This window comes from Heterocephalus glaber, unplaced genomic scaffold (assembly GCF_053883595.1).
Source record: "Heterocephalus glaber isolate CG9 unplaced genomic scaffold, H.glaber_assembly_v1.0 deba00000546, whole genome shotgun sequence".
In the NCBI taxonomy this organism is placed as follows: Eukaryota; Metazoa; Chordata; class Mammalia; order Rodentia; family Bathyergidae; genus Heterocephalus; species Heterocephalus glaber.
The window spans coordinates 7568910-7639365 of NW_028258147.1; the positions used below are offsets into that span (position 1 = coordinate 7568910).

General features: G+C 44.3%; 2 protein-coding genes and 1 pseudogene across 4 annotated transcripts; 2 read left to right on the forward strand and 1 right to left on the reverse strand.

The window, feature by feature from the left end:
- The first annotated feature begins 353 nt into the window (after positions 1-353).
- Positions 354-10671, forward strand: Prrt4 (proline rich transmembrane protein 4). Its single transcript, XM_004856398.3, has 5 exons — positions 354-941; positions 2106-2826; positions 2913-3017; positions 3350-3475; positions 8318-10671. Exons 2-5 carry the CDS (start codon positions 2178-2180, stop codon positions 10147-10149), a joined length of 2712 nt encoding a protein of 903 aa, XP_004856455.1. The 5' UTR covers positions 354-941; positions 2106-2177; the 3' UTR covers positions 10150-10671.
- A 4958-nt stretch (positions 10672-15629) lies between these two features.
- Positions 15630-46270, forward strand: Rbm28 (RNA binding motif protein 28). Of its 3 annotated transcripts, none has more exons than XM_004856399.4 (19): positions 15633-15871; positions 19718-19876; positions 20208-20302; positions 20715-20790; positions 21429-21521; positions 23436-23507; positions 24605-24794; positions 24927-25069; positions 28349-28418; positions 30738-30847; positions 33802-33875; positions 35140-35275; positions 36232-36296; positions 38240-38398; positions 40552-40701; positions 41078-41152; positions 43366-43622; positions 44339-44438; positions 45847-46270. In XM_004856399.4, the coding sequence occupies exons 1-19, from the start codon at positions 15754-15756 to the stop codon at positions 45979-45981; spliced, it is 2277 nt and encodes a 758-aa protein (XP_004856456.1). In that variant the 5' UTR covers positions 15633-15753; the 3' UTR covers positions 45982-46270. The 3 variants fall into 3 exon arrangements, with proteins under 3 accessions (XP_021093242.1, XP_004856456.1, XP_004856457.1); XM_004856400.3 differs by having other exon boundaries at positions 15656-15831; XM_021237583.2 differs by lacking the exon at positions 43366-43622 and having other exon boundaries at positions 15630-15871; positions 45847-46059.
- On the reverse strand, positions 27570-27989 carry LOC101721533 (cytochrome b-c1 complex subunit 7 pseudogene; annotated as a pseudogene).
- Positions 46271-70456: the final 24186 nt, after the last annotated feature.

Here is a 70456-nt window from a genome sequence, read left to right on the forward strand (position 1 = left end):
GCCCTCCTCTGCAGCAGTCCAAGTGTTTGCAAACTACCAGGTAGTGGAGAGGGCAGGCAGAAAGACTGCGTTCGAGTCTTTGTCAAGCTTGTAATCTTGGGCAATTTCCTGAGTCTGAATTTACCTACCTGGAAAATGGGGACACTCACAGGCTTGTGGTAAGGACTCGTAAGGTAAGGTTATACTGCTCATACTAAGAGCTTAACAGAGTGGCTTTTATGACCTGGGCACTATCGGGGCAGGCTGCTGTGTGTGCACGCACCGTGTCTTGGCCCATGTGTGTTTCCTGGGATTTGCATGCCTGTGAATGTGTACGCTGGGCGGCTCGGGGGGGGGGGGGGCTGTGGTTGCCAGCAGCAGGCTGAGAACCTGAGAACGAGGCGCCCGAGCTCGCCGAGGCTGATTGGCAGCCCGGGGTGAATGTGTGCTCGTGGAGCCAGGCACCGAGGCTGCCGCGGCTGGGCGCTGCTGTGCGCGTCCGCCCGGAAGGGGGGCGGATCGCGGGCAGTGGGCTGGGTAGGAGCGAGAGAGAGGGAGGAGGGCGCGGAGCAGGAGGGAGGGCCGTAAGAGCCCGGCTGCCTTGGAGCCCCGGCGCGGGCGCGGGGCCGGGGAGCCAGGCGCACAGCCAGGAGGCGGCACCGCGGTGAGGGAGCGCGGAGACTTAGCCGAGCCAAGCGGAGCCGAGCGGGCCTCTCAGCTGCGAGCGCGCTGCTGGCCGCGGCCAGGCCGGGGCAGACTGGGGCGCAGCGGGTCGGCGAGGCTGCGGTAGCCGGAGGAGCTGAGGGACTGTGGAGAGCGGGGTCCGAATCTCCCGAGCCGGCGCAAGCCAGAGGAAGGGCGAGACTGCGCGAGGAGCGCTGTCCAGCTGGCGGCCACCGCGACCGCCCCTTCTCGGGGGGGACCCGGCCGAGGAGCCCCGCGTGAGGGAGCCAGAGGAGCAGGTCGGCCGGTCCAGACTGAAGGAGAGTGTGTGTGTGTGTGTGTGTGTGTGTGTGTGTGAGCGTGCACGTGTGTCTGCCGGGGTGGGCTGTAGGGGGGGCTGCGGGAGTGTGATGTGTGTCTGACGGTGTGCATGTGTGCTGGGGGTGTGTGTGCCTCTTTGGCTGTATATGCTGTGAGAGAGAGAGAGAGGGAGAGAGAGAGAGAGAGAGAGAGAGAGAGGAGGTGGGACCTCCCGGAGACTGGGTCTGAACCCAAGTAGGAGGGAGGGGGGCTCAGCAGGATGGAGTGTACGTGCGCGCGCGCGTGCGTGTGCAGGGGTGTGTGAAGGGTGAGTGGGTGTGTCAGGGGTGCTAGGTGTGGCTGTGTGTGATGTAACGGTGCCGGGTGCACGTGTGTCACTGGCTCACCCTCCCTTCCCCCACCAGATGTGCGCGCATGGAGGGGAGAGTTCTGGGGAGGGGTGGGAGTCACTGCAGCTGCCTGAGGCCCAGCTTGCCTGCCTGGCCTTCTCCCCTTGGGAACCAGAAATGGCTAAGCTGCCCCTCCATCAAATACTTGTAGGGTCCCTAGGAGGGGAGCAGACTGAACCCCAAGAAACAAGAGAAGGCTTGAGGGGAGAGAGACCCTGGTGCTCTAGGCAGAGCCCTGGCAGTGTCTGGCTCTGCAGATCACTCAGGCCTGTGCTTTGCCCCTCTGGGGCCCTTCAGTGGTCTCTCAGATGGGGCCAGAAGTGGGGGTCTGGACACATCCAGGAGGGCTTGCTTGATCCCAGCTGTATCCCCAGAAGGATGCTTGGCACCATAGGCCTCCACAGGTATTTGAGGAAAGAAGGGAGGCTGGGAAGAAAGGGGGAAGGGAAGAAGAGAATCTGCATCTGGGGGTCCGAGTCTGTCCTCTCTGCTGTGGTTAAGGGTGCTGGTCTCTGGGTGCAGGGGTGGCGTGGCACTGAGGGAACCACAGGGGAGAGATTTGTGCTGGGCCTAAGGGTGCAGGAAGAAGCTGGCAAGGGGAGCCATCCTGTCTTTCTCCTCGGGCAGAAGATTTTGGATCCTGCCCCCACCACCTGCTTCTCTGTGATCAGAAGCCTCCTCTGGGGCATCTGATCTTGGGAAAGGGAAGAGGGTGGTGGTAGCCAGGGCTCACAAGGCCTCTCTTCCCTCCAGGACCTTGGAGCTCAAAAGGTGCTGAAGATCGGAGCCTCTTGCCCACTCCGGCTGCTAAGGCCAGGTGCAGCCATGGCAGGGCGTGGCGGCCTGGGGCTGGGGCTCTTCTGCTGGGTCCTGTGTGCTGTTCCCGTGGGCCCCCAGCCTGCCTCCTCCATCCCAGGGGCCCTTACCACTTTGACCCCACCACCTCAGAGCGAGGCCTCCATGCTATCTCTCAACCTGGGACTAAACTTCAAATTCCATCTTCGAGGACCTGCTGCTGTCTGGGGAAACCCTGTCACAGAGACCCAGGCTCTTTCTCCTGGTCCAGGCCAGGAGCCAGGGGAAGAGGTGGCCAGTGGGCTGAGGACTGATCCTCTTTGGGAACTGCTGGTAGGCCCCCCTGGGAACTCTCCCCCAGAGTGGGGCTCTGCTGAGGGCAGCGCTACGCCCTGGGCCTCCTCCCTGTCTCCTGAGTCCACATCCCCCCTCTCTGGTCCCACCCACCGGCCAACTACTCCTTATCAGCCCAGGATGGGGACTGTGACCTGGGCCACTGCACTGACAGCGACAGCACCACCATCCAGTGTTCCCAGGCCCCACCACAGCGAGCTGGAGCTGAAGTTCGATGTGGCATTGAAAGCTGGTGCAGCCCCCACACTGGGGCATCGAACACTGCCCCTCCTGCCCAGCTTGCGGGCCAGCCTGGCAGAGATTGCTGGGCACCTGGGACCCTTTGGTGAGTACCCATCCCACTGAAGGACAGCCCCCTGCTGGGCATCCCTGGCAAGTAGGAGACAGTTTCAGCCTGGACTCCTTTTACAGGGTTCTTTGGCACTACATTGTCCCCACTCCGGAACTTCTCAGGCCTGAGCCCCCCAGGCATAACAACATCCCCAAACTCTGCCTCCAGAGTGTCAGAATCTCCAGGTGAGTGCTCATTTCATTCTAGCAAACATTTGTGGGGCCCTCTGCATGCCAGGTGCTGTGCTGGGGAGCTGACCAGAACTCCCTTTCTCAGCCAGGGCAGGGGTGGGGTGTGTGTGTGTGGAGCCTGCACTGCTTCTCTAGGCCCTAGGGGAGGTGTTCTCTCTGCAGCATTGACTCTGGTTTGGTGCCTGTAGCTTAGCAAAAGGTGCACACAAGCTTACGATGTGAGGCTTCCTTAGTACAAGCTCTGGGAAGTACAGGTTTTCTCCAAAGACCCAGAAGCCACAGCTACGTGGTAGGGTGGCACTCAAACCCCATTGCTCCTGTTTCAGGGTTCTTTGGCACCACTCTGTCCCCATCCCTACCCTCTCTGGAGAGGAAACTCTCAAGCCCAAGCCTACTGGACCCCGCTGCTTTTCTCAGCACTGCCTCAGTTGGGACAACACCAATGCACCATGGTAAGTATCAACTCAGTTGAACCTGACAACTACATCTTGAGCACTTGCTATACATCAGTCACTTATCAGTGTTCTGAGACCCTTTTATTTCATTGCCCCTATAACCATAATCACCTTTCTCTTCATCATCACTGTGGAGAAATATACATTAATGGTCTGAGAACCAGTGTTGCAGAGGAAGGTCCCACACAGAATTAAGAAATGGTCCTCTGAGAGGTTTGCAGTTGGAGGTAGAGCAGTTTGGAGACAGGTGGAGCAGAACCCCCCCCATCCTCCATTGTGGGTGGCCTACCTCTCCACCCACCCCCATTCTAGCCCAATCTTTTGACTCTTCTCTGCCTCCTTATCTGACATGACATACTGTCAGATATGGGCAGAGCTGGGTCCCTCACTGGGAAGCCATTGAGGAGGAGGCTGTAGGTAGAGAGTCGCCAACTTCATTCAAGGGAGCCTTTCACAACAGGCTTCTAGATAAGTGGGTGGCATCCTGAGACCTGGTTTTGAATCCCTTTGCTTTCTTACTAGCTGGGTGACCTTGGGCAGGTTATTTAATGTCTCTAAATTTAAATTCTCTCATTTACATAGGGTTTAATGATAGTATTCATTTTGAAGAGATACTGTAAAGCTTCTAGATAACAAATATTCCTGGGCCGGGGATTTAGCTCAGCGGTTCCAGCGCCTGCCTCATAAGCCCAAGGTCCCAAGTTCGATCCCCGGCACAAAAAAAACCCAAAAAAAGCTCTTGGCCCGATGATGTTGGTCACAAAGTAGACTTTCATTTAAAGTAGTAGCTATTAATCTTACTCTTCTCTGTGCCTGCATCCCGAATATACTTCCAGACCCTACTTCACAGCCACCTGGGCTTTGGCCACAAGTGATGACGGGACAACACATAACCAACACTGTTACGTTGCAGGTGATGGTGGGACAGATGCATAGGTGCTCGGGGAGTCTGGCAGATGAGGCCACCAGAGCCGTGGAGAGTGACTTCCAAGCTTAGTTTTGCTTTTCAAACCATTTGCTGTGGCCATGAAGCCCCTCAGTCCCTTCCTATTAGGCTCAGCCATGGACCCCTGGTTCTCTACCTTCTAGCCCCAAACCTGACACCACATCCCACCTTCTGGCTCCAGCCACGATCACTGTGCTCCCTCAGCAGTGGGTAAGGCGGCCAGCACTACCGTGTCCAGCCAGTGTGCAGCAGTGGAAGGATCCACTGTGGGTGGAGGGCAGCTCTGTGCCTTTGGGGAAGGATGCTGGCTGGCAGTCTGTCGCCAGGGGGACAGCACTGGCTGGGCAGGTTTAATGAGTCTGGATAGTATCAGAGGCAGCAGAGCCCAGCAGGCTGGCAGCCCGGCCTTCCTGCCCCCCTTCTCCCTGGTGGCTGCAGGAACCCAGTCTCTTCCTGGCTGTTCCTCCTGGATAAAACCAGAAGGGCCACAGGCCTCCTGGAGATAAGGCCAATGGGCCTTGCTCACACTGGAGTGTGTGTGTGTGTGTGTGTGTGTGTGTGTGTGTGTGTAGCAGGTGGGGGAACAAAGAGAGTCTCTGTGTTTCTTCTAGGATCTTTCTCACCTAGTTGACTTTAACTTTGAATTCCTAGGTCTTCCTGATCGTAGGTCCCTTTCACCTTGAACAGAACTTGTATTTGGACCCTAAATCCTCCAACACTTGTACAAGTCATAACACACAGAAAGACTCTCAGGCGACTATGTCCTGAGTCCCTGTGAGTGCTCTCCTCCACTCCCTGACCACCCTGGTGGGCCTCTATTCTGACTGGCTGATGCCTGTGCTACCCAGTTGTTAAATATGTTGAGTGTCACTGTCACAAAGAATACCAGTGCTCTGGGATCCTGGAGGTGGGGATGGGGGAGGGATGGAGCCAGGTCACTAAAGGGCCGCAGCTTCCAGAATCCAGAGTGGGGATGCCATTCCCCAGCCCTTTGATGTGGGCAGCTGGGGGATAATCAGGCCTGGCTTTTCCATGAATGAGATGGCCCCTCCCTCTGCCCCTTTCCAGCCAGCTCCAGCCTTAACAGTTACTCACATTGATATCTCCGTCCTTCACCCCTGAGGTCAAGTGGGGCCACAGGGTGAGAATGGGGCCTCCCTGAAGAGGTGGCCTGCTCAACAGAGGGATCCCAGGAGGAGTGGAGTGAAGGTCATTATCTTCTGGGGGAAACTGAAGGCTCCTTCTGGGGAAATCACAAATTCAGGGATAGGAGAGGAGATAAAGTGGGTCCTTTGAAGGCAGAAGCCAGGCTTCCTTCTACCCATCCCCACTCATACTGGGCCCATGCAGGCACTCTAGGCACAGTATGACCCCTGGGAACAGTGCTCCTAATTCAGAGCTCCTTCTTTGATACTTGAGCTCCACCTATACTTTGTCTGTTTTCTGGCTTTTATTCCTTTTCTGAATTCTTATGAATGTTGACATTTGCCCTGGTTGCCATAGTGCTTGGGGACAGAGATGAGAGATGAAGTTTTCTGTGGCCCATGGCTGAGAGGTGAAGATGGGGAAGAGTGAAGTGTGGGGAGTGAAGTGGAGCTGAGCTCGAAGAACTGTGCTTGTCTGTGCAGGGGGCAAGGACATGTGACAGGCTGATACTGTGGGCTCCTAGGCAGGACCTCTCTGCCTCACTGCAGAGCCCAAAGGCCAAAGAAAGACCAAGCTAACTCAGTTACTTTGCAGAAGCAAGGACCAAAGGGGACCAGAGGGTGCAGGGTCAGGAAGCGTGTTTATTTGATCCTGCCAATGCTAGACAATGTCCTCCTCTGATCAGCGAGCTATTTGTTTGTAGATGAATGGCTTCCCATTTAACTGATGGGTTGTTCTCTTCATGATTGTTCAGGGGTATTTATGTCATCAGCATGGTCCTCTTCAGAATTCATAAAGTGAGACAATATGTTCACTCATTTACTGATCGTTGTCAAACACACGAGTATCTAAGCAAGCTTAGGATATGCTGAGGGATTCTCAACCAGATGGCAGCCTTTGGTAGTTAAATCAAGAACAACTTTGAGGCCAGAATTGCTCACACTCATACAAACACAAACTGCTGATCAGTGATGATCATTAGCTGATGAGGTTACTGACCACAATCTTACACTGAATGACCATTACACACGAGGCACTCCAAAGAGTTTATGCACATCTTCTCATTTATCCTCACACCTGTCCTATGCAGTGGGCACTCTTACCTAGTTCAGATTTGAGAATGTGATGGAATGGAAACCGGGGTGCAAGCTGCTGTTTGCAGTTGGCAGGGAGCTGTGCATATTTAATTTTCTGGCTGCTCTTTCTCAGTCCTCCCTGGTTGCCCAATTCCATTTCCCCTCCCCTCTCTCCAGTGTTGCCTTCTGGCTCCTCACTCCTTTTTCTTGTTGTCAGAAGTGCTGTGTTTTTTCCTGTTCCTAGAATGAGCTGGCACTGCCTGGGTAGGAATGTTTCTGGGGTCTTCATATGTTGTCCAGCTGAATATGGCTGGGAAACAGCCAGCTGTTGGGACAGGTGTGTGATCATTAGGAGACCTCCCTCTCCATTCTACATCTGTCTTTGTCCTCTTCCCCATCCCTTCCAGGCTATCCCCATCTTTCACTACCACCCTTTCTTCCTCCACCGTGGCTTGCAGCTGCAGTCCTGTTGGGCCTGTGAGGGTAGAAAGAGGTCAGTTTCCAACATTTCCCCATTGCCTAGCCATAGACAGAGTTCCTGGCTCTCTTTTGAACTCCTCTCTAGCTCTAGGAGAGTAGAACCAGGTGTCTTACTCCACCCTTTCCCATTTCGTAGACTTTCCTTTCCTCAAGAGATGTGGGAAGATGTTAGCACACAGAAGGGGGCTGGAGGCTTGAGTTAGCAACCCCAAGAGCACTTGAGGGCCTCACACACTCAGATGACATTTATCATCCTATGATCTCCCCAAATATTCCTTTCTGGGAGTTCAAGGGCTCTGAGACTCAGGTGAGTCTGTCTCAATGTCGCCTTCTGTAAAATGTGTGAGCGATCAAAGGGACATCTGTATCGAGAGTTTCAGACTTGGCTTGTTGGTGAGTCAGTGTGGGGGTCACAGCCAGGGGTAAACTGAGGACTGGGATGTAGCTGGTAGGAAGGGGAGTGTTTGTGCATATGTGCAAAGCTAGTATGTTCCTTAAAACAGGGCCAAGGTGGGAGAAGTTAAAAAGGTCAAGAGAAGCATCTCTTAGCAGCAGCAAAGTGGCAATTAGGAGTCAGGGGTGCAGAACAGGAGATGAGCAGGCTAATATTATAAAGACATTTTGGAGTAGAAAGGGGGCTCTGATTGGTGCTTGGATTTGGATTGTAACTGCACTCTGCCGATTCACGATCTTGGACAAGTCACTTTGCCTCTCTGCAGAGCCTCAGTATCTTAATTTGGCAAATAAGATTCATTTATTCAATGAGTATCTGCTCAATGTCAACTATGTGCCACAAACCTTTTGGGCATGGAGATTCAAATATGAGCAAAGGGGATAACAATCCTTGTTCTTGTAAAACTTCCTCTCTGGTGGAGGTATTGGCTGGGAGGAGGTCCACAATTCCTTCCAGTTAAAAAGTTCTGTGACTTCTGAAGAAAACCTTTTCCAGTAGAGTCACAGAGTGATGAATGGAAATGAACAAAGGAGGAAGAGGGGAGGGTGTGAACTGAAGCTTTGGCCTGAAGGATTGGGGTGTGGGAGGAGGAAGTGAGAGGCCAAGAGGTGGGGAGTCTTCTGAATAGGACAGGTACATCCTGGGTGATTTGATGGACTCTCACTGGCTACTGGCTGAGGGCTGGGGGTAGAGGGCAAGACTGCACGATTACCTCAGCAAACGTTCTTTGCCTGCAGACCCCACCATCCCCACCTCTGGCCCGGATGACCCTTTTCCTGCCAGCCTTGGAAACCCTTCAGCGCAGCCAGAGTGCGGGCCAGAGAGTTGTAGCGTGGATGTGGGCGAGCTGCCAGATGGAGAGGTGCAGCCTCCTGCCTCCCTGAGGCCCCCCTTCTTCCTGACCCTGGAGGCTGACTGGGCAGAGGCCCGGGCTCGCTGGGGGCTGGCCTGGGAGGCCCACGTGTATGGGGCGGGTGCGCTCTTCGGCCTGGTGGCCTTGCTGGCACTGCTGGCTCTGGTGCTCTTGCCCTGGCGCTGCCCGCCTGGTACCCCCTGCCTGGCGCTGCTGGACCTGCTGCTGCTCTCCGCCGGAACCACGCGTGCCTTCCCGCTCTTCTATGACGCCTATGGGCACCGCGACCGGCTGCCGGCTCTCGCCTGGCTGCTCCTGCAGGACCTTCCGCTGCCCTGCCTGGCTGCCGGCCTGGGGCTCGCCTGCCTGCTGTTGGCCCGGCCGCGCCCACCGCGCTGCCCCGCCGGCCTGGCCGCGCTGCTGCTCTTGGGGCTGGGGCTGGCGGCGGCCGCCGCCCTGGGGAGCGCCACGCACCGCCCGCTGCGGCCCCTGCGGCTCGCCTCCCGCGGGCTGCACGCCTTCCTCGCCGCCCTCCTTTCGGGGCTCCTGTTGGCGCTGTCTTGCTTCAGGGGCCGGAGGCGGCGGGCCGGGGCGCCCCTGGGCGGGTCTGGCTTCAAGGGAGCGACCCTGGTCCCACAGGTGCGCAGCCCTTTCGCCCCACGGGAGTCCTGGCGGCGCGCAGCGCGCACGGCCCCGGTGGCGGGCACCTTCGGGCTGCTGAGCGGAGCCCTGCAGGGCTACGAAGTGCTACACGCCCTGGGCTACGGCGGCCAACCTGGCCTGGAGGGGCCCTGGCCCTGGTGGGCTTTCCAGCTCGGCCTGCGCCTGGGCGAGGTGGGCGTCGCGCTCCCTTTAGCGCTGCTGGGGCTCTACCCCACGCTCTGCAGCCCCCGTGTGCAGCCTCGCTGCTGGGCCAAGATCTTCCGTTTGTCCCCGGGCCACGCGGCCCCGCTACTGCCCGGAGGCTGGGTCACCGGGCCCCAAGACAAGGAGCACCTGGGTAGATCTATCGCTCGTGGAGACGCGGAGCTGCTGCAGCTTTGCGCCCTGGCAGGCCCAGGCCCCGACCTGCTACTCCAGGGTGGTGGCTGCCCCGGCTTCGAAGGCGCCTCGGCCAACCCCGTCCCATCCCCAGCCTCCTCCCCCTGCAGCGATTGCACCGTGGACTTCCGGCCGCCCTCCCCGATCAACCTGCGGCGGAGCATCGAGGAGGCCCTCGGTAGCGAGGCGCTGCTGGCTCCTGGCCTCTTTCAGGGCCCTGCCTTCGGGGAATCCTTGCCTGGGCTCGGCCTCTACCGCGCCGCCTCCTTGGGGACCAAGACCAGGGCCGGGGTGGGTGGAAAGTCAGAGGAAGCCCTCAGCTCCCCAGCGCCCCCAGATCTCCCCTCTCCTGGGGCTTGGCCCGCGGAGAGTAGCGCCTCATCTGGCTCCCTGTGCGGACTCTCGCGGGACAGCTCCTCCATGCTGTTATGTTCCAGCCCGGACAGGCCTCTTCGCTGTCCGCTGGTCTGTGTCCTCACTCCCCCTCGACCCTCTGGAAGCAGCCCTAGCCTCCAGATCTCAGGATCCTACCAGGCCTTGTCCTCGCCCTCCCACGACTCTCCGGAGCCTGTTCCTGAGCTGCAGGCCGAGGAGGCCTTGCTGCAGGAGCAATTCCTGGATGCTTGTCGACAAATCGACGAGCTGAGTGTGGGTAGCGACACCATAGACCTGTGATGAGGCGGCCACCTCAATGCCTTGCCACCACACACCCCTTTCTGGCACCTGCTCTGTCTGAGACCTGCACACTGTAACCCTTCCCTAATTCTGCCTGGCTCAGATACCTCCCCACTTCCTTCCCCATCCAGGGGCCCCTGGGTGGGTGAGTCAGCAGCCAGGCTCTGTTGACTGGGAATTAGTGCCACCTTCTCTGTAGCTCTGGGCACTGATGCCCTCAGTTGCAATTTTAGGCTGGCAGGGGTCCCACTTTCCTTGGCCTTCACCAGCAATAAAGCTCAAGGTGCTCCACTCTGGTGCTGACTGAGAGGGGCTGTCCTCAGAAGACCTGGGGCCCTGCCTTGGCCCCATACCCTCCTCTGCTATACCCAGGAATCCCACCCCTGTGGTGAGTGAGACTTCCTGACCTCCACGGCCCCTTTCCCACAGAAGGCTTCACAGCCCTTTCAGAAGACCTTACAGCAGGTGGGTGGGAGGTGAATTCTTTCAGAGTTAATTTATCAATAAAATATTTTCAGAGGAGGAAGTTCTGACCTTCTTGGAAAAGCTTAAATGGGGTGACAGCAGCAGTGGTTCTACCTGAAGTGTAAGTGAGTGAGTCTGCCCTTGACTCCAGGGACCCTCACTCAAGACCAAGGATCTTGTCCTGTGGCTGGGATAAGTGAGGGTCCTGGGAGTGGTCCCTTGAAGATCCTTCTGTCTTCCTGGGAAATGGCTTTTCATAGAGGTGGCAGATGGTCCTGAGAAGTGGGACAGAAACTCTTTAGTCCTCTTACCTGTACTCCCAGGAGCCTGGCTTCAGGTCCTGGTAGACAGCTCGCTAGTTAGGTTACACTCCTTCATGGAAATACTGATACACATGTAAAAGCACCTGGTTGTCTGAAGCTGGAATCCCCAGCAGTCCCTCTGCCAGATTTTCACATTTGGGGATTCACAACCAACACAACCAACAGGTCCTCTTTGAGTTTGGGCTCACCGCCACCCCATCTTCCTCTGTAGAACTCTCCTCTCTCATAGGTGTAGATCCTTCCTGGAGAAAACCTGTCCCCCTGTAGAAGCCTAACTCCCAAAGCAGAACTCACAATGCAGAGATTCATAAACACGTCAAGCCACCAGGCACTGTATAATCCCTTCCTTGCTTGGAGTGGTTGGCTTGGAGCTCTACAGTGCATTTGCCCCTTGGCTAAAATTCAGTGGTTCAGAGTGGCACAAAAGCAGGGGCTTGGGGTAGGTTTGAAAATAAAAATCTGACAATGTTTTGGTCGATGTCCTGCACGTCACAGGGGCATGCACATTAGGCTCAGAGTGGAAGAACAGGAACTTGAGTGGGAACTTCAGCTGGTGGAGATTGGAGAAGGGAGGCTGGGAGCCAAGGGGGAAGTTGGCAGGAAGGCTGGGAGGGGATTGGACCCCCATGCAGCCAGGCCAGGTTCCATGTGCTAGTAGGGGAATTTGAGTGCTGCTCTCCTTGCAGATGAAGGTCTGGTTTGGCTGAGAGGAGCAGGCCTCTGAGGCCTCTGAGGAGGAAGGGGAGCCAGCAGTGTCTTGGGGAGAGTGAGAGTCACAGGAGGGAGAGAAATGGGAGGCTGTGATGCAGTCGAGGCTAAGGGATATGCCTGGAGTCATTCTGATCGTGTCTCCTCCATCACCTGGCTCAGCTTGGCTGGGAAATTCCTGCTGCATTGTCTCTCTGGGCTGAGGCCCAGAGAGCTGCCAGCCTCCTAATTGAAGGCATTTCTCACTGGTGTCATAGTGGCTATAGAGGCTCAGCATCAGCACAGCATTGTGTCAGGTAAGGAGTGCTTGTAGCTGCTCTGAGAAAGTGCTTGCTTTCTTCCCCATGTTCCCTTCCACCTGCCGCTCCTCTGGTTGTGCTCACACTCAGCTCCTCTGCCCTCTCTTCCTCACTCTAATCCTGGCCAGCTCCTCTCTCTCTCTCTCTCTCTCTCTCTCACTCTCCACCTGGGCCTCTGGGTTTGGCACACACTTCCCGAGAGAGCAGCCCAAGCCTCAAAGACCCCCAGTCAATCTCTCCGTCTGTCTGTCTGTCTCTTTCACACACACACACACACACACACACACGCACACACGCACACCACACGTGCACACACGCTTTGTTTCTAAATGGGGCTTGTGAGGAAAGAAAAGGACATGAGAATACAGCTCTAACATTTTGTTAATTTTTCTCAGTAAGAATTACTGCAGCCCTTTGACTCCCTACAGAGGCCAGGACTTGGATTAGACAGCTTTTCCTTCCCTTTTGTCCCTTGCCTTATCCCACATATTTCCTAGAAGGAGTCCAGGTAGATCCAAATGCAGATGCCCTGCAATTCCAAATCTTGGTACTTCTGGGGACTGAGGGACAAGCTCACTTACTTACATCCATCTGTGCATCCATCCATCCACTCATTTGTTCTCTTAAAAATATTCATCAAGTGCTTACAATGTGCTAGGTGCTGGGAATAGAGAGGTAAAGGAGAAAGATACCAGCCCGGGATTTATGAAGTTGTGGGTCTTTTGGGGAAAAGCAGACATTAAACAATGAATCACATAAATAATCACAATAGCACAAGTAATTGGTTACAATTGTGAGAAGTGTGGTGAACAAGAACTGTTTGGAATTATAGAAAATTTAGCTTGCAAGGGGAATTGAAGCCAGAGTGATGAGACCTGGCAGAGGCTGGCTGAGAACAGGCCAGGGCTCCCTGACTTCCCTTCCAGGCTCCTGCACAGTGATGGATGAGGAGCAGGCTGATGGTTTATTTCCCCTGGAAGCCACATTGCAGAGTTCCAAGGCTCCCGTTATTTAATAAAGAACACTGCATGTGTCCTGAGTAGATGGATGAGAAAATATTCCTGATGGAAGAACCATGTGCCTTCCCTGATATGAATGGATAGGAGAAGGTGAGGTAGGAAACAGATGTGGACCCACATCTGAACTATGGGTAGAGTAGAATGTATCAATCGTACTGTTGTCCTTCCTGAGGGCTGCAAAGCCCTGCACTGTGGGTATCTGCTGCCATCTGATGGTTTTGTCCTTCAAGGAAAATTTGGGTACACAGTATACAACATTCATAGTGAATATTGGATGCTAGAACAACCTTCTCAGTGTTCTTTTCCTGTACATATTACATCCAGGACTAGAAAAGCCTCCCCATACCTGAGGCCTCAGAACCTTGCAGTTTGGTCTTTGGGAATGGAATGTTGATTCCTATGGTGGGGAATAGGGCAGGAGGGAAAGAGAAAGAAGAGGGAGGGATGTTGAATCTCAAATCAACTTTGTTCAAATGACCTAACTCATTTCCTTTGTCTGTATTACTCTATACCACATAAGATTTACCTTGTAACCCTAACAATCTGTTTTGTATTTCAATGCTTCCTTTCTTAAGTTCTGTGTTTAAAAATAACTGTGATGCTGGGTGTAATGGCGCACGCCTGTGATCCTAGCACTCAGGAGGCTGAGGCAGGAGGATTGCCATGAGTTCAAGGCCAGCCTGAGCTACATAGTGAGGACAAGGCCAGGTTGAACTACATAGTGAGACCCTGTCTTAAAAACAAAAACAAAAATAAAAATAAAAAACAATTGTGGTGTGTTTTTTGAAGCATATTTTACATGGCTTCACAAATCTGATGCTTAGTGTTTCTTCTTTTTCCTATATCACTAAAACTGATCATTCATCCATCACAAAGGTATTGAAAGTGAATGGAGAGCTGGGCTTGGTGATGCAGGCCTGCATTCCCAGTACTTGGGAGGCTGAAGCAGGAGGATTGCAGTGAGTTCAAGGCCAGTTTGGGCTACATAGTGAGGTCAAGACCAGCCTGAACTACAAAGCAAGACCTTCTCTCAAAAAACCAAAACCAAAACCAACACACACACACACACACACACAGACACACACACACACAGAAGGTGAATGGGGCTTGAGGAGAAAGGGAAATTATTTTATTCACTATATATTTCACCTTTTAAAATTTTTCTACCTACCATGCCACTATCATTTAAAAGCAATGATTTTGGCCAGGTAGGCCCTGGAAGTCTTAGGAGGATTGCAAGTTCAAGAATAACCTGGGCAAGTTAGCAAAAGACCCTGTCTTAATATAAAAAATAAAAAACAGGCTGGGGATGTAGTTCAGTGAGAAGGGCCTGGATTCAATCCCAAGTACAGCAAAAATAAAATTAAAATAATGATTTTGGGCAGCAGATGTAGCTTAGAGGTAGAGTTCTTGTATACCATTGCATAAGGCCCTAGAATCAATCCCCAGCACTGAACAAAACAAAACGAAAACAAAAGCAACTATTTATTTTCTTTAGGAAACTTCCATTTCCTCCCCCGCCCCCCCAACCCTAACCCTAACCCCGGTGCCGGGAATCAGGACTTTGCACTTGCTAGGCAAGCACTGTGCCACTCAGCTAAATCTCCAGGCCCTAAAGACAACTATTTAAAAAAATGCCTTGGGTACTTCTTTCAATTGGGCATTCTGTGGATGCAGGGTCTTGCACACAGGTCTCTTCCTTAGCCCTACAGATGGCAAACACTATATGTTCCAGAACCCATACGCACCCAGATCTCCTTTTTGACAGTGAGACCTCTCAGCCTTCGGTCTGTCTGATAAATTTACCTAGGGAGGATCTTTTATCTCTGGGTGGGGCTGGTTCTGGGTATTATATTTGCTTTGGGTCCATTCTGATGTGATCTCGAAGCGAGCATGCTGTGATATACATATATAATATATATGTTTTTCTTTTCTTTTTTTTGAGACAGAGTCTCACTCTGTAATTCAGGCTGGCCTTGAACTCACTATATAATCCAAGCTGGCCTCCAACTCGTGGTGATTCTTCTGCCTCAGCCTCCCAAGTGCTGGGATTACAGGCCTGTGCCGCCATGTTAAGAAAAATATTTATAAAATTTTTTAAAATGTCTATCTCACTTACTAGCTGGTATTCTATACTAGAGCAGGGACCCTGTCTTTTTTATTTTTTTTAGCGTACCAGTTTTATCCCTAATCCTTGGTACATTAAGTAGGGGCTCAGTAAATATTTATTGAGGGAATAATTGTGTACCATTTGTGTCTATATGTACTTCAATAGCTACAATTTGTCAGCGAGACTGAGGTGACATTTATCTCAGATTCTCTGAGGATATGAGAGTGTATGTGACAAGCTTGTGTCTTTGCATTCTGGCTGCAGTTTCTGCCTGGAACCCGGGAATCTGATGAGGTACTTCAGAAAATATTTATTAAGGATCCATCATATGTCAGAACTTGGATAAGGCCTGGCTCAAAAATGTCTTTTCCCTATTCTGGTGAATTTGGAGTCGACTTCCTGGAAATGAGATTTCAAGAGGATAAACTGTAGATGCCAAATTTCCGGGTGTGTGTAAGAGGCTCCGCCTCTAGGCGGGCCGCTTTTTTATTTTTTATTTTTTTTAGTTCCGGAACGTTTCTTCCGCTTCCCTCCACGTTTTCCTCCGGAGTCTTTTGAGCGACGAGCACTTCCGACATCTCCCGGGCCCCTGGTGCGGTCGTCCTGTTAAAGCCAGCCTCTCGAGTCGCGTGCACCGGCCTGGTCACTCGTAGCGTCGCGAACCTCGGTTTCCCGGTCTCATGGCCGGCCTGACCTTGTTTGTGCGCAATCTGCCGCCTTCCGCCCGTAGTGAGCAGCTGGAAGAGCTGTTCAGTCAGGTGGGGCCGGTGAAACAGTGCTTCGTGGTGACTGAGAAAGGTAGGGGGGGGGCCGAGCGAAGAGACTGGGGTTCCTGGGGGGCGAGATGGGAGTGGGGCCACCGTCCCAAACTTTAGGGAGCCACTAGTCACCTTCCCTAAGTGAAGGAACTGGAGTTTCTTTTCCCACCTGACTGCTTTAGATGGGCCCGTAGGGTTGGTTTATGAAAGGCAAAGCATCAAGTTTCTGTAGCGCTTTCCGTTTGTTATACACGTTTACATATGTCTTATTTTGTAATAATGAAACTTTTTAACAGTTAATAAAGCATCGGTAAGGCTTATTGAGGGCTAGTTGATTGCAAGGCAAGGTGCTTAGTTTGACAGTCTTATTGTAGAGCCTTAATCCTATTTTGCATGCAAAAATCTAGAACTTAGGGAAATTTAGTAACTCTGAGTTCCTAGAGCTAGGAAGTCGCAGACCCAGAATTTGACCTTCAGGCTTGAATCTCTTAGCCAGTATGCTGTGCATTCGTTCCTCTGTTCAGCAACTACTTACTGAATGCCTACTATGTCCTGGGGCACTGTTGTAGGTCCTGGGGATACAGCAGGATGCAGCAAACTGGAAATCCACAGCCAGTAAATAAGCCAACTACGTAGTGACAATGGTGATGAATACTATGGAGAAAAATAAATCAGAGAAGGGGGATAGGGAGTCTGCTGTATGTAAGAGAGCTGCAGGGACAAGAGTAGTAGTATGGATAGGTTGGCCAGAGAAGCCCTGACTAAAGTGAGAGGGTGAATTTATGTCTTTCAGGCAGAACAGTCTAAATGGAAGAAACAGCAAGGTCAAGGATACTGTAGCAGTCTGGGCCCTGTAGCACATGCCTGCAATTCTTGCTACTCAGGAGACAAAGGCAGGAGGATTGAAAGTTTGAGGCCAGCCCAGGCAATTTAATGAGACCTTGTTTCAAAATAAAACTTTTAAAAAGGGGGCTAAAGGTGTAGCTGAACACTAGACCACTCGCTTAGTTTATACGAGGCTCTGGATTCAATCCTCAGTACTAAAAAAAGGATATTAAAGCAGGCGTGTGACTGGTATATGGGAGAAGTAGCAAGGAGGACAGAGTGACTGGAGTGAAGTGACTGAAGGGAAGATAAATAGGAGATGAATTCTAGAGTACCAGATCACATAAGATCTTGTAGGCCATTGTAAGGACTTTGGCTTTTACTATGTTTATGGGAGACCATTGGTTTTAATCAGAGGCCAGTAACTATGACCTGGTTTACATTTTGAAAGATTCTCTCTGAATGCTGTGTGACAAATAGACTATTGGAAAATAAGACAGGAACAAGGAGACCAGTTAGTAGGCTCTTATAGTAATCTAGTGAGAGATCAGGGTTTTGGACCAGGACAGTGCAATGGAGGTGGGGAAAGTGGTTGGATAATGGACGTTATTTGAAGGAGAGGATTTGCTGATTGGTCATAGGAAAAAAAAAGGAGTCAATTCTGATTCTAAGGTTTTTGGCTTGAGCCACTGGAGAGATTTACTGAGTTGTGGAATACTGTATGCATCATACCACCCAGGATGGAGGGTTGGAGAATTACAAGGATTGTAAAAGCATTCTTTCCTCTTACCTTAACTGTCAAGGGGAACCCAAGATAGGTACCTGAATGTTATTCAGAGTATACATTAGCTCCCTCCCAAGTTGCCAGGCTCTCTGCAGGTGGCTGGCTCTTTGCCTTTCAGCAGTATAACTGATGAGAACTGGCATCTCATGGACTCCTCTCTCCCCCTGTATTGTATATGAGTACGTGAGTAGCCAGTATGATATGTGCTAATAATCAGCCCATTTGACTTCTATTTGCTAGTAAGAGAAGTTATAGTTAGGATCATCAATGTGGTTCTGGCGGTACAAGCCATACCACCTGCCTGGTTCATTGTCATTCTAAGTATAGATATAAGTGAATGAGAGGAAAGTGTCAATACATTAAATTTTCTTTCTTTTCTTTCTTTTTTTTTTTTTTTGATACTGGGGATCAAACTCGGGACCTTGTACTTGCAAGGTAGGCAGCAGAACCACTGAGCTAAATCCCCAGCCCTACATTAATTTTTCTTAAGCTGCAGATTATTACCCATTAGTAAGTCTTGAGTGGGTTGTGGCTAGAATTTATTTATTTGTTTATTTATTTATTTTGAGAAAGGGTATCACTATGTAGTCAAAGCTGACCTTGAGCTCTATTATGATTCTCCTGTTTCAGCCTCCCAAGTGCAGTTATTACAAAGTGTGCACTACCACATGTGGCAGAGGCTAGAGTTTTTAAAAATGGGGCAGGGGATTAGCTCAATGGCACTGTTCCTGCCTGGCAAGCACAAGGTCCTGAGTTCGATTCCTGGTATCAATCAATCAATAAATAAATGAAGTAGAGTAAAAGGAATACATATATAGCAAAGGTTAAGTATTTGTAAGACTTTTCTGTGAGTTTTGTATAAAGAATTTATGTCTTTACTGGTTCCAGTATAGGAACCCTTACTGTGGGTTATCAAAACAGTTTGAAAAATAACTGCTATACAGTGCCAGATATGTTCCAGGGAAGAACAGACCATGAAATGGGAATTCTCTTTTAAGTCCTCAGAATATAGGCCACATGTAATCTTGCTGACCTTATGGACTTGGTCTAAAACCTTAACAGCATCTCTTATTTCATTTTTGAGAAAACTGTACTTTCCTTTCCAGACAGCTGAGATGTATTGGAAAGAGTGCTGCATTCAGTGGGATGGGTGGGTGAGGTGAGGTTTTCCTTAATAGTAGTGGCACGTCATCCAGCCTCTTAAAGATAGGATGGTTTCACAGGACTGTTGCAAGGGTTCTAGTTGTAAAAGTTGTGAGAGTGCTTTGTGCAGATGTAATTATTAGTATGTGCTTTTATTTGGGCACTGAACTTCTTCACATTTGAACTGCTTTATTTTTGGTTGTACTGATCAGGAAGTGCCTTGATTTTTCTTGTTTTCTGAAAGGTGAGTGGGCAGGTTTTTGAGAGGGAGTTTCAAGAGAAAAGAAATCAGTCTCCATGGCACAGTATGTTTTCTTGGTGCTGAATGTCAACTTTAAGCAGTTTTGAAAGAGAAGCAGGGCACTCAAGCTCTTGTTTCTTCTGTGGTGGTGGTGGTGGGGCAGACTTCTTGGTCTGGCTTGTTCCGTTTGATACATTAAATTACTTAAAATTTTACTACACAAAAAATACCAAGGAGGATTACATTTGATATTTGTAATTATTTATTGTTTGGTTCTAATATTCTCTGTGGAGTTGGTAAGAAAGAATAAACTGACAACTAACATCCTTTACATCATTCACTTAGTTTTCCTCTATCTCAGATTGTTTTTTGGAAAGAAAGGATGGTAATATTTGCTTTACCTACCTTGGACTGTCTTGAAGATAAAATGAGGTCAGTGATTTATAGCTGTTTTGTAAAGGTTTAATTTGATACTGAATAGCTAAGGCTTTGGTAATATCTCCAGATTCCCAAAGCAGTGCTTATTGTTTGAGGTTCTTTTTTCAGAGTTTCAGGGATTTATTGGAGATCTATTCTAAGGAAGGACTGCATTATTTATTCTGACTTTTGAAGCTACCATACTTACTTAACATTAGGCGAGGAGAAGAAGAGGCACTAGCAGCAAGACACTAAATTAGGAGAGGAGAGGAAACCTAACAGTTTCGGAACAAAGTGCGGAAGGAGCTACTGATGTTAGCCTTATTTTGTTCCCTCCTGAGACTTTTGGTAAACTGATCACAGTATGGTTTCACAGGATGTCTGCTTGCTTAGGCTTTGAGGATTTCCTGGTTTAGTGTACTTGGCTTCTGATTCTCTGTCCTTTTCACCCCTACTCCCTTCTTGCCTTGTTCCAGGGAGTAAGGCATGTCGAGGCTTTGGCTATGTCACTTTCTCCATGCTGGAAGATGTTCAGAGGGCCCTCAAGGAGATCACCACCTTTGAAGGTTCCAAGATCAACATTACTGTTGCCAAGAAAAAACTGAGGAACAATTCCAAGGAAAAGAGGAAAAATGGTGAGTTTCTAATAACTGAAGAGAGTGTTCCTGCAGGGTGAGGAGCAGCACTGTGAAAGTGAGAGCGAGGCAGGGTAGAGTGGGGGATAGTGTCTAGATCTTAGAGCGCTCTGCGTTTCTTTTCCATATCCAAATCATCTGACATATTTGGATGCTCGTTTTAATCCTTTGCTTCCATCTCAGTCTGAAGAATCTCATGTTTGTGGATACGGCCATGCTTAACCCTGTAAATGCCATCTGTTACTAGTAGCCTTTTCTCTCTGATGGCTCTCCAGAAGTGGGTGGTTTTAGAGCACAGATTCATCCCATGCTTTTTTTTTTTTTTTTAAAGAAAATTCAGAGTCTCCAAAGAAGGAGCTGAAGACTAAGAAGGCCAAAGTGGCAGATAAAAAAGCCAGATTAATTATTCGGAACCTGAGCTTTAAAGTAAGTGGTGAACTAATACTGTGTGTGGTGAAGGTGTTGGAACCAGTGCATGCTCACTGGTGGAACTCTTCACTAATGTGGTATTGTTGGGCCTGATTCCTCTGGGAATGAACCTCAGCCTATTGAATTAAGAAAATGGCCTTAAAAATTTAGTAAGGACACTACATGTGAAGATGCCTACTTTGCGGGAAACTGGCACAGAGAAAGGGAGTTGAAAAAGCTCTCTGGTGTCTGTCTGTTTGGCTTCATAGATACAAAGTAAGGTGTCCTCCATTCAGAACTGTTTGGTGTCCTAGTCTCCAAAGTAAAAGAGTAAAATGATTCAGACTTTTCCTAATATATGAACTTAGTAGGTGGTGTTTTATGTTTATTTGTTGTGATATTTTTCTTTTTTCAAAACTTTTGGCTTTAGTGTTCAGAAGATGACTTGAAAACAGTATTTTCTCAGTTTGGAGCTGTCCTTGAAGTAAACATTCCAAGGAAGCCAGGTACTAGTATACTTTCATTTTATGTGGATTAGTTTGGGGTTATTTAACCTGTCTTTTTCCCGTATTGCCTTGAACTAGAAATACAGCATTTATGTCATGCTCTTCATGAGCCCTAGATAATATGGTATTTTGAAGTATCTGGCACAGTGCTTGACACATAACTCAAATAACAGTGCTGTTCCTGTGATGGTATTTTTAGATAGATCACAGTTAGTTTTAGAAGATTAGTTACTGTTGGTATTAACTGTCCTCAAACCTCAGTGGGTTCACTCAGCAAGAGGATACTGTATAACAGTGGTGGTGAACCTATGACATACGTGTTACTTGTTTTTCTTTTAAGACCTAACATGTTAATGTCTGAGTTGTTTTTTCTAAACTAGAGCCTTAGTATTTGGGATTAATTGCATTGTTGGTACTTTGATAAATAAGTGGGTTTGGGTTGCAGTTTGGGCGCTCAGTCTCTAAAAGGTTCCCTCACCATCACTACTGAATAACGTATTGCTTTGGAGAAGAGACTTTGTGACTGGCTCTCAGGATTTGGGCTGTTTTGCAGCTTGGTTGCTGTAATTTCCTTTGTAGTGTTCTGTTGGCTCCCCCTTGCTGCCTGTAACGTCTTTGTACATTTCATTTATACACAGATGGAAAGATGCGTGGTTTTGCTTTTGTTCAGTTCAAAAATCTCCTAGAAGCAGGAAAAGCTCTCAAAGGCATGAACATGAAAGACATAAAAGGTGAGTTTTCTATACCCGTACCGTTGGCCCAAATATTTCTGGTGTTTGGTGTTTGAATTAACATAGTAACCTATTTTTTACATTTTCTAGAGGTGTTTGCACTAAGGAGAGTTCATTGCTAATATGTAAGCATTTAGAAATACAGTGGTACCTCAGTTCATGAACTTTTGCAAGCTTGCAATTCAGTTGCAGCCAAAATTGTAGAATGAATTCTACCACCAGAATTGTGGAAAGAATTAAGTTCATGAACAGAGGTACCACTGTATTTCTAGTATCTGATTTAAGTGTTAAACTTAAGAACCCAGACCGGGATTCTTTTATTTGGTGAGACTATCCTTTAAATTTTTTTACTGATTATTTATTTTGTATTTTTATATGTCGTACTGAGGATTATCCCCAGGGCCTTGCACTGTGCTACATCTTCAACCCCTTTTATTTTTATTTTGAGATAGGAATCTAGCTAAGTGGCTGAGTTGCTCAGGCTGGGTGTCTTAATTACTTTTTTTCTCATTGCTGAGACTAAATTCCTGACACCCAAAGTTTAAGGGGGAAAGGCGTATTCAGCTCATAGTTTATAGAGGTATTAGTCCATAATTGGCTCGCTTCAAGGCAGGGTGGCATGGCAGAGAGGCATTGCAGAGGAGAAATAGTTCATGGCAGGCGGAAGATAACAAAGCAACAAAGGACCAGATAAGCCTCTTTCTGTCCCTTATATTTTATCCAGGCTACTGGGATTATGGTGGTGCCAAACCAATCAATGGACTGATTTAGTAATCATCCACCCTTAATCTTAGCACCTTTAATCCTAGCATTGCACCATGAATCAGTCACACACCTGAGATCCAACCACCTCTGAAAAAGCCCCACCTATGACTGCTTAAGGCTCTAGGAGGACATCTAGACATAACCCGTAACACTGGGCTTGAACTTGTTATCTTCCTGCTTCAGCTTCCCAGAGTGCCATCACACCCACCTTAACCTCATAATGAATGGTGTGTGCCATCACACCCATCTTAACCTCATAATGAATGTCCTGGAAATAATCACTGATAGATCAAGTTAGTATCTAAGTTCTTTCTTCTTGGTTGTGATACCTGCCCAGCATGGGCTATTTAGACTGTCTAAGAATACCCTTAGTATTGATTATCAGATATTGTATCTAAAGAATAGATTAGCCTAGAAGCTTCCTGACTTGTGACTAGGGTATCCATTATTCCAGAATGCATTTTTTTGGTTTGTTCTTGCTTTTGATTTTTGGTATTGAGGATTGAACCCAGGGCTTTGTGCACGTTAGGCAAACACTGTACTGCTGAGCAACATCCCCAGCCCTTTTTAAATAATTGATGTTATTTTATTAAGGCTTAATCTTTTTTTTTTTGGTACCGGGGATCAAACTCAGGTCCTTGCGCTTGCCCAGCAGGCGGCAGAACCACTGAGCTAAATCCCCGGTCGATGTTATTTTATTATCAGATAGTCTTACTATCCACGCTGGCCTCAGCCTTAAAGTCCTCCTGCCTCTGTCTGGCTCCAGAATGCCTGTTTTGCTCCTTGCTAGTCTAACTGGAAAATTACCCCTCCCTTTTTTCCCCACTACATCTTATCCAAAATGTGGCTTTGTAGAAAGGCTAAAATCCTGTTCATTGTTTAAAAAGGCAGCTACGGAGAGCTTTATGTAATGACCCACAACCTCTGAATTGGCATTTCTTGTCTCCACTGCTTCCATTACTTTCTGCACTCTTTTTTTTTTTTTCCCCGTACCAGGGATTGAACTCGGGACCTTGTGCTTGCAAGGCAGATGGCAGAACCACTGAGCTAAATCCCCTGTTACTTTCTTTGATGGGTAGGAAGTCACTCTCAGGAAGTGGGATGTTAAATGGTGGAAAGGCTTTATGACACCACTTTTCTGTTTGACAGGGAGAACAGTGGCAGTGGATTGGGCTGTGGCAAAGGATAAATATAAAAATACACAGTCTGTTTCTGCCCCAGGTAAGGTACGGTAGTGTCAGGTAAGAGGTAAGAGTGTGGAACCAAGTCTTGTATTTATGTTAAAAGAGAACCTGCTTGTAAGAGAGTGGGGGTATCACCAAATTAGCCAAATCACAAAATTAGCCAAACAAACAAGATAGAGCATGTAGGAAAAACTGGATTCCTGCAGGTTCAGAAATGAGCCCGGGGCCATGTGTCAATCTGTATTGGACCATCTGGTAATCTAGTGCCAAAACATAGTATCTTTTGGGTCCTAGTCTACTCCTAGGGTGTGCCTGTGAGTGAAGAGAGGCCTGAGTTCATTGTTCCTTCCACTCGTTCTCCTTTTCCAGCTTTTCATAGGAGTGGTGAAACATTAAGAATAGAGAAACTTAAAACTTGAGTTTTATTTAGAAAACAATTGGCTTTTAAGCCACTGGGGTCTGGGAGAATAGAACTTGCTGAGATCAGAGTTTGTGGGAAGGCCTCAGGGTGAGCACTATGCTGACTGTGTTATACAGGTGGTGTGCTGTTTGCAGAGGCTCAATTGCTATTTCTCTCACCCTGGGGCAGGTTAACCTCAGGTGTTTGATGAATGGAATACACTTCAAAGGAATCTGGGCAATGAGGGCTTTGGTTTTGTTTTTTTCTTTTTTCTCTCATACTTTCTCTTACATGTAATCATTTCGTGGGGATTGGTTCCAGGACTCCCCTCACATACCAAAATTCTTGAGTGCTCAAATTCCTTATATAAAATAGTGTAGGTTTGTGTAGAACCTATGCACATTCTCCTGTATGCTTTTAATATCTCTAGATTACTTATAATTCTAATACAAAGTAGTACTATGTATGTACTTGTTATAATGAATGGTTTAGGGAATAATGACGAGAAAAAGGTCTGCATGTTTAGTACAGATGAAATTTTTAAAAAATAATTTTGATCTTTGGTTGAATTTGAGGATGTGGAACTGGTAGATATGGAGTGCTGACTGTACAATAAAATATACATGAAATTCTAAAAAACTGAACAAAGTAGAAACTTGGAGTATTACTCCTGTCAAAATAACCTTGTTTTGGATATTAAATGGATTGCTAACTTTCTCTATCTTCCACCATAGGTGAGGAGAAGTGCTTTGAACTTAAGCATCAGGGGTCAGTTAAAAAGAATGGCAGAGCAGAAGAGAAAGAAGATAATGATGGAGATGTTGATGTTGGGGTTGATAGTGATGATGGTGATAGTGATGAGGATGAAGAGAAGGAGGAGAATAAAGAATCAAAGGTGACCAAACATGTGCATGTTCAGAAGAGGTAAGCTGCTCAGCCTGTCAGGGATAGGAAAACCCTCCTGTCTTCCCAGCCCCCTCCGCTGCAGAGTTGACATGTGTTGTGAAGTTGAGTAGCCACTGTGTCACACCCTTTGTTCTGGCTGTGCCATTGCAGAGCAGTCAAGAGAGCATTCCCTGTAGAAAGCAGCGATGAAGATGATTCACATGAGGACACTGACCTGGAGGAAAGAGGTAGCATTGATAGTGAGGAGGAACTGGTACCAAGTGACAGCAGTGCTGAAGAACAAGAGGATAAAGGTTTGCCTGGGTCTTTAAATGTGTTACTGAGAAATGCACATCAATTCTGTGCTCAGCTGCCTCCCCCACCTTTTTTGTTTTTGGCATACTCTAGATTGAACCCAGGGCCTCTAGATTGTAGCCAGGGCCAGCTACATCCCCATCCTTTGTTATTTTTTATTTTGAGACAGGGTCTCACTAAGTTGCTATGTAGTTCATGCTGGACTACTAGTTCAACTTGTGATCTTCTTGCCTCAGTCCCCCAGAGTGCTGGGATTTCAGGCATTTACTACCATGCTTGGTTTCAGACCTCTTTTTATTTATTTATATATTTAAAATTTTTTTAAATTTTAATCTTTTTTTTGGTACCGGAGATCGAGCTCGGGTCCTTGTCAGGCCTCTTTTTAAGTAGGACCCTAAATTCTATCAAACTTAGTTTAAATACTTAAAAAGAAACCTTTATATTCCTTTCTTCTATAGTTGTTTTGCTTGGTTGCTTTATTGTTTTGTTTTTTAAATGAGCTTGGAGTGGTGTTTGAGGATTAAAATTCTGTTAGGAAATTTAAAACCTCCCTTAATGCTGCGGTGTTTACCTCTTTCTCTGTTTTGTTTTTTTTTTAACCTCTTTCTCTCTTGATTGTCCATGTTGATTGAATACTGGATAAATAGTATATATTACACATTAACACCAAAGTAGATTTTAAACAGCTCCTTTGAGTTGAGGTGGAATAAAGGACTGGATAGTCAACTCAGTCTTCCATGATAAAACATGACAGACTGGCAGCTTAAACAAGAGAAATGTACTTTCTTACAGTTGTGGAAGTCCCAGGTCAAGGTGCTAGCTGATTCAGTCCCTAGGGAGGCTTTCTTCCTGACTTGCAAACTACTGTCTTCTCACTGTGTCCTCAGTAGCTTTTCCCTGTGTGTTTCAGGGGGCAGAAAGAATAAGAACAAGCTTGGTCTTATAAGGACACCACTCCTATTGGATAGAGCTCCACGTATGACCCCACTTAGCCTTAATTACCTCTCTCAATTCCCTGCCTCCAGATATAGTCACTTTGGGAGTTAGGCCTTCAGTATATGAATTTTGGAGGGACACAGTTCAGTTCATAACAGGGACATCTGGGAGCATTTTGTAAAACTATTACCAGTCCCTATTGCTACCTTTATTGAGAATAAACTCATTTATTGAGGAAAGCAGTTCATTACAGAATGAGAAATGGCCAATTAGTGGCCAGATTTGTCTGGTTAGAGATTTTTATTCAGCTATTTTGCTCCCAGTTCTGTAAGCCTGATTTGCTGGCTTGACTGTATAAAAAATCTGAGGAAATAAGCTTTTTCTGTGAGGATAATGGTAGTAGATACCTTAGAATCAAAGCTTTTCCAGTGATGCTACTATGAGATTCCCCAGATTCAGCTGTCTCTTATCATTCTTTCACTTGAAAACTTAAAGGACTTTTTTTTTTGTACTAGGGATTGAACTCAGGACCTTGCACTTGTGAGGCAGGCGGCAGCACCACTGAGCTAAATCCCTGGCCCTTTTTTTTTTTTTTTTTTTTTGAGGGACTGGTTTCTGATAATGAGGGAAAGTTAAAAAATACAATGCAGAAGGGTTTAATAGGAAATCAAAACTTCCTCACCAATCTGTCCAGTAATTTCCACAAGTAACTGGTGTTATTCGATGTAACCTTCCAGAAATGTTCTGTGTACATGTAAGCACACATGTTTATTCTTCAAAACAAGTAGCGAATGTTCCTTAATAACCAGATCCTCAGGCTCATGGGACACATCCCCAGAGACTACCATTGTTAATATTTGTTATGTGTCCAGAAAACGTCTTAACACAGTTATAGGCAAAACAAATGCATATATACATGAACACAATGCAAGTGTATGTGTGTGTGTGAATGTGTGTATGGGTATATTTTGTCCTCAAAAATTCTACATATTTTATATTTTCAGAAAGTTTATGCTGTCATAGCAGTATATGAGAATATCTTTTTTTTACACTTTTTTAAATTAAAAGAAATTTTTTTTTTTGCTTTTTTGAGATAGGGTCTTGTTGTGTAGTTTGGACTGGCCTTGACCTCACTTTGGTCCAGGCTGGACTTCAACTCATGGTGATACTCTTGTTTCAGCCTCTGGAGTGCTGGCTTGGATTATAGGTACACGCTACCATGAATAGCTACACACTTTTTACTGCATTATATTCCATCTGTCTTTTTGGTTTTGCCAATTTATGGGTGAAAAATAGTATTTCCTTTCTACTATACCTCCAGCTCCTGTACTACTTTTTTTTTTCTTTTCATGCATGCCATGCAAATATCCTACCACTGTGCTACATTCCCAGCCCTCTTTTATTTTTTATTTTTATTTATTTATTTTAATTTTTTGATTTTTCAGACATTTATTTAAAGTAGGATTCTGAAGACTAAATAATTCTTAAAATTATATTTCAGGCTTAATCAAGTTCATAAAAATATTTTGAAGACAGCTGCATCCACAGCTTTCAACTGTGTGATTACTTCTTTGCCCCTTCTCTTTCTTTTCTTTCTCAAATAACCTCTTTGAGATATGGTTCAAGGTAGAATTTATCCTTCTCATATTTTGTCCACTATTCTTTCAGCAAGATCTGATGCTTCAGGCTCAGGTCCAATGCTCTCTTAATGTGAAACATCCTGTCATTATAAAGGTTCTCAGGAAGCCTTCTTATGGCTTCTTTCATGTCTTCGTCTTCGTATATTGTATCATCACGCATTAAGCCCAGCTTGTTGAATCCTGCAGCATTGTAACACCATTTCTGAATACCATCCAGCCACTGGCCTGATGCTGCAACAGCAGGCCTGCTCGCCATTTTGACCCCAGAATCCCAGCCCTCTTAGAGATGGGTTTAATAGGTTGCTGAGGCTGGCCTTGAACTTGAGATTCTCCTGCCTCACCCTCTTGAGTAGCTGGGATTACAGGCATGTGTCATTGTGTCTGGCTGTTTCTCTTTCCCTTTTTTTGTTTGATGTTTTTGAGATAGGGCCTTGGTATGTAGTTAAGACTGGCCTCAAACTCACAGTAATCCTCCTGCTCTAGCCTCCTGAATGCTGGGATTACAGGCGAGCGCCACCACACCCAGCTTGGCTGTTTTTCTTGAATGATGAGTTTACATATATTTAGTTGTTTATCCTTTGTCCATCTAAAAATTATTCTTAAAACTAATTTATGCAGAATCTTATTTAAGATTTAAGAAGTTAGTCCTTTGTCATATGATTTGCACTAGTCTTTTTCAGTTTATTTTTCTTCTTATCTTAGATGTGCGAATCTCAAAGAAAAAGAAGAAATTACCCTCTGATGTGAGTGAAGGGAAAACTGTTTTTATCAGGTATGCCTTCTATTTCAAGAGCTACTGTTTGCATTGTTCTCCTCTTGTCCCTTCCCTTCCCTCCTTTCCCCTTCCTCTTCCCTTCCTCCTCCTTCCCCCTCCTCTCTGTCCTTCCTCTCCTTCTCTCCCTCCCTCTCTTCCTGCTTTCTTCTTTGGCCCTATTTTTGTTCCTAGCCTAGAAGATTAGATGCCATGAGACTGTTAGCACTTCTGATCCCAGGAATCTACAAACAATGAGAAATTTAGGAGAATCAAAACTATAAAACAGAAGATGAGTAATAGCAGAGGTTTTGGTATTTTATCCTCTGAGATTTCATTCTTTATGATTGAGGTGGTATCATTGGAACAAATCAACTCTTCAACTATTAGAAAAATCCTGGTTCTGGACTTTGTTTTAGGGAGAGTGCAGGAGTGATAACCCACTTTTCACAAACGATTTGCCTCTTGGTGCCTAATTTTTTCTTTTTTTTTTTTGGTTTATATATTTGCATCATTTATTTGTAAGTCATAAATAATTCACAAATACTTAATTAATTTTTAAAGCATTGTTGAGAATAAAGTAAGACATGGCATCTGTGTTCAGGAAAACGGGTGGCAGGGATTGGAGGTGAGGTAGGTTTATTGCATGCTTCTGTTTCTGCCCTTCCAGCTACAATAGATTGGTATTTTCATCAGTCAGGACATTCTGAGAATACCTCAGACAGCCTTTTCATCCTTTCCTTGTTTCCACTGCACTGGGGTCATTTGCGTCTGCTTTTAGAGATACATATTTTATCCTTTTGTAGAATCATTTAAGATTATTTTTGTTACACAAGTAACTTACATACATTGTAAAAAGTTTAGGAAGTATCTGAGCAAAATGACAAAGTTAAGACTCTACACTGTTTTAAAATTTAGGCAAACAAAATCTTCCAACATTTTAATTCCACCAAAAGAAGTAAGTATATGTCATGTATCCCTTATCTGAAAAGCATAGGACCAGAAATGTTACAGATTTCAGAGTTTTTTGGATTTTAAAATATGTGCGTAGGCTTTACCAGTTGAGTTGTATCACTAATCCAAAAATCTGAAATCTAAAATGCTTCAAAATCCAGAACTTTTCAGCATTATATCAGTACTCAAGAAGTTTCAGATTTTTTTTTTTAACTGGGTCTTGCTGTGTAATTCAAGCTGGCCCTGAACTCATGGCAATCCTCCTGCTTCAGCCTGCCAAGTGCTGGAATTACAGGTGTGTGCCACCACACTTGGCTTTGAATCTTTGAATTAGAGATACTGTACATGTAGTTTTAATTTTTTTTCAATTAGCTAGTAAACTACCATAGTTGCTTTTGTGTTACTTTGAAGGATTTTCTGACTTTTGTAAAATTTTTAATGAAATCTGAGTTTCTCACAGGAAAACACATCTGAGAGAGGGTGAGAGAGAAGGAGAGCTTTACTTAGTAGCCTGTGAGTCTGAGTCTGTATAAGAGAAAGTCTATAGTAAGAGAAACTAATTTTGGCCACGTCAAGTGAAAAAGTGTTGGATGAACACTGGGGTGTCTCGTAGAAGAAAAATTATTATTTTTTATTTTTTGGTACCGGGGATCGAACTCGGGACCTTGCGCTTGTGAGGCAGGCGCCGGAACCGCTGAGCTAAACCCCCGGCCCAAGAAGAAAAATTATTGAAGAGCAGACCTCAAGAAAGACCCTCACTGCTGGAGGGGACTGCGGGTCTTTTTTCTGGGGAACACCCCTATTTTTTTTTTCTTTTTAATGAGGTATAACATTCTGTAAAGTCAGTTATTCAAAGTGTATAGCTTAGTGAAATTTTTCATATGTATATATTCATGTAATCACCACCCAGATCATGATATAGATATATTTGTAGCACCCTGAGGTCTCCCTCTGGTGAGACTGTTTCTTTCTTTTTATTTATTTTTTTTGAGACAAGGTCTCACTATGTAGTTCAGGCTGGCCTTGAATTCATAGCCATCCTCCTGCCTCAGCCTCCTGAGTGCTGGGATTGAAGGTATTGTGCCACCATGCCGGACTAGTGAGACTATTTTGAAGTTACTCTGCATCTTTAGCTTCTTATCTTTGTATATGTTTATTTAAGCTTCAGATTCCTGGGCAAGAAAGGAAGGTTAGTCCGTTGGGATCAAGGGCACAGTCATATAGCAGAGGCCTGGCTACTGAGGGCCACCCCTATCTATTGGGCCTATTTTTGAACAAAGGGTAGTTGTGAAGAAAGGACACTTGATGTCATTTACTTTGTGCTGGAACACAGGATCTCATTTTGTTGTTGACCTTCCTTATGACTTTTTTGGTTGTATTCTGTAGAAACCTGTCCTTTGACTCAGAGGAAGAGGAAGTTGGGGAGCTCCTCCAGCAGTTTGGAGCCCTTAAATATGTCCGCATTGTCTTGCATCCAGACACAGAACATTCTAAAGGTATTTGCTGTCATTGGCCTCACCTTAAAAGGGTTTTGGTCACTGCCCCAGGCGACCAGCTTACATGAGAGCAAAATATGCTATTCTGAGGGGGTCCACAGTCCATTCCAGCCCATTGGTTTCCATAGAAGCTCAAGGACATTCTGAAGTTGTCTTCTGTAATGTCAAATTCGGCATCTTTAATGATGTTGCCAACCATAATTTTGTCTAAGCATTAAGCTCTTGCTTATTTACTTTAGGGTAATGAATTCCATTTGTTGTTCCTCTTTGAATTTCAGATGTGATAGCATCTCATGGGTATTAATCATTCTGTATTGCTTGAAATTACTGGGGTCTTTTTTTTTCTGTTGTTTTTGTTAGAGATGGAAGCTGACAGAGAAACTTTGCTGCATGGCAACAGTCGGAAGAAAAACTTATGTAGCCAAAGTGCTACCTAAATGAATTTTTTCCCTATAAAGCTATTTATTTTGTGTTGGAAGAGTTAACCACCCCTCATTCTAGTGTGCTACTGTTAGAGAAACATCTTTTTAACCCATTCATAATCCTTGACTTTATAGACTGCAGCCATTCTCCTAAAGCATTGAGTTCTTAATTCTGATTCTTGGTTCCTTTGAGGTCTAGCAAAGCTGTAAACCTTCTCTCTCTGTGGGGAGGGAAATGCCACTTTAGAGAGTTTGTGGGCTCTCTACAGTTTATCCATGGATTAAGAACTCACCCCCCCCCCACACACACCCCTAGTTTTGGGGATCGACCCCAGGCTTTGTGCATGCTGGGCAAGTCCTCCATACACTAGCTATACCCGTGTGTGTGTGTGTGTGTGTGTGTGTGTGTGTGTGTGTGTGTGTGTGTGTGTGTGTGTGTGTGTGTGTGTGTGTGTGTGTGTGTGTGTGTGTGTGTGTGTGTGTGTGTGTGTGTGTGTAGGGGGGGTTGTTGGTTGTTTTGTTTGTTTGAACCTAAACCTTATTTTTCAGATTGCTCGATTTTGGTCTTTACTCAGCTAAAAAAAATGTAAATAAGGCAGTACTGAATAGCTTCCTGGAGATTAGGGATGTAGTCCCAGCTGTGCCACAGTCCAGCTGCTTGATTTTTTGCAGTTATTTAACCATTTTGGACTCTAGTTTCTTATATGTAAAATATGTGGGTTCAACTAGAGTGAATGACTTGAGATGTCTTCAGCTCTGATAGTTACACCTCTTAGACCTTCTTCATTTCCAGTTGTTGTTTTAAAAATCAGCAACTAGAACTCATTAGAATGTTCCTAGTGTAGGTATGATATTGGTTTACTTTAATAATATCCAGTATCTTTTATCTCTTTTTACATTTTCTTTCTTTTTTTAATCACTTTTTGAGCACAGTAGTGTATTGGGTTGTTAGTTTCAGAATGTAGTCTTATATCCTTTTTTTTTTTTTGGTACCGGGGATCGAACTTGGGACCTTGCGCTTGCGAGGCAGGCGCTGGAACCACTGAGCTAAATCCCCGGCCCGAAGAATGTAGTCTTATAATTAATTTGTTAAATTTTTTTTGGTCTATTAATGTGAACAATTAATGATCTTAAGACAATTTTAACTTTTTACTTAATGTATTATCTTCCTAGCTTATATTAATTTTTTGACACCTTTTCTGCCTACTCATGCATCCCTGTCTTCCTTCTGTAATATCCCTCTGAGTGTGCCATTTCACTACCTAGAAGAGCTAAATATTACCTGTAGACTTCTAGAGAAATGTTACGATTCAACCCAATACTGACCCTGGAAATTCCAATGATAAATTCTTAGCTACAGAGAAGTACCCATTTTCTTCATATTAGACGAGTAGGCTAATCTACCTGTTAGAAACACTTCCCCCTGTATTTTCTTCATTACACTTGTCTCATGGTACGAAAAGGTGATTGATTGGTTCCAGAACCAAGGCAGACACCAAAATCTGTGAATGTTCAGATTTCTTACGTAAAATTGCATATAACCAATGCATGTCCTCCCGTATACTTTAAATCATCTCTAGATTACTTATAGTACCTAATACAATGTAAATAGCTCTTAAACTGTATTGTCTTAGGGAATGTCCAAGAGAAAATGTCTCTGCATGTTCAGTGTAGACACATTTTTTTCCCACAATATTTTCATTCTGTGGTTGGTTAAATCCACCAATGCAGGACTCATGGAAATGGAGTCTGATTGTATTTGTTCCTTCCTGTTGAGTATCTGTTAATCTGTATGCTGTGTTAGGTGGTCCTTATTCCGGAGGCATTCATTCTGTTTGGGAAAATAGGACCTGCCCAGTGCTGTAAGAGAGACGTGAGTGGAAAATGGGACGAAATATTACACGTGTTTCTTTTTTGTAAGACATTTTTTTCCCTTTGCTTATAAATTTGTTTGGGTTGCCTGGTCCTGCATCTAACCAATGAATGACAGGCCTTGTGAAGATTCTGGAGCATGAGCCAAGAATTGAGGGTATGGCCTTCTAATTTCCTGTGGTATTCATATAATGGCAGCCTCTTGTACCCCAAGAGGCAGATCTGCTATTATCTGATGCCTCCCAAGTGACTCTGAGACAGTGAGATGTAATTAATTTTAGGGTAAAGTGGTTCCTGCCTCATCTTTTAGTCTTCTTAATAGGCACTCAGTAAGTGATGCTGAATTAAGTTCTCAGCTGGTATTTTTCTACAATTTCTATGGATTTTATTAAGAGAGTTGATAAGGCTGCAGTACTAGGATACATTAGAAAAGATGAAAGAGATAATAAAATTTCACAATGAGAGCACGTATACTATCAGATTTGCCTTTGACCCTTCATTACCTAACATGGAGCCTGTCTCATAGTGCTTAATAAATGGGTGTTTCTTACTCCTTTGATTCTGTGTCAGGTTGTGGCTCTTTGTTGTACAGTATTGTCTTTGGCTTCCTGGTTGACCATAGGAGTTTGAGATCTAACTTAATTTTGTGTCTCTATGTAGGTTGTGCTTTTGCCCAGTTCATGACTCAAGAAGCCACTCAGAAATGCCTCGCAGCTGCTTCTCCAGAGACTGAGGTGAGGAAGGCATTTCTTTTTTCTTTTTGGTTTTTTTGAGAGGGTCTTGCTATGTAACCCTGGCTGGTCTTGACCTTGCAGCAATCCTCCCTCCTTTCTTAGACTCTTGAGTGCTGGGATTACAGGCATGCACCACCACACCCAGTTTAGGAAGGCATTTGTTTTGCTCTATAACTGGTGGTAAATTTATGACATGTATGCCACAGCAGGCTGTTGTATCATTGAAAGCTCTGAAAGGTTCATCATCACTACACTGTAAGATAGGAGATAGTGGTTCCTGTGGCCAATATACAGTGTTCCAAGTTTTATTAAGAATAAAATTAATACTGAGAACTTGGTGTTTGGTAGGCACCGAACTTTACATGTATTACTTTATTTAATCAGTATATCAGTCCTATTAGGTAGATAGAATTATCCCCATTTCTTAGTCCAGGAAACAGGTAAATAATGTCTGATATTGATTGCTGTGTGGGTGTCAGCTTCTGTCCTAGACTGATAATATGAACGACTAGAACGAGAAGGTATTAAGAAATCCATGAAGGCTGTAATCCCAGCACTTGGGAGGCTGAGGCAGGAGGATTGCTCTGTTTGAGGCCAGCCTGAACTGCATAGCAAGACCTTATCTCAAAAAACCAAAAAAAAAAAAAAAAAAGAAAGAAAGAAAGAGAAGTGAAGCACATGTTTAAGAGATAAAGTACGTATATTATTGAGAATGTTTTAATGTATTCTATGACCAAGTATACATTGTTTTGAGATTATTCTTTATTGCATTATCTCTTAAGTTCTCTTGAGTAGTTAGTACTACCATTTCATTAGCTTTATTTAGAATACTAAAAACTTGTCTGTTAACAGATCATTTTTCTCAATTTGGGCCTACTTTAATTCTAATCAACTCCCATAAAGTAATTCCTTACTGCTGATTACCCTCAGTACATTTTTTTTTTTTAAAAAATAGGGTTGTGCTATACAGTTCAGGCTGGTCTTGAACTCAAAGCAATCCTCCTGCCTCAGCCTCCTGAGTGCTGGGATAATAGGGATGTGCCACCACAGCCAGCTTGCCCTCAATATACCTTTTGCACAGCTAGACTCAATGCTGTGAGACTCAGGGATCCACTTGTAGCTGGCCAGGCTGAAACATCCTGGGGCGTGGCTTCCATAGCATAATTGTACTATGGTTCACTGATTCCTTTTTGTTGATGTTCCTTGTCAGGAGCTTAGTTTCTGCTCGTTACATATTTGAAGAGAGAATTGCAATCTGTTACAGGGTGGTGGGCTTAAACTGAATGGCCGGCAGCTGAAGGTTGACTTGGCCGTTACCCGTGACGAGGCTGCAAAACTTCAGACAAAGAAAGTGAAGAAGCCTACTGGAACCCGGAACCTCTATTTGGCCCGAGAAGGCTGTGAGTAGTGGAATGGGGTGGGAGCCAAGCTTTTAAGTAGCTGGCCTTGTGCCATGACAGTAAGCCAGCAATTGTATGTTTTGGAGCATGTTTCAAATAAAAAAAAAAAGACCAAATTTCTTCCTTTACTGGATTATGTTGTTATTCTACTTTAGTAGATATGGCTATTAGGCAGCTTTCACCCATTTTGTGGATTAACCAGTCTCATTATCTTTTGTGCCTGATTGCTTTTAGACTTTTTCATTAGAGGTTTGGCAAGGCAAAAAGGAAGGAAAAACTCAGATTATCTTTGCACCTTCTGAAGGAATTGAAAATTGTGACTAAAATTTCTCTTTTGGATTATTCATGAATTTAAAATGTGCAACTAGAACCTTTCCTTCATGTCAGAAGGGAAATCAGAAATTAGTTTGAAGTAAAAAAAAGGTCCCTTTTTCTAGGTCACATAGTATTTCTCAGCCTGCTTCCTGCCCAGCTGCCCCATCCTGACTAGTCATGTGAGGCACCAGCCTTTGATCTTAAGCCTCTATGGCAGTACGTCTATTCTCCAGGCTAGCTTGTCTTACTGCTGAATGATTGTCCCCCAACTACATGAGGAGCAGATAAGTTTCAGAGGCAGGTTATAGGTAGAACATTTTGTATTCTGAATGCCTTAATTGTGCTTATTTTCAGAACTTCCTCCACGCCTTTCTATGTAACACTGTGTATGTCTGTGAGAGGAGAGGAGAATAACAACAAAAATCACAAAATGTTCAGTGTTTTAGTCCTTGAGAGCAGCTCTTAAGCTCAGAACTTAGCCCTGTAACCTATTTTTGGACTTAACCAAATGTCACCATGTCCTGGCCAACATAGTCCTCTGGGCCTTGTACAAAGAGTTTGCATCATTCAAATCACATTCCTCCTGTTGCTCAGTGAAAATTCCCTTGGTAATGTCTTGGCCTTTTTTCCTTTTTCTGCAGTGATCCGTGCTGGGACGAAGGCTGCTGAGGGTGTGAGTGCTGCTGATATGGCCAAACGAGAACGGGTAGGTAGTTTAGCCACCAGCCTTCAGGTTCTGCATAGTTTGTAAATCAATCAGAAACAATTACTGAATGCTGTATTTGCTCACCAAAGAGCCAAGTGTAAGGTACAGACCTTCTTTACACTCTTGTTAGAGAGAAAAGCACACAGGTGAAAGAGCAAATAACCTGACATTATTTGTAGTATTATATTGGTGTTATATGCCATTGTAAGAACTGGTCTTATTCTGGTTTACCTAATTCTCAGTAGTAAAGTTTTGCTGAATAACATGCTCCCAGATCGTGCAGTAGACACAGAGGGACTAGGGCTGTGCATGATTGTCAGCATAAACATAGAATAATATTGGAAAGGAAGATCAGTATGGCCTGGAGGTACTAGGATAGGGAGGAGATGTGGATTTTGTAAGGAGTGACTAAACTGCCAGTTGGGAGGTGTTAGTATCTCCAGATTATAAAATCACTTCAGGTAAAGTCTGTATTGTAGGGGTTTCCACTGTTAACTGATATCATTAAGTTCTCTACTCCTTGGCAAGTTCAAGGTCCTGAGTTTGATTCCTGGTACCCCCAAAAAAGAAAGAAAGAAAGCCTAGAAAGGTGATAGTAGTGATAACCCTTAGCAGAATTAGCTAGAACTTAAAGTGCAGAAAATGCTGAGCAGAGATGAGAATATAGTGACAGCCAGAAGCATTGGCTCTTTTTTCACAATGCATAGGTTCTATAGTAGCGTTCTCAGCTTTTTTGGTAGTAAGCATCTGGAAATCATGGTATTTGGGGGAGCATTGTATGCCCCTTTCTGACCCCAGTGCAATAATGACATACTGAATTTTAGAACTAATTTTGTTAGCAAGAAGCTCACTAGATTATATGTATGCATTATAAATTCACAGCAGGCACGGCTCTTTCTGGGAGAAAAATAATCTGTTGAACTTAGACATGATGGTCTCTTCAGATGTCCCTTTAATATTCTTTCCAGAGTATTTGTTTATTTTGCAATTTCTGAGTACCTTTACCAAATAAGAAGCAACAGGAATGAGAAGACTTGATAAAAGGAAAAAAAGAGAGCTTTTTTTCTACTTACCTAGTTTTAAAAAAACAAATTAGAATATCATCCTTCATTTCTCTTCAGAGACAGGTCACCAGGGCACTAGTGTTTGTGGCAGCGCCATTGAGGGAGCAGTGTTAAGAGCAGAATATGCTTGTGTAGTTATGGACAGGACTTTGCCTCAAGGTGGCAGAGTTGAGATGAGACACCTTTCTTTCAAGTATTGTCTAAATGAGTTCCATTTCCTTTTGGAAGGAAGCACTAGATAATTATTTTGAGTTAGTAGATAGATGAGGACCAGAAATAGATGTTAACGGCAGTATTATTTCTTATTTATTGGGGTCACATTTATTTATATGGGTCACATTTTGAACTTGGAGTTTTTTCTTTTATAATCTCATTTTGGCCTCACATCAGTGCTAAGAGATTCGTATTATGTTTTCATCTGCAGTTCCATTATTTGGATGAGAAATCAAGTCTCTAAAATTTTGTGTGACAGTTGGAGGTGGTGGCACATACCTCAATGTCAGCACTCAGGAGGCTGAGGCAGGTGAATTGTGACCTCGAGGCCATCCTAGGCTACATAGCAAGTTCAGGTAGTGAGACCCTGTCTCAGAAAAGACAAAAACAAAAAGATACCATGTGATTTCTCCAGTTCAATGGCTTTCTAGTTTAGACTTGAGGCTGGAACCTGTGATTTTACCACCCAGTATCTTGCCTCTTTGAACCTTCCTTTTCCTATGTTGGGTAAAATAAGGCTGTAAGGGTGGGCAGTTTCCTTCCTTTTTCTGTATGTGTGGTTTTATGGGATGGGGACCTAGTTCTCTCCTTTTGGAGAATTATGAACCTGCCTTTTAAAAGGTGGATTGTACTGTTAACAAGTTTTTGGTTTTAAATTTTTTTCAGTTTGAGCTACTGAAGCATCAGAAACTTAAGGACCAGAATATCTTTGTCTCGCAGACCAGGCTCTGCCTGCACAATCTTCCAAAGGCTGTGGATGACAAACAGCTTAGAAAGCTGCTGCTGAATGCCACTAGAGGGGAGAAGGGGGTACACATCAAGGAGGTGAGTATTGCTTTTCCCTTTCAGAACTTTGTTCTCCTAGGTTGGACCAAGTGTTTGTTTCTGTCTGTGGTGCCGGCTTGTCAGCAGATTTTCTTCTGGACATATTGTCAGCATGCAAGGCTGAGTTTGGCAGTTTTCTTGGTTTTGGTTTTTTCTTCTTAGAAAAACTTAGGAGAACTGTCTTTTACATCTGACCAAATTCCAGCAGAATGTGAGGAAGTATCCTCATGAATTAATTTAGCAAGTATTTATTTTGGGGTGTTTTTGTTTGTTTTTTGAGACAGGGTGTCACTATGTAGTTCAGGCTGGCCTCGAACTCACGGCAATCCTCCCACCTCAGCCTTGTGAGTGCTGGGATCACAGGCTGTGCCACCATGCCCCTCTAGCAAGTATTTATTAAATGCCTGCGTTTCCTCAGCATTGCACTAGATGGTGTAATATGATTGCAGAGAAAATAAGAGCATTTTACTAGGAGTTAGGCTCTTACCTGATGGGAAGTACCCAGTGGTGAGCAGAGGGATCCGTGCACACCTTCAACAGTTGAATTAGAGAACACTGGGTTCCCAGCAGGACTTGATTTCACCGTCTGTGAGTACAGAATCCTCTCTTCTGCCCCCATAGCACCCTTCATGGGTCACTTTGGTACCACTTAATGCTATACTGGCCAGAAATTGTCAACCACGCTGATCTTTGGGCAAGTGTTATCTTATTATCTCCAAATCTTTGGTCCATCCTGGCAACTGGTAATCTCTTAATCAGTATTTATTGTAAATGTGCCATTGCTAATTGGGTCTGCTTTGCTCTATTCCATCACCATAAATGGTGTTCCTCATCCCTGAAAGTTCCAAAGGCATGCTTTGGGATTGGGGAGATGACGTCGGAGAATGTGAGTATGTCAGCACATATCTCACCCCTGCTCTGAGTGTTATTGGCATAGGGGTCATTTGTGTAATTTCTCATGTCAGCATCCACCATAATTAGTGTTTGTACATTTACAACCTGTTGTAATTTAGAGAAATTTCTGTGTATTCTATACATACTGTATACTGATTATCTCTTAATTCTTTTGTTGTTGTTGTTGTTTTTGGTACTAGGGATTGAACTTGAGACCTTGCACTTGTGAGGCAGGCGGCAGAATCACTGAGTTAAATCCCCAGCCCTTAATTCTTTCATTTGTTATAAGTATGGTGTTTCTGCAAGATAGTGTCTTAAAAACAGGAGTTTGTTGGATGCTTCTCTTGATTCCCCTGCAGTGCAGAGTAGCAGAGTAGCAGCATGTAGGCTCAGAGTGGGTACTGGATATAACCCAAGGGTTACATCCAAGTCTCCCCTGTAGTTAGACATCTCCATTACATGAGAACAACAACTCAGGGATAATCCCATGTAAATAATCAGTTTTCTCAAAATAGCCTATGAAACCTCAGTGCCCCAATGTCTGCTACATCCTGCTTTAGGATTTAGGGAAAAATCTTGCCAGAGAGCACTTGACCCCAAGCAAAGGAAGCTGAAACTTCTTGTATTTTTGAGGCTGCGTGCTAGGGCGACTTCTTCCTATGCCTGAAATGTTTTCATCGTTTACAGTCATTAGGCCTCCTTTCATTAGTTTCCTTTCCAGGGGCTTTCTTCAGTGATGAGAGCTATAGGCAGTTCTCCACTCTCAGTGATGACTTGTTATGTAACTTAAAGTACCATGTACCTCTTAGCTTGTATGTATTATGAACAGTTAGTTATTAGGAATTTTCCTCAGGAAGTCTTCTTATATTTATGTGCTTATTTGTAGGTCTGTGTTGATGTTTATAAATTCTTAGAAAGCAAGAAAATACCTAATCTGTTTTGTGCTCTCAGTAGGTGTATTCTAATTAGATGGAGTTATTCCAGTATTTTTTTGTTATGATGGCATAAGTGAAGATTCTGTTTCTATAAACTAGTTTCCTTCCGCTTCCCCTTCCCCTCCCTCCCTTCCTTCTTTCCCTTTTTTCCTTCCCTGAGGTGCTGGGGATCAAATCCAGTGTCTTGTACATGCTAGGCAAGTGCTGTAGCACTGAGCCACACCCCCAGCCCATAAGATAATTTCTCATTGACTGCATTAAAGTACTTCATGTTAGTCAAGGCTTCTTACTTTATAATTACTGCTTCTTTTGTTCTACTCATAGTGTAGGGTAATGCGAGACCTTAAAGGAGTTCATGGGAACATGAAGGGCCAGTCCCTCGGCTATGCTTTTGCTGAGTTCCAGGAGCATGAGCATGCCCTGAGAGCCCTCCGCCACATCAACAACAACCCAGAAGTCTTTGGGCCTCACAAGGTTAGTCTCATCATCTGGGGAGAGCTGGTTTCTGAGGGCCAGCTGCAGAAGGTCTATTTTGTCTACTCCCTGTTTCCTCTGACACTAGGGTGGTGGGAACAAGTAGCAAGTGGGCAGGTGTGGGGGCGGAATGAGTGGCAATTGTAGGTGATAAGAAGATTACCAAGAGCTCTAAACTGGCTAGGCTGCTTATAGAACTGGCCCTTTACCTGCAAGTAGAGAAAGCGAGCAGTGACCTCTGTGTTGCAGGAGGGGGGGGGGGGGACAACTCAGCTCCTTCTACTCAGATTAAAGTCTGATTTGCCTGAGGTCCTGGGTTCAATTCCCAGCATGGATGGGAAAGTAATGAATAATATTTTGTCTCCCTCTGATGCAGAGACCAATAGTGGAATTCTCTTTGGAAGATCGAAGGAAACTTAAAATGAAGGAACTGAGGATCCAGCGTAGCCTGGTACAAAACTTAAATTGTTCTTTATTTTTATTATTATTTTTAAGGACATAATTAAACTTTAATTTTGTTCAGTTTGTGATTCTGTTCCCTTAGAGTGGTTCTCTCCCCAATTAGGAATTTTGACTTTTTCCTCTCAGTTCCCTAGCACTCTCTAGGCCATCTTCTCCTTGCTAGCCCATCTTGTGTTAGGACAGAGGAGAGGCAGACCAGTGTTCTTAGTAGTCATTAGTTTTTGTATAGTGTTTGGTGTGAGCCATGGTGAACCTAATGGCTGAGGTGAAGGTTTTACATCACCTATGGTTTCAGCTGTCTCTTCCCGAATTCCTTTTTCTTCTTTGATGGGTCCAGAAATGTGATGCCTGATGCTTTTAGTACTGTTTCTAATCTTGTGTGGTAGAGAGGGATAACAGGGACTTTGGGAACAGAAATACTTGCATTCAAACCCTAGTTCTGCCCCTTTTTTGCTACATGTTCCTTGGCAAATTATTTCCTCTCTCAGCCTATTTATAAGATAGGGTAACAACATCTGTCTCACTTAACTGATGAGGATTAAGTAATTGTCATTGCCTAGCTTGCTCTATGCTCAGCATGGATTTAGTACTCGTTCTCTTGCCCATCTTTCCCTAGAACATGCAGGGCCAGATTATTGTGGATTACATGACTATTGCAGCTCTCACCAATGTCATATCTTAACTTTCCTATGTAGTGAACATTTGTAGTCTTTGTGATGTGTGCCAAGAACATGACCAATGGGTGAGTGATTTCAGTGGTTAAAACAGTGATTCTGGGTTAGAGAACCTGGGAGCTGGTTATTGTTCAGATCGGCATTTTACCTCAGCTAATACAGCTGTCTCCTGAATTTAACCATTGTTTCAGGGTGACCTGTATTATTTGTTGCCTACTTGGATGCACATACTATGCTTTCCCCTGACTTAGAAGGGTACTTCTCACCTTCCACATTCAAATCAGATGAGCCTTCCTCAAGTAGCCTTCTCCCACCTCTCAGATAAGTCCTCATCACTTGGACTTTCCTGAACTTCTTTAAACAGTTTTATTTTTTTAGTTTGCTTTACTCGTGAATGCATTTCTTATCTCTACCCAGCTATGAATCCTAAAATGTAGACACTTAAATCTTTTATATCTGTTTCCTTGCCATTTAGAAACAGTCTGGCACATAATAGGCAAACAATAGATGTAGGTTGTATCAGTGCACTTATCTGGATCTTTAAGGTAAGAGGGCAAAATAACAAACACTTATTTAAGTTAACATTAATTTCTCTTGAATCTTCTTCCATTTTTATTGCAAATAAATCTGATACTCTTTTAAACCTTCGTTGTTTGAAACCATAGCATCTTTTCCTAGTCTTCATTTATTCTTTCTCTAATGCTGTTCCTTTCCTTATCTAGGTCTGAGTTTTTGACTTACATCATTTTCCTTCTCTCTGAAGAAATTTGTTCAGCATTTCTTGCAAAGCAGATCTGGTAACACATTCCTCAGTTTTTCTTTGTCTAAGAAGTTCTTTATTTCTCCTTCACTTTTGAAAGATAAATTTTTTGGATACAGAATTCTAGGTTGGTGATGTGTATATATATTTTTCTTTCAGGACTTTAGATATCTCAGTCCACTCTTTTCTTGCTGTGCGGTTTCTGAGGAGAAATGAATATAATCTTATCCTTATTTCTTTATATAATATGAAGATAGCCCCTGACTTCTTTCAAGATTTTTTTCTTTAAGATTTTTGTTTTTGCTATTCTATAGTTTGACTCTGATATGTTCAGGTGTGGATTTTTTTGTGTGTTTATCTTTTCGTTTTTGTCTCAGTACCTAGACCTATGACTTCATGTCTATCATTGAGTTTGAAAAATGCTTAGCCTTTATTACTTCACTTCCTCTGGTGTGGTTTTCTTTCTTTTCCTGGTTTTCCTTCCATGTGTGCTACAGCTTTTGTAATTGTCCCCTCACTTCTGCCTTTTGAGTCTTGGGTGAATACTATACTCTATTTCTATGATATGGGAAGGAGAATGGTTATTTTGTATCCACTACCCAGTAACCCGCTGGTACAATGGCAGGGCTTCTGAACTTTAGGCTCCAGCTAAGTGAGGGAAGAATTCCCCTTCTTTCACCACACTCATATAATGCTCCTCCTCTGGTGAGTATTGACAGCAAACTTACCTCATCCAGAAGCCAGATAGCAGTTTCTTATTTTATGCAGCAAAAAATGAAATCGAAGGCTGCAACTGGTGAGCCTCAAAAGCAGAAGAAAGAGCCTGTAAAAGAGAAGCAACAGAAGGCAGCTCAAAACCACACACAGGATCAAAGCAAGGGGCCCCCAAGGCAGAAGGGGAAGATGGGCTCCACCTCATGGACAGGGTTCCAAACCAAGGCTGAAGTAGAGCAGGTGGAATTGCCTGATGGAAAGAAGAGAAGAAAGGTCCTGGCGCTCCCCTCTCATCGAGGCCCCAAAATTAGGTGAGATGCAGGAGGGCGGCACAGAACAGGGTGGCTTCCATGCTCGTTTGTTTTTATGGAGTTCTTTTCCTCTTTGTGGCATTCATTTGGATGCAAGATGCTTGGTCGTGTGCCAGGCCCACCTGGGAGGGGGTTGTTAATACATAAGGCTGTATCAGCAGGGCTGTTACTCTTGAATCACATAGTAGAGAGAGCCTCAGAGGAGCCTTCCAGGACAGGGTTTGAAGCCATTTTTCTCTTTTGACAAGCTTCTTCCTCTCCAGATGGCCAGCTCTGTCAGCTGAGGGCACATAACTTGACGCTCACCTGTAATTTGTATTTTTTTTTTCTGGTACTAGGGATTGAACTCATGACCTTACGCTTGTGAGGCAGGCACAGTGCCACTGAGCTAAATCCTCAGTCCTGTAATTTGTATTTGAGACAACAAATTTAGTGTTGTTTACAAAAATGGATCTTTATGAAATATTTGTTAAGCCAATAAAAGTTTTTGTGATTTCTATGAAGTTTTAAGTAAAAACAAAAAAGCCCTCTGAAATACAAAACAAACAGTAAGTGTGCATGGAACCATAGGATAGTCTGTTGCAGGATCCCATTTTAGAGCGACGGAACTTATCCTGGGCTTAGAAAGAACTATGTTAAAAAAAAAAAAAGAATTTATCTCTTGAGCTGAGAGAACTCAGAAGGACTCAGGGTGACATTTGGCCATCTTATTCCAGGTTGCGAGACAAAGGCAAAGTGAAGTCCCTCCCTCCCAAGGAGCCAAAGCCCCAGATAAAGCAGTGGAAGCAAGAGAAACAGCAGCAGTCGTCCAAGCAGGTGAGTTCTGCAGGGCATGTCGTTATGGTGTGAGGAGACTCTGCTGTGCGCAGCACTTGGTGCGCTGGTCAGTTCAGCACTCAGGCTTCTTGGGTTACAGCTACATGCAGGGCTGTGGCTCTTGAAAGGTTGTGTCTGCTCTTATACATGTGCTTTATATTTCCTAAATCTCTGTTCATTATTTATTATATACTATCTACTCTTTCTTATAGCCTTTTTTTTGAGACAAGGTCTTGTTATGTAGTCCAGGCTGGCCTCAAACTCACAGTGATCCTCCTGCCTCAGCCTCCTGTGTGCTGGAATCACTGTAGCTTTTTGTTTGTTTGTTTTGGTACCAGGGATTGAACTCAGGACCTTGCACTTACAAGGCAGGTGTGGTGCCACTGAGCTAAATCCCCAGCCCTAGGGATCACTGTAGTTTTAACAGCCAAAGAGTAGTGTTATGTTAAACCATTATCTCATTATGGGTTGCATAATGGTGATTTTCTAGTTCAGACATTTATTTTTAAATATTTTAGTAGAATTCTAGAAAGAAGAATCTTAGTTACCACAAAGTACCATTTGTATTGGAAAATCAGAGGAAGTGCTTACTTTTTTTCCTCTCTTTATTGGGTTTCCAGAGTAATTGCTCTACCAACCAATAGGATTTTTTTTATTATGAAGTCCTAAGTTTCATATACTCGATGTGTTTTAATCAGTTATAGTATTATTCTTATCCTGATCTTAGGCTAGCACAAGCTTCTTCAGGTTGGCTCCCGAGTCCTTCCGACATGACCTTTTTGTTCTGGGAAGTGTTCTTGCTTTCTAGTACAAGAAGTCCCAGATTGATTTTATATGCTTCTTCCCCAGTCCTGGCATTAACCATTTTTCCAAAGAGCCTTAGTTCTTTTTATTGGGAAATATTGGTGCTGTGTTCTTGAAAATTTGAGATCAAGCTTTATTTTCTCTTCCCTAGTCCATCTCCTTGAAGGGTGAAAGAAACATCAACTTTGCATCCTATTTAAGAAATCTCTCTGGGAAATTTTTGACTTTGCATACTGTATTCTAGGATCTCTGTCTGAAATTCCATAAAGTGGTAGTACTTTTGGTAAGCGCAGAGGCAGATGAGGTTCCAGATGCTGGGTCGTGTTGAGGTGAAAGTGAGCATTTGGGAGCTAGAGTGAGAGAGGCCTCAAAACACCCAAATAGCACTTTAGTTGGGTCCTGCTGCCATGCACTCTTGGTCTGATCCCAACCACTGCATGATTCCTTTTGAGCTTTTCTTTCCAGAGGTCTCTCTGGAAGCCCACTTCTTCTGGTAAACATAATATCTGTACCTACTTGCTTTTTGTCTTGGGTGGCCTGAAGGTAAAGTGATATTTAGAGTTTAAAAATAATTATCTTCTGCCTCTTTTATTTTCTTTTGTAGGTTCCAAGGAAAAAAGCTAAGGGAAATAAGATAGAAGCTCACTTCAACCAGCTGGTCGAACGATATAAGCAGAAACTGTTGGGACCTTCTAAAGGTGCACCCCTTGCAAAGAGGAGCAAATGGTTTGATAGTTGATGCAGCTGGCAGCCTGGTTAAGAAACTTTCGGGTGAAGCTCAGAACCCCGGTCTACCTCTGTATCTGTCACTGAGGGAAAGAAGATCCCTGAGGATCTCTCTGTTGGGAGACTTCTTGGGCTGTGCACTTCTGAACTTTGATCCCCCTCTGATGTGTCCTTAGTCACAAATACCCCCAAAAAGTCATGATGTTTCTTGCATATTATCCATATTATTGTCTGAAGTTGTATGTATGATTATTACTCATTTTTTTATTCTCTGATTCTCAAATGAAAACAATTGTAAAACATTCTGGAGTACTGAATTTTTAAGATGTATATTTTGTTAGGCATCCTCTAAATGAGATACTGTGTGGCTTTTTGAATAACAGGACTGGGTTTTATTTCTAATATATGTAAATTTTTTATTATTTGTGAATATTTTTGACATTCCTGACTAATTCAATTATTTGGTCCTGTATACTTCAGGAGTTGACTAAATAAGAACAGAAAAATGCACACTAACCTAATCTCTGCAGGTGGGGCACACTGAGTTAGCAGTTGAGGGTAGTAATTCTGGCGCAGAGCAGTACTTCCTGAGTGTCTGCCACACGAGGGGAATGGATGGTGGCTGACATCAGTTTGCAGTGGTACAGATGCTTGCCTGGCCCGTGATGCCCTGCAGTTCCCTCATGGAGCACTTCCTCCTAGGGACTCAGAAGTAGTGGGTGTGGGAAATGGCAGTGAGGATGAGGCCCAGGCTCCAGCCTAGGTGCCATTATTCTGTGGATTTTCTTCGGGTCTTAGTTTCCTCATCTGTAGAATAAGCAGTTTAAATGTTGCCTCCTAGTTCTAAGCTCTTCTAGTTTATCCTTATCCATATTCAAATTTGTTCTCTTTTCTAAAGAAAAACTCAGATGCAGGTAAATATTAGGGAGTCAGGGTCCACAAGGATCCTGCTGACATGAAGAATGGGCAGAGTTTGAAAGGGGAAAATCACTGGGGACAAACAAATCCTGTGTCTGGGTCTACAAACCTAGCTGCATAGCTTCTGGTGGGAGAATCAGAGTCATTGAATTCCTGTTACAAAGCAGCAGCTGGGCCACCGCAGGCGTAGTGGGACTTTTAGGCTGTCTCAGTAGATATTTGAGGTCTCAAGTGAGGTGCTGTATTCTGAGCTGGTCAGCACTGGCAAGACAAGTGCTGTGACCCCATAAGTGAAGGAAACCAAAATACCAGATGCAGCTGGTCATGGGCAAGTGGAAATTTGTTATCCATTGTTCTCTCTGCTTCTGTGAGCATTTGAAATTTTCCATAAGAAAAAGTAAAAAAAATAGATGAGTAGCTGAAATAAAGTGTACGGGCCTGCCTTAGAATGGAGTTTGTAGGCTGTAATAGATATGAGGAGAGTCCAGAAGGGTGTGTGGAAGCAGATACATAAAAGCCATAGGGAATCAGTTTGGTTCAGAATGAAGAAGAGCTTGTTTGTTAATTTTTGTTTTGTTTTGTGTTTTTTTTTTTTTTGGTACCGGGGATGGAACTCCGGTTCTTGCGCTTGCGCAGCAGGTGGCGAAACCACTGAGCTAAATCCCCAGCCCAAGGAAGAACTTTTAAATGTAGTTGTCAGAGAAGTATAAGTCCCTCTCTGGGATGATCTCAGTGTAGATGATCACCAGTGCCACAGAGTTATGCTAGAGGAGATGGTAAGGATCAGTCAGGTCATTAATGTTTGGTCCCAAGATGGACCTGAAGACCTGCCTCATGTCTCACCCTAGTCCCTGAGGCCCCTTTCTAGAGACTGTCTGGCTACCCTTATCTATGCAGTAGCCTCCATACACTCCATCCTCATTATCTCTGCTTCTTGAGATAGTCTTAGCTCCAGTGGTTTCTTTTTTTTATGGTACCGGGATCGAACTTGGGGAACTTGGGTCCTTGCGCTTGCGCAGCAGGCGGCAAAACCCCTGAGCTAAATCCCCGGCTCTCCAGTGGTTTCTTATCTCACTTTGACTAGAATCATAACAAGCAGGGTGCTGGTCTCTCCAGTCCAAACATCTCTTCTACCTTGTCTTTGTCCATTGTCTCCTCTATTCATTTTGGCCACACAGGCCTACCTTTAGTTCTCTTGACTCTACACCTCAGGGCCTTTGTGTCTGTTCCCGATACCTGGAGAGCTTTTCTCTGGGTTATTTGCATGTTTCTTAGCTCTTCACTGAGCTGTCACTTTCTTCTGGAGCACTTCCTTGATTATTTAAAGCAAGGCTTTTTTTTTTTGCCTCCCTTCTGCCCAACCCCTTACTGAATTGTCTTTTGCCTTTCGTTTTCTTCCTGGCACTAATCACTATGTAAAATCATTTGTCTCTCCAGTTAAAATAATCTGCTTTGGAGAGAGATTTTCTCTCGTTTGCTTCTGTGGAAACAGGACCTAGTACTGAGCCTGTCACCTAGTAGGTATAGAATACATATTTATTGAATGAAAAAAAAAATAAGGGAGGAGGGGAAGAGAGCAAGAAACAGTACTCAGTAGACGGGAGAAGTTGGAAACATAGGCCAGAGTGCTTGATTCCTACCCAGTGCTACAAATGACACTTTCAGGGAACCATTGCTGAATTAGAGATTGGGGCTGTTTCATGGCAATGTCTTAGGAAAGAGAGGAGGCCATGGAAATTTTTAGACAAGGTCTTGCTATGAGATGAGGTTCAGGGTACTCTTGAACTCGCTATATAGCCCAGGCTGGCCTTGAACTTGTGGTATTCCTCCTGGCTCAGCCTCCCGAGTGCTGGGATTATAGGCCTGTGCTACATAAAATGTATATGTGGTTATATAAAGGATTTACAAGGTAGGCTTATAATGGCTACCTTCAGAATCAGGAGTGCAAAAATGTAAAATAGCCGCCCATGTGCTGAACGGCCAGAGGATTTAGTCATAGGTAGAAGGCCTCAAGCTCACTGCAGAGTTCAACACAAGTCTGTGTTGGAAAACCAAAGGGTCCGGGTTGGAAGGCTGAAGAAACTGGAGATGATGGCCAAAGGCAATGGTGAAGATTGGAGCTCCTTCAAAGAAGAAAAGGGAAGACTTCTTTCTCCTTTTGTTCTGTCCAGGCTGTAAGCCTATTGGTCAGTGCCACACACATCCACATGGGTCTTCCCTCCTTAGTTTACAGCCTATGTGTCAGTCATCTGCAGACACACCCAGCACTTTAGGAATCGGCTAGGTAGTTCTTACGTTGAGTTGACATATTATAATTATCACAGTCACCTTGGGACAGACTGGAAGTTTCAACCATTCTTACAAGAGCCTAGCAATTCATCTGTCCTAAATGTTAGAGGAAGAAGGCCCTTTGTTAAGGGTGCCACAATGACTACAACCTGTTTGTGAGTTGATCTGTTTGCACTTGGCCAACTCTGTGTCTGCTTACGACTTTTTCACCAGTATACAAATATCCTTAAGATTTGAAAATATATCTTAATACTTAGAATAGAATTGGTGTTCTTTCAGATAGTTGTTGCCAGATTCTCTTAGATCCAAATATTTCTTCTAACAGCTTTAGCAACCCAATGTGTTAAAACATCAGCCAGTTGCTTGGAAAGTTATTATTGCAGTTTTTTAAAAAGAGTAATATGAGGACGAATTATCTACTTTCTCAACAACCGGATTCCATATGTGGTTCTCTCCTTTGGGACACCTTCCCATGGGTTCTTTGGTCAGTTCATTGAACCCTTGCCTTGTGAGTATTAATGCCATGAGAGTGTGCTCACTTCTACTGTACTTTACTTTATTTGTTTTCTTTTTCTTTTTTCTGGTACCAGGAATCAAATTCAGGACCTTGTGCTTGCCAGGCAGGCACCACACCATTGAGCTACATCCCTGGCTGTACTTTAAAGCCTGATATTTCAGGAAATGGGGCTTTCTGAATTAACATAAAGGTTGAGTTACAGACTACTGGGTTAATAACAACAGTAAACATTTTTGTTAATGTCAAAGCCTGAAGCCCATCAGTCAAAATTACCAAATTTCAGTTGCATTTTTCTGCTTGATTACACTCAGAAGTAACACATCTAAAGACTTAAGATGGTGTGCAACTGTTTCTTTGCCTTGGTGATTTCTTTTTTCTCTTGTGAGTACTGGGAATTTAACCCAGAGCCTCACACTGAGCTCCATCCCCAGCCCTTTGTATTTTTTATTTTATTTTATTTATATATTTTTTTCCTGATACCAGGAATTGAACTCAGGACCTTGTGCTAACCAGGCAGATGCGGCGCCGCTTAGCTACATCCCTAACCCCTGCATTTTTTATTTTGAAACAAGGTCTCACTAAGTTGCCCAGGCTGGACTCAAACTTTTGATCTTCCTACTTCAGCCTTCTGGGTAGCTGGAAGTAACATATGTGTGCCACCATGTCTTGTTAGTGATCAGTTATTGAGGATGATGAAGTTTAAGGACAACTCTTTTCTTTCTTGCTCAAGCTCATGTCTGTCACATTAGGTGGTTTAACAATGTCAGTTCTTCTCAGTTTCTATTCCATGTTTTTTCTCTCCTGCGCTATTGTCTAAGCCTCAGTCCACAAACAACTCCCCTCAGATGTTGCTTAATCTGCCTTATAGCCAGAGCCCCTCCCATTACTGTCCCCCTATCACCCAAGAGACTCTAGTCATGTGCAGAATTGGATAGCAAAAGCTGAATGCAGGAAACTCAACCATAAGAAATTGGCTCTCAAGTGTTCCCCCCTCAGCCTGTCTCGCCAGCTCTCCTCTTCCTCTTCTCTGGGCCTGATGCTTCATTGTTCATGTATTTTTCAGCTAAGAGAGACTCAAACACCATGCTTTGGGTGACATTGTCCCTTTGGATGCTACCACAGGAAACATGCTATCTTCGTGTTCTGGCCTATGGTGGGGAAGACCCTATCGTAGTACTTGGCACCTAGGATGGAGGGAGAGGCCCAGGACATTGTTCCTATGCTTTTTTTTTTTTGGTACTGGGGATAGAACTCAGGACCTCGTGCTTTCAAGGCAGGTGTGGCGCCACTGAGCTAAATTCCTGGCCCTCCTATGCTATTTTTAATACAGGGTGAGATTATGGTGCATCTTTCTAATAGAATAATATATATATATATATATATATTTTTTGGTAATGGGGATTGAACTCAGGACCTTGCACTTTCGAGGCAGGTGCCGGAACCACTGAGCTAAATCCCCAGCCCAGGATAATATATTTTTTAAAGCACCTGACAAACATCTCTCCTCCAGTATAATAGGAGCCATCAGTTGTGAGGTTTCCAGCCATCAAGAGTGGTACCACTTGCCAACAGGTGAGAAAAGCAGGGGAGAAAAGCAGGCCTATGTTATTTCAGAGGTGGGCAGTGCCACAAATAAAATGAACAACTCTGGGGGCAGAGCATTTTGACCCCTTCAAAGCCAGTACTGCCCACTTAAAAGTCTGAAAATGTCCTCTCTCGCTAAATCAGCAAGAGGAGAAGCCCTCAGTGCTGGCCAGTGCCCCTGGAAATGTACATCTCACCTTTCTCAGGATAGCAGTGGAGAGGTATGGTCGCCACACCAGATCCTCCAACCTGGGTGGTGCCTTCAGTTCTGAGCCTGTCAACGGGATGGAAACTTGGGCTGTTTCCTGTCAGAAGGCGAGTTAACCCTGAACCCTGTCCTGTTACTGGCCCATATCCATTCAGCACCCTGAACGACTGCTGAATCCAGGAGTGCGCAAACATTTATTTGTAGTCAGATTGTGTTAAGTCATGGTTGAATTGCAGCAACAGACAGGTTCCCTGCAGATACTAGAGCTGGCAACTAATCAACAAAAGCATTCTGAAAAATTGATTATATAGAATTACAATAAAGAGCATTGTACATTTTATTTTTATTTGTAAATTATGTGCTGCACATTGAATAAAATTTATAATAAACTTACATACATGTATACATACATACATGCATTTTTCCCCCTGAGACCCCATTTTAAGCACTTACTAGCACACCACTGCTATAAACCCTTTTGTCTCCTGTGCACGGGGCTCTGGGAGTACCCAGTCACTCCTTTGAGGTATCTCCACTTTCTTGGTTGCCCAAGTAGTGTTCTTCCTAACCTCCCAGACTTTTCTTTTGTGTGGTGCTGACAGTCAAACCCAGGGCCTGTGCACACTAGGCGAGCACTTGACCACTCAGCCTCAGCCCCAGACCCTTCCTGGCTTTTTTTTTTTCTTTTTTGATTTTTGAGACAGGGTCTTCCTATGTAGTTCAGGCTGGCTTGACTCACTGTGTAGCCTTGCCTGGCTTTGAACTGGCAATCCTCCTGTCTCAGCCTCCCGAATACTGGCATTACAGGTGTGTACCAACACGCCTGGCCTGCTGGCTTTTTCTTATCCTTTGCTCAAGACTTTTTTGGACTTGGGGTACAGTTTGGTGGTTAGAGCACTTGGCTGGCATGTGTGAGGCCCTGATTTCTGTCCTGGGTACTGCAAGTGGGGAGGTGTTCAGTTGCTTATGGGTAAATACTTGTCAGTCCTAGTATCTCAGCATTAGGCCCCTGGCCTTTCACAGTTAGCCCCTGACATTCACCTGGGTATTCGGAGGAGACTTAGTTCTGTGAGGTAAAATAGTGACTTATGCAGACCTGGTCCTTCCTCTTACAGATTCCCCTGAAGTGAGTGTTGTGGGAAGTTCATGGCAGATAGGCCTTGACATGGAAATGTACTTTGCCAGAATGGGTTTGAAACCCCTTTCAAACCACACCTTGGGGCAGTCTCAACTTGGTGCCTCATGCAACTGGTGCATGAGAAGAAGCAGTTTTACGGAGTTGTCATCATGCACCTCCATGATGCACACCAAGCTTGAACATTGCTGCTGTCACATGAACTGGCCGAGCAGGGCTGCCTGGCTTAAACCCCTTTCATTTTTCCTATCTTGGTGAGCTTCCCATCAAGCTTAGCAAAGGTCATGAGGGGCAAGTGTGGCCTCTCTGCATTACTGCCAATAAGAGGATGGGAAGTCCAGACTCTCTCCAGAGTTCCCGCCACCACCTGGGATAGGACCAGAGCACAGCTTCCACCTGGCCCAGAGGGCCATCTCCATTGGCTGTTTAAGGAATTATCTGTGGTATTTGAGAACCTTTTTTTTTATTTGGTACTGGGGATCAAACTCAGGACCTTCTGCTTGTGAGGTAAGCAGCAGCACCACTGAGCTAAATCCCCGGTCCTGAGAACATTTTGCTAGGTACACCAAATATTTTTAGGGTTAAAAAAAGATTTCTCTTTTTTAAAAATAAGTGGTAAGAAAAGGGAGGGCATTTTCATTCTCACATTTTTGGATGGGGAAGCCTTTAAAATTTCTTTCTTGTAATCTATATAACATAGTTTTCATTGACTTAACATAGTAATTATTAACTTAAATATTAAGCCCTTTGCTTGAAACCCCCCCCCCAATACCATCAGGGCAAAAATAACCAGTCACATATATTTTCTCTCTCCCGTGCTACTAGAAGCCCAAAAGATACATATATGAAAAGAGTTTGAGCCCTGAGTATGTTTATTTGTGATTTTCTTGGCTAGAGCCTGGGTGCATACCTTGGCTTTGAGAGGGAGTTGCTAATACACAGCGGGGTGGATGAGTTCCATGCGCTTTTCTAACTGCCTTTCCCAGAATCCAGAACCCCACAGACATCTCCATTCCCCAGAGGTCAGATAATGGCTGTTTTCCATAGTCATGAAAATCTCTGGGGAGAGCCATGGCAATTTGACAAGGGCTATTAAAGGGACATTAGGATCGAAGTGGCTGCCCAGGGAATCACATACCCTTGATCCTGTCTGCAGGGACAGCTGCCAGCACTGACCAGTTGCAGCCCTGCTTTCCTTCCCTGTGGCCAGCTGTGTGTGGATACCCCTGGCAGCTAGCCATTAGAGCGAGTCCCAGGGAAGGGGACAGGTTCCTGGAAAAACCGATTGCTTTCTCTGCTTTCATTTTCCACACAAGGACATGCACCCTAAACGCAAATAATAGTTAATAATATCAGCTAACAATTTCCTGTGTGGCAAGCATGGGCCAAGAATTATTTCATTAAGCAAAACCATGACCAGAAGCCAGATGAAGAAGACTGAAGGAATTCTCTGTGTGGGAAGGCAGCTGGTCCCTTTCCCTCTGTTTGAAGAACTTCAGTGGCAGGAAACTCACTCTCACATTTCAGGAGGCATGTGCAGGGATACAGGCTAAGGGCCCTTAGCAAAGCCATTAGAGGGCTCTGTCACTGAACCTGCACTCTCTCCCTGCAGGAGGTCTTTCTTTCCTTCCCTCTGCCCAGCTTTTTTTTTTGAGGGGGAGCATACTTGGGAGTGAGCAGGTACTTTTAAAACCAATGCAGTGACAGTGGTCCCCAAGGTCATTTCAGGAAGTATACAGTTTGAGGTTGGAGTGCTATATGCTGGGCCGGGGCAGGGCCCACATGGGATCCCAGGGACCTACCATGGAGCCTCTGGATTTTGAGCCTTTTGGTGGCATGGGTTTTAACAGGATCCGAGCCCTTTCCTTTGGGGCCAGTGAGTGGATTTGAGCTGTTCCAGGCAGGTGAGAGACAAAACAGGTGAAAGCTAGAGGAAGGTGGAGGCTCCTGAGGCCTCCTAAGTTCAGCAGCACTGCGGGAAGAGCTGTGCCCTTCTGGGCTGACAAGCAGGGCGTTGCTGTTCAGGCACCATCTGGGGCTAAACTCACCCTCTGGCCACTTCACAGCTCAGCTCCCCAGGAGGATGCAGGGATACAGGGACAGGGTGTGACCTTGGATAGGGATGATAAAGTCCACTTTGTAGAATTGGTAGCAAGGACTAAATGAAATAACTAATGTAGCAAAGCTTGAAAACTAGGTGGGGAGGAGAGACTGGGGAATGTAGGAAGAAGGGTCTCTTGTTCTTTTTGCCCTAATATCCTGAGTGAATTCACAGGAAAGGAGAAAGGGTGGTTTTCCACCTCCAGAATCAAGTTAATTTCTACCCTCTTCTCCCCATGCTGAGGAGCCCATGCTGGGGAGGCACAGCCAGAGTCCTGGGAAGGCTGCATAGCCTGGGCGCATGCTGGCCTTACTTGCAGTCTCTGCAGGGACCCCAGGACAAGTAGGTGAGGCTTTGCACCTCAGGCCATGCAGGAAGACGCGAGTGTCTTGTTCTCACATGTTACCTCCATGAGGAGCTGCCAACGACACGCGAGCAGGCCCTTGGGGTGAAGTGCTCTGAGGAGCTGGCTCTCCTGGCCCTTCTACTTCCAACCTTTGCTAATCGATCTCGACACTCCCAGCCTGGACCTTGGCAGACTTTCAACACAGCCGGAGTTGGCATGTGAGGGGAAGCCCACTTGCCAATTTGCAGTAAGGGCATAGCTGTCTTTGGGAAAAGAGAACACAGAATTAACCACTGCTTGTCAGCAGGCTCATGCTGACTTGCAGGCATGGTAGAGAGGTTCTTAGGGTGTTAGCATCTTTAATCCTCACTACAGGAGGTGGGTGCTGTTAGTGTGCTCATAGGATGATCAGAAAGGACAGGCTGAGCTGGGCATGAGGCTCACTGATAGAGCACTCATGTAGCATGTGTGAGGCCCTGGATTCCATGCCCAGTGAAGTGCCACAAAAAAGAAAAAGACATTTATAATGATACAGAAAAGTTTTAGATAACTTAATAGATTGAATATTAAGGTAGTTGTAGAAACAAAATAAGTAATTGTTCTTTTAAGATTTGCTTTTCCCATAACTCCTTGTTTAAGGTGACGATTATCTGACTCTAATTGGTAACTTCATTAACCTAACAAAGTTACCATGCCAGGGTGAATTTACAACGTATATGTGGCCTATCTTGTGTCTATGACTTGTAAATAGGAACTGGAATTGTATTTACACATCAAAGACCACTAGGGATGAGATAATGGCTAAAAAAGGATATAAAAAAAGGAAACCCTGATCAAAGGGCTCTCGGATACTGACCAGACTGGTTTCTGGTGTTCCCGCCCGCTCGCGAGAAGAATTTTTATTTTTTTATCCAAATCCTGTGTCTCTGTGTATTTCTTTCCGAGATTTCTGAAACAATAAAAGGCTCAAAGCAACCCAGCCCTTTGTTTACTCAGCATCCAGTGCTCCTCCAGGGGGTGCAAAGAGCACAAAACCGTCCCTGTGGTGTTGTACCTCACATTGCAGCAACCAAGCATACACTTGTGCCATGTTTGAGCTGTGCCTAGGTTCTAACCCTGCTCTGCCCAGAGCTCTCGGAGGAAGGGTCCAGAGACCAGCGCTTCTGGTGGGAAGGGGCTTGTGTGCTTCTTAGGGTTCGTGTTCTGAGATTGGGCCTCCACGTTGACCTTCATTGTGAAAACCAGTTGTGGACAAGAGGAGGCAGTGGATGTGCTTCCGAAGCCTCTGCCAGAGTTATATCAAGGGCTTCTAAGGAAAGCAAAGTGAACACCTGTATTGTTTGCTAGGACTCTGTAATAAAGTCCCACAAATTTAGGTGGTTGCAAACAAGAGATTTACTGTCTCACAGTTCTGGAGGTCAGAAATCCAAAGTCAGGGTTTCAGCAGGGTTGGTTCCTTCTGAGGGCCTTGAGGCAGAATACAATCTTACTCTTCTAATGACTGGGTTTTTCCAGCCTTTTAAAGTTTTTGTAATAGTGCTAGAGATTGAATTTAGGGCCCTACATGTGGTAAGCATATACTAGGCCACTGAGCTATATCCCCAGTGCCTAATTTTGTTTTTGTTTTTGATAAGGTCCCCCTGTGTTGTCCAGGCTGATCCCAAACTCCTGGTCTCAAGCAATCCTCCTGCCTCAGGCTCCCAAGTGCTGGGATTACCTGTGTGTGCCACCATGCCTGGCTTCCTTCTTATAAGGTCATCAAGGCCACCCTAATGACCTCATATTAAATTTATTATATCTGCAAAGATCATATTTACAGTTACTTCAGTATATCCTTTTGGGGGAACACAATTCCACTGATGATAGCACTTCTGGTAGTTTACATTTTTTCTTTTCTTTTAAAAAAATCTTCATATTGAGGTAGAAAATTAAAAGATAGGTAGAAAGAAGACAAGGAAATCATAACTGAAAATTATCCTTTTAAGAAGACTGTGACTTCCAGGACCCAGTCGAAGTTACCCCAGATGATCCACATCAGCATCCTGTTGGTTAAATTTGGGTTCCTTTCCTTCCAGGCCCATCACACCCAAAATTCCTCAGGAATGCTGAAAGTCAGTGTATACATTGGTTCAAGTGAGAAAATAAAGAGCAGGAAGCTGAGCCTAAGATAAAGGAACAGATTGAAAGAATCCAAAGAATATTTAAGTCACCTATCTAGAAAAAACCCAACCCAAAACAAAACGAGGCCCATTCCTATAAAATGGGCTAGCAGCCTTCTGGTGAGTGGGCCACCTTTTCCCGGGATTTCTGCCCCCTCAAAAGAAGCATGAATGTTCCCATTCAAGAAAACAATGTGCCTCTGTCTCTCCACAGGTCACACTCTATTTCTTTGAGTGTGTATTACAATTTGTCTAATAAACCCTCTTACGTATCCTAAAAATTCTTTTTCTGTGACGGGAGCTGGTGAACCTGCAATTCTATTCTATGAGTGGAGTGGGGTGTGTACCCAGCTCCCCAGACCCTGTCCACTGACAATATAATTCTTTTTGTACTAGGCAATATATTCACATAACATAAACTTGAGAAGATACAGCAAGTATCTTCCGGCCAACCTGGGTCCTCAGCTACTGAGTTCCCTTCCCCAAGACCACATGGTTGGGCTTTCCTGGCAAGGTGCTGTGGTGGAGATTATCTGACTTCACCTTCTTTCCTTTTCACCATGTCTGTCATTCTTTTTTATGGTGGCACATTTCATTTTATCCATGTACCATACCAGCTCCTTATATGGTAGAAATTCCATTTTCAATCTTTGCTATTACAAGCTGCTGTGAAGAAAACTTGTACACATGTCACTGTACTATGTGTTGTTGTTTATGATGCTTTGACATCTTGGGGCCTTGCTGATCCTGGGCAGACTACCCACCAGGGCTAGCTAATTCCTAGAGCTAGTAAATGATAGGTCTCCCACTACCTCAGCAGCTATTATGTATAGTAGCTGCCCTCTTCCTATCGTGCCTTGCCCCCTCCCCTGTGTGACATCATGCCAAGATGGTTGCTCCCACCAAAGAATAAACCCTTCTTCCCAGCATGCCCCTGTTCCCGCCTAGAGAGTAACCTAATACTCGCTCACCTCCTACCACCTAGTGACATCACCAGCTCCTCCATTCCCTAGTCACTACCTCTCTCAACCCCACCTCAGCCCCTACAAACCCCACCCCAGTCTCTATAAAAGACTCTCCCTGCCCCAGCCATATTGCTTTTGACTCTCCTTTGTTCAGAGACAGCTCGGCAGATCTGTTCCCCTAATAAAGGCTTGTTGTGGCCTGGTCTGGTCTTGGTCTTTGGCCTTTTACTGACAGTAAACAACTTGCCTGTGAGCACACCTTTCCAGATGCAAAACAATCAGTACAGAGCCCATACTCTCACCTCCTCCTTTATCTGTCACTCACACACCAAACCAATATTCTCTCCACCCTAAACCACCCAGGGCTAGGTACTGGCCCACCAGGGACTGCCCCACTAGCTCTGACCCTGCTGGAATTATCAAACCAGTCAATCTGGAAGTCTGCTGACCCTGATTTGCCTTGCCTCATGGGTGGAAGCCACAATAAAGGGTCTGGCTCCTGTTTTCCCTCGCTCCTTCTGCCTCCCTACCAACCCTCATGCTTCCCTGTGTGACTGCGTGGCAAGGCCTGTCCTCTCCTCTCAGGACTGTAAGTAGTAAACTCTTCTTTCAAGAGACACAGTTGCCTGCACCTGTCCTCTTACCACACCTGATTAAAACAAATCCTGAGTATGCTTTGACTTTTTTTTTTTTAAAGCAGTGATGGGGATTGAACCTGGCTGTGTACATGCTAGGCGAGCTCTCTACCACTGAGCCACGTCCCCAGCCCTTGTATTTGTTAAAACAGTCATTCTGTACTAGCAGAGCCTCACTTGGTCTCAGAGAAGGGGAAAATAATGAGTGACCCTTTGCTTGGCTCCATGGGAGCAGTGCATTATATGTAGAAAGAAGAAAGAAAAGCAATGGGAGACATTTCAAAATCAGTATGTTCATTTCTCCCTGGTCATAAAAATAATACACACTCAATAGAGAAAATTTGAAAAATGTAGAAGAAAAATTTTTAGAAATTCAAACCAACTGTTCTGCAAAATGTTAAAACAGAGCTGGTTGTGATGGTTCCTACTTGTAATCCCAGCTACTGGAGAGGCTGAGGCAGGAGAATCACAAGTTCAAGATCAGCCTGGACAATTTAATGAGACCCTGACTCAAAAGAAAAAAGACTTGGAAGTATGTCAGTAGCAGAGTGCTTGTCTCGCACGCATGCAGTCCTGGGTTCAATCCCCAGTACAAAAAAAAAAGTTAGAATTATCATATGATACAGCAGTTCTACTCATTGATATATACCCCCAAAGGACGGAAAGCCTGGAGTTGAATATATACTTGCGTATGGTTCATAGCATTGTTCACTCTCGCCAAAAGGCAGAAACAACCCAATTAATAGATGAGTGGATAAATAAAATGTGCTATGAAGTTACATACAATGGGATATTATTCAGCCACAAAATGGAATGAAATTCTTATACATGTTACAATACGGATGAACCTTGAAAACATGCTAAGTGAAATAAGCAGACACAAAAGGGAAATATTGTATGATTCCACTTATACAAGTACCTAGAATAGGCAAATTCATAGAGACAAAGTACAGTAGAGGTAACCAGGGCTGAGGTTAATGGGAATGGGGAGTTACTGTTTAATGGGTACAGAGTTTCAGTAGAGGAAGATGAAAAAGTTCTGGAAGATTAAAAAAATTCTGGAAAGTAGTTGTAGTGATGGTTATGAATAATGTCAATGTGTACAATACCACTGAATTAAAATGGGAGCTGGGCGTGGTGGCGCACACCTGTAATCTGAGCAGTCAGGAGGCTGAGGCAGGATAATTGCAGAGAGTTTGAGGCCAGCCTGGCCTGAACTACAAAGGGTGACCCTGCCTCAAAAACCAAAACAAAACAAAATGGTTAAAATGGTAAATTTTGTTATGTGTATTTTATAAGAATGAAAGAAATTAATACCATTTGCTATCCAGAGGAAAAGATAAATTATTTGGGTTTATTTGAACCCTTTCTTCCCCTGTAGATATACATTTTATAAAATTTGATATATAATATACATATAGTCATGAGCTCTTTAATTTTACATTTCTATTGTAGATATTTGTCATGTTATTAAATACATTGAAATCACCACTTTCAATGTTTGCATAATCTAATATTACATAGCTAGTCCCTGATTGTTGGATATGAAGATTGTTTTTAATTTTTCATTGTTATAAGTAATGCATCAATGAACATCTTTGTAGATAAATATTTGCCTAAATATCTAATTGTTTCCTTAAGATAGATATTTAGAAGGCGAACTCCTGAATTAAAGGCTATGGATTATTAAATGTTTTTATACACAGCACCTTAAAAATGTAGAAGTTCACATTTTGAAGAGTATCATGGGTGGGGGAGGTATAATTTTTACTACACCCTTATCAGGAATTAAAAATATCACATAAAATATTGTTATATAAAAGGCAATAATTATATTTTTATATAAGTTAAATCATTAGTGAGATTGAACATTTTATATTTATTTGCAGTAATGTATAGTCTGTGAATTATGTTTTCTTCACCCAATTTTCTATTGATATTTTAGGCTTCTGCTTATATATTAATAATAGTGCCCATGTGTCCTTTTGAGGTAATTATATTTCCAAGTTTGCTGCTTCTTTTTGGTTTTGGTAAAGCTATTTAAAAAATTTTTAAATAAAAGTATTAATTTTCCCTTTGAATTTTTCCATTACTTTCATGCTTATAAACCCTTATGCTTTTGTATATACATTTTTCACCTTTATTTTCCTTGAATTTTTAAAATGGTTCTACAGTTGTATATCTGTATTAGCCTAGGGCTGCTCTAGTTAAGTGCTACAAATTGAATGGGAAAAAACCAACAGAAATTTATTGTCTCATGGTTCTGAAGGTCAAAAGTCTGGTGTCAGAAGGATCATGTTTCCTCTGAAACCTGTAGGGGATGAATCCTTTCTTGCCTTTTCCATCTTCTAGTGGCCCAGGACATTCCTTGGCTTCTAGCAATGGACAACTGCCTCTATTTTCGTATGCCATCTTCTTACAAGGGCATTGGTCATTTTGCAGTGGGAGCCTACAGTATTCTAGGATGACCTCATCTTGTTCAATGAATTACATCTGCAGTGACCCTATTTCTGAATAAGGTCACATTCTGAATTGCTGGGTTAGGACTTCAACATTTGGGGGGGCGGTTAGGAGGACAAAATCAAACCCATAACAACATTTAACTCTTTTATCCACCTGAGATTTATCTGGATTTGTGATGTGAGAGGAAGTATAATTTTCCCCAAAATTGTTAGCCAATTATCTCTACACTGTTTCACAAATAATGGCTTATCTGCTCTTTTTGTGGTTCTGGGGATTGAACCCCGAGTCCTATTCATTCTAGGCAAGTACTGTGCTGCTGAGCTACATCTCCATTTGTTTTCTCAGCTACTTTTGCCTAATATATATTTATATATATAAATTTTTTTTCTGAGTAAACTTTAGAATAACTGTGGCATCCTTAACAGCAACAAAGCAATAAACCTTGTTTTTGTAATTGGATTGTGTTCAATACACAAATTAACTCTGTGGCACATTCCATCTTCCCATTTAGGAACTTGGCATGCTTTTCTATTTCATGGGTTTTCAAAATTTAAAAGATTTTAAGACGTAGGTTTTTTGTCTTTCACCTGTTAGTACAGTGACTCCTAGGTATTTTTGTTATTGTTATTGCTATCTCTACCCCTTTATCCACTCACACCCACTGCATTTTCTAATGGGTTATTGCTAGTTGATGAGGAAGCTATTGAATTTTGCACCCAGCCACTTTATTAAATTTGCCTGTTAGTTCTAATAGCTTTTCAATTTATTCTTGTGGGCTCTCTGGAGCCTTTTGCACAAACCAATTCAAATGAATAATTAACTCTCTTGCTGAATCAATGACCTTACCTAAATCAGTCCTCTTATAAATTGAGGGAATTTGGCTGATGGAGAAGGCTGTGTAAATGTGCTGTAAAACAGGGCCTTGGAACATTCAGATAGCTTTGAGAGTGGTCATATTCTTTAATTTATAATTTTGCTGCTTAAACTCTGTCTTAAAATAGGTGATCAGAACTGTGAATAAAAGAATTTAGTTATCAAGGCATGTATTGCGATGTTTTGTATTTATAATGTTGAAAATTGGAGACAACCTCATGATTAACATTAGCAGATTGGCTAAGTAAATATTCATTTGGATTTTACCTCAATTTCCTGACCCTTCCCTCAGACTTCAGTCTCACAAACTCTGCTTCCTGCAGAAGGATCTGATTCCTTTTTCTTTTTCTTTTTTCTTTTTGGTATTGGATATTAAATCCAGGGCCTTTGCACTGAGCTACATACCCAGACCTTTTTTATTTCTTATTTTGAGACTCAGTTGCTAAATTGCACAGGCTGGGCTGGAACTTGCAATCCTCCTGCCTCCCAGAGTGCTAGAATTACAGGTATCTCCATACCTGGCTGATTCCTTTTTTGTTGCTACCTTACCTCTCCATGCCCAGTCACAGCTCAGTCTCTTGGCGGAGGTCAGGTTGCTGGACAACACTCAGAGGCAGAGGTCTGAATGCAGCAGCTGGCTGGGAGGACTCTTGGGAGCAATATGTGCAGGACAGTGGCGGAAGCTAAGCAAATTGAGCTGTGACACTGCTGCAGTTCAGTAGACCCCAGGGAGTGCCAGAGCTGCGATGGCCCTACAACCCCATATCTACTAGTCCTTGGATGGGGACTGCCCTTGGAGAGTGGATATAACTTAGGGGAAGACAGTTCTGGGAGACAGAATCAGGTGTGAGCAGCCAGCATGCCCTCTGAGAAACAAGGGCAGATACTGTCCTGAGGCAGATACTAGTAGCACACCACAGCATTCACTGCACCTGGTCTCTCCAAATAGGGATGGCCACAAATTCTTTGCTACTCCTTCCATTCAGAGATGGAGTCAGTTTCACCTTTCTTAAATATGAGCTGGTTCCATGACTTTTCATTTCTTTTTCGGTATGGGGAATCAAACTCAGGACCTTGCACTTGCGAGGCAGTTGTGGCACCATTGAGCTAAATCCCCGGCCCCCCCCATGACTTTTAGTTAACAGAATGTGCCAGAAGTGACTTGGTGTAGTTTCTGAGACTGGGACTTGGAAGATGGATAGAATCTGCCTTTGACTCTAAGAATACACACTCTCAGAGGCCACTGCAATGAAAAAGTTCAGCATCTTTAAGACCATCAGGGAGGTCTGGAGGGAGGCTGGGTAGCCCCATGGAGAGAGGGGTCCCGAGGAGCAGCACAATGTGCTAGGCACGTAAAACCTGGAACTTCCGGCCCAGCCAATACCTTGGTGCGGCAGAGCAAATGACCCCCAGGCAAAGCTGTGTGAAGAAGAACCACCCAGCTGAGCCCTATCCATTTCTTGACCCACAGAATCATGAGAAACAATAAATTATTATTTAATCCCACATTTTAGGAAAAAAATTTTAAATGCAGAAATGGTAAAATACTTCCCAGCTCTTTCCTTTTCCTATATCTTGTGTCCAAGTTTGTGGCATGAGGATCTACCTGGCCATCTAACCCAGATACCACAAGTTTGTCATGTAGTTCTCCTTCACTCTCACCCCTATTCCAGCAGTCCCCAACCTTTCTGGCACCAGGGGTCAGTTTTTGTGGAAGACAATTTATCTATGGACTGGAGTGGGCTAGAGTGGCAGTTTTCCAGATGGGATGATTCAAAGGAGCACACAACCTAGAGTCCTTGCATACATGGTTCACAGTAGGGTTCGTGCTCCTATGAGAATCTCATGATGCTGCTGACCTGAGGAGAGGCAGAGTATAGGTGGTAATGTGACTGATGAGGAGCCTCTGTAAATACAGTACTGGTCCATGGTCCAGGGGTTGGGGAACCTCTGCTCGATACCATGTCACTCATAAAGAACTGCCAGTTCTACTTTCTGAATACTATCTGAGACTGCCCCTCCTCAGTATACCTGTTGTCACCACCCATCTGCACAGACCTTTGATCTTTTCTTGGAAAGGTGCCATGGGGTCCACAGTGGCCACCTCAAACCACCCATGGTCAGCATCGTCCTCCTAACAGGCTTGTCACACTTCATGATGCTCCCACCTACTGCAGGATAAAGGCTCAGCTTTCCCTTGACATACTGAGAGCTTTTCCTAACTAGGTTCATGCTTACTTGACCAACTTTGCTTGCTGCTCTACTTCAAGACTTCAGATCACACCAACACAGGAATCATGTAATTTGTGCCACTTGTATGCTTTTAATCACTTCTTTGCCTACTCTCCAAAATGCTCACTTTATTCCTCCTTCTCCCAACTGTTTCTCAGTTCAGAAATATCTTCTTTCCAAAACCTTGTCTCTTTTCCACCCCCAATATTGACCACCCACTGCCCACCAGGCTCCTGTTTTTCTAGTTTAGCAGCCCAGATAATGGGCCCAAGAAATGAATTCAGTGGCCCCAAACTGTTGTTCTCTTAACAAATATTATTGATTTTCCTTAGGTCTCATCTGTTAGGGTAATAATGATAGTATTTTATGTCTGAGGTAAGGGTTCAATTGTTATAGTATTAGTGGCTGTAAAATTCAGTGACTACAGTATTTCATTAGAGCTTGTAGTATTTCATCTGTCTATTTAGTTTCAGTGGTATTTAGTGCCTATAATATTTAGTATCTAGACTGTTTAATTTCAGTGGTATTTGGTGGATGTAATATTTAGTATTTGTAGTATTTAGTAGCCACAGTATTTAGATTCCAGGGCATTCAGTGTCCATAGTACTTAGTGGCTGTCATATCTGGAATCTATCATATTTCATTGTCATCTTTGGTGGCTGTAGAATTTAGTGACCCCCTGCAATGCAGTGATTAACCATGTGCTCTGAGTTTTTCTGCTGCCTCTGAACAAACTGTCCTCCCAGGAGTTCTTCTGTCTGCCCTGTCAGTTCACTGCTCCCTCAGCCAATGTCCTCTACTCATAAGCAATTTTTTGGTCCCTTGGCATAGCTACATTTAAAAATGAACTTTTCTGCAGTGCTTGAGAGATTTTTCTTCCATTTTTCAAATGTCAGCTGTTTCTGAATCATTTCCTATAGTTCTGTCCTGCTTCCTCCCCTCCTTTGCCCCCAGATTGAAGTTCTTTTCAAAATGTAATCTGTGGGTTTTCCCATGCCCCACCTCTACCTACAGAATGAGAAAGTGAATTGGCACAAGCTTGGGGACCAGATGGGGCAGGTGTTTGTCCAAGGGGATCTGTGGCTGAGAGGAAGAGGGTGACTCCCTGTGACTTCAGTCCAAGCTCTGTGGTGGGCGACTGTAGGGTGATGGGCCCAGACCCACCCCTGGCCAATGATGTCACCCTGGGGCCTCTCTGAGCTTGAAGGTGCTGAGTTTTACACCACACAGAGTGACAGCTCCTCCCTCCAAGGGCTGTGTGAGGCTGAAACAGCCAGCCTGTGGGAAGGTGCACAGCACAAGGCCTGGCAATGCTGGGCTCCTGAGGTCATGGGAACAGTGGCTACACACATGGCTGTTGCACTGACCTACCAGGGTAGGGTGGTACTGGGGTCATTTAAGAATCTAGTGCAAGAGAAACATGTCAGGTTCTCAACCCATTCTTTGACTCATTTCCTCTCTCTCTCTCTCTCCCTTTCTCTTCTACTCTTCTATTTCAATCCATGAACAATTACTGACCACCTATCGTATAGGAGACACTAGACAAGTCCCCATTTGAGTAAGACAACTTGAAAGGACCCCTGGGCTGAGCATGTAACTCAGTGGTAAAGTGTTTGCCCAGCATGTGTGAGGCCCTGAGTTCAATCCCCAGCACTTCAAAAGAAATGACTTCCACTATCCTTTTACTCCCTGGCTGTTGTGATGAGGGCATTTCCCCAGCCCTCATTTGGGTCCTTAGAGGAATCAGATTCTTTTAGCTGAGATGTGGTCCTGCTTCCTGAAACCCCTTTTTCTGTGAAGACTCCTCCCTCTACCTCGTCCAGGGACCAGCCAGTCGAGCCTGGGTGGTGTGGAGGGCCGTCCTCAGGACTGGTCCCCTTGAAATGAGAAGACCATCCTGGCTACTCATTTTCTCTGGTAACCTTTGTCCTGTGATTTAGGACACATTCTGAAGAGTGATAATTTCAGACTGTTTTGACACTTCAAGAGTTGCAAAGGCAGGAATTTAGCCTTATCCCTGGGGTGGTTTAGAGTCTCAATTAAGTCCTTTAGCCTTTTGATTAAAACAGACAGTTAATATCATCAAATGATGCCCCCAGATTCCCTCCAGCTTTACACATTAGTCTCCTTTTCTTGCCTCTGCTAAAAATAAATGCTTTTGTTTTTTTTCTTTTTCCTAGGTCTTTCTCTCCTTCCTCCATTCCCCCTTTCCCCTTTTCCAGTGTCCCTTCTACCCGAGTCCTTCCATTAACCCCAGGAGGCAACCTTCCTGGAAATGAGCTATATGATTGCTGGATCCTGACTAACATTCCTGAATTCTCATCCTCAGGGACCTCTCCTCAATTCACTTCAGCCCACTCCTATGGCCATGCTAGGGGACTTGGATTAGCCCCAGGAGCATGCATGCCTTGCCCAAATAACACATTTAGTAATCAGGCTCTTGAGTGCAGCCTCTGCTCTTTACCTTGCCAGCTCACTACTCATGACACAGGGTCCTAGGGCTCTTTGGGACCTTCAGTCCATGAACGTTGTTCCTATCCCTCAGTCCCCGTTGTCCCCATATCTCTCCCAATTCAGATTCCACATACCAGTTTCAAGCATTAACTATCATATACTAAATTTCTCCTCCCCACTGGGCTTCCTGTGCAGACACCTGGCAAATCTCAACCCTCAACAAATGCAGCTTGTGGCTTTTCATAATGGAGTCATGGTCTCCACTCCTAACTGGGCCATTAGCACGGTCCAGCAATCCCAATACACCTGTTTCAGCTCTTACAGCTGTCCTCAGAGGCTTCTCCCTCTCCTCAGACTCTCACTAGCCATCCAGCCCTGGTGTGGGGGCAGATGTTTAATAACAGGCTCTGCAGGAGGTGGGGAAAGTCTTGATTTTTACTATTTGCCCATTCTCATGGTATAAATGCTCCCATTGGGCTGGGGATTTAGCTCAGTGGTCTCACCACCTGCTGCACAAGTGCAAGGACCTGAGTTCGATCCCCAGTACCAAAAAAAAAAAAAAAAGCTCCCATTTCGGTCTGCTTCAGATACCAACATGACGTCAGTTAGCCACTTCAGAGGTTCCAGTTGATGTAAATAATCTCAAGAGCAGAGGTAGTAGTGAAACAATTAGAAATGATGAGTTTTTAATATTAATTAAAATATTTTGTTTTTATATGATTTAATTATATATTCACATGTAGTTGTGAGAAATAATAGAAAGGTCTCAAATACCCTTCATCTAATGATTCTATCTCATTTCACAATCAAGAAATATACATTGATATAATCCATCCACCTTGCTCAGTTTTACCTGTGTGTATGTCTCGTTGTATGGTTAATTCTTTGCCTTCTTATCTCATGTGTAGATTCATGTGACCACCACAGTCAAGATACAGCAAAATTCCATCACAAGGCTCCCTCTTGCTACACTTTTGTAACTATTGCCACCTCCCTCCACCTACCCAGTGCCTCATCCCAACCAGTAATCTGTTCACTTCTATAATTCTGTCATTTCTAGCATGTGATATAAATGGAACCAAACAGTATAAAACCTCTTTTGAACATATTTTAATTAAACTTTTAATTTTGAGATAATTGTACCCTCATGTAGAGTTGTAAGAAATAATACAAAGAGATACTTCGTGCTTTTTCCCAGTTTCTCCCAGTGGTAATATCTTGTAAAACTGTAATTCAGTATTGAGATCAGGTCATTGACCTTGATACAGTCAAGATATGGAGTATTTCCATCAGCACAAAGATTCCTCTGGTTGCCTTTCAAAGCCACACCTACCTCTTTCCTCTTTCTATCCTTACTTACATCCAACCACTAATCTATTCTTCATTTCTGTAATTGTGCCATTTCAAGAATGTTACATAAGTGACATTATACAGTATTTCTTCTTGAGTAGTATTCCACGGTATGAGTATACTGCAGTTTGCTTGAGCATTCACTTGCTATGAACATTCATGTACAGGTTTTTTGTGTGAATATAAGTTTTTATTATGTTGGATAAATGTCAAAGCATGCTTTTGCAATTGCTGGGTGATATGGTAAGCACATACTTAATTTTGTAAGAAACCTCCACACTCTTCTCCAGAATGACTGTACCATTTTGTACTGCCAGTTATGATGTGTGAGTAATCCAGGTTTCCTATATCTTCACCAGCATTTGATGTTATCCTTACTTTTTATTCTTGCTATTCTGGTAGGTATAGGGTGATAACTTCTTCTGCATTTCCCTAATGACTGATTGAACAACTTTTCATGTGTATGTACCATCTGTGTATCCTCTTCAGTGAAAAGTCTGTCTTTCACTCAGTTTCTGATTGGATTTTTTGTTTTCTCAATGCTGGGTTTTAAGAGTTCTTTATACCCTCCACCTGCTAATCCTTTGTCAGATACGTAGTTTGTGTATATTCTCTCCGAGTCTGTAGCTTATCTTCTCATTCTCTGAATAAGGTCTTTCATAGAGCAAAAATTTTTACTTTTGGTGAGTTCCAATCATCCTAGCATTTGTTAAAAGGCTATTCTTCTTTTATTCAATTATTTTTATGCTACTATAGCAAATTAGTTGGGCACATTTATGTGGATCTAGTCTAATTTAACTTTTAATAGTTATGTTTAACAACAGTTACACAAAATCTTTAGAGATTTAACACCTAGATCTCTGAGCAGGTTTTGACATATGCTTGGTTAGGCCCTCAGTTTTGCCCTAAGCCTCAGTATTTGACCTCTTCCCCTGTTTCAGTGACAAAACAGAAGCCAAACAAGAATCCCTTCATCTCTGGGTCTACAACCCCCACACCCATGGCTCCCTCTTCATCTTCCTTTACCCCGTGGCTACAAAGAGAGATACCCATCCCTTCTCCCACCTCTAAATTTTGGCTGCACTCACTTCCTTAGACGCCTCAGTTCAACCTCTCTTCAGGCTCCCAGAATTCAAACAAATTTGCTTCCCTCCCACCCTCAGCTTCATCTCACCCTTGAGCTCTCCCTGGCATCACTTCCCCCTTCCCTAACTTGTTCCAAGTATTAGTTTCCACTTTCTCCTCCTCAATCCACTCTACCCCTTTCAGTCCAGCTGCAGCTGGGGACCGAAGCTCCTCCTCACCGTCTCCATGGCCCACCTCTCCCTGAATCCTACCTGCCTGACCCAGTGGTGTTTTCTCCAGATTTCCTGCCCAAGGCCCCCAGGTGTACCTCTCTCTGATGGCTGTTGGTTTCTCTTCTTACCTCGTGGTCTCTCATGGATTGGAGGTCTCCAGGGTTATGCCTGCCCCTCCCTCCTCTGTCTCCCACCCTCTTTCAAACTAGCTTGTTTACTCTTAAGACCTCAGTGACCAAGGCCCATTGGTTCCTCCTGGGTCTGAGTGCCATTCCAAGGATCCTACTGCCTCCCCACGAGTCCCCTCAGGTCACCTGCAGGTGTCTCAGACTCATCCTGCCCCATGTGATGGAACTCAGAAGCTCTTCACTCCTCCTCAGGACCCCCATCTTAAAAAGTGGCCCCAGGCCCATTTACACTGGCGCTCTCACCCCAGTCTCATCTGCCTCAGTGATCCTACATTCTTCCTTCCTCTCACCCCTCTTTCCATACCCAGCAATCACTGATTGCTGTCCCTTCTTTTCCCATCTCTCCCTTCGTTCCTGCTTTTCACATTTGCTGCTGCCACTGGTTCCATTCACCACAATCCTACATCTGGACAGTGGCAGCAGCCTCTTCCTCTGCATTGTAACATTGCTGAACAGTGACCTTCCTCAAGTGCAAATCCGACCAGTCACTCTTCAGTTTAAAACCTTCCACTGGTCTCCATGGCCCTCAGGGCCAGCCTATCTGGGGTGGCCCTACATGGCCCAACTTGCCTCTTCATCCCAAGTGAGTACAGTTCAGCTGCTCAGTGGGCCTCAGAACCTCCCTCTGTTAAAAAATAGAGATATAATTTACATAGAATTCAATATTCTAAAGTGTCAACTTCGGGCCGGGGATTTAGCTCAGTGGTTCCGGTGTCTGCCTCGCAAGCACAAGGTCCCAAGTTCGATCCCCGGTACCAACAAAACAAAACAAA

What these genes read in the sequence shown, in the direction of transcription:
- Prrt4 (XM_004856398.3), top strand. Translation starts at nt 2,178, where the DNA reads ATGGCAGGGCGTGGCGGCCTGGGGCTGGGGCTCTTCTGCTGGGTCCTG. An exon ending in TGGGCACCTGGGACCCTTTG is followed by an intron (nt 2,827 to 2,912) that starts GTGAGTACCCAT and finishes CTCCTTTTACAG; the next exon opens with GGTTCTTTGGCACTACATTG. An exon ending in GACAACACCAATGCACCATG is followed by an intron (nt 3,476 to 8,317) that starts GTAAGTATCAAC and finishes CTTTGCCTGCAG; the next exon opens with ACCCCACCATCCCCACCTCT.
- Rbm28 (XM_004856399.4), top strand. Translation starts at nt 15,754, where the DNA reads ATGGCCGGCCTGACCTTGTTTGTGCGCAATCTGCCGCCTTCCGCCCGT. An exon ending in TTCGGAACCTGAGCTTTAAA is followed by an intron (nt 20,303 to 20,714) that starts GTAAGTGGTGAA and finishes TTTTGGCTTTAG; the next exon opens with TGTTCAGAAGATGACTTGAA. An exon ending in ACAGTCTGTTTCTGCCCCAG is followed by an intron (nt 23,508 to 24,604) that starts GTAAGGTACGGT and finishes CTTCCACCATAG; the next exon opens with GTGAGGAGAAGTGCTTTGAA.